Source organism: Taurulus bubalis (assembly GCF_910589615.1).
Source record: "Taurulus bubalis genome assembly, chromosome: 6".
NCBI classification, from domain to species: Eukaryota; Metazoa; Chordata; class Actinopteri; order Perciformes; family Cottidae; genus Taurulus; species Taurulus bubalis.
The window spans coordinates 21,868,025-21,939,584 of record NC_136594.1 but is presented as its reverse complement, the minus strand read 5'-3'; the positions used below and the strand labels follow the sequence as shown (position 1 = coordinate 21,939,584).

The 71,560-nt window shown below is 42.4% G+C and overlaps 6 protein-coding genes across 6 annotated transcripts in view; 4 read left to right on the top strand and 2 right to left on the bottom strand.

Annotated features, from left to right (window-relative positions):
- evi5l (ecotropic viral integration site 5 like) overlaps positions 1 to 10,008 on the top strand; it is a gene marked incomplete at both ends in the record, with an annotated part of 15,936 nt that extends 5,928 nt beyond the window's left edge. The window contains 9 exons of the mRNA XM_079220330.1: positions 161 to 193; positions 932 to 1,072; positions 4,453 to 4,569; positions 5,399 to 5,539; positions 5,647 to 5,817; positions 6,109 to 6,255; positions 6,722 to 6,817; positions 6,993 to 7,088; positions 9,691 to 10,008. Of these exons, the coding sequence (XP_079076456.1) occupies positions 161 to 193; positions 932 to 1,072; positions 4,453 to 4,569; positions 5,399 to 5,539; positions 5,647 to 5,817; positions 6,109 to 6,255; positions 6,722 to 6,817; positions 6,993 to 7,088; positions 9,691 to 10,008 (1,260 nt within the window). The remainder of the gene's footprint in view (positions 1 to 160; positions 194 to 931; positions 1,073 to 4,452; positions 4,570 to 5,398; positions 5,540 to 5,646; positions 5,818 to 6,108; positions 6,256 to 6,721; positions 6,818 to 6,992; positions 7,089 to 9,690) is intronic.
- Positions 10,009 to 17,073: 7,065 nt separating this feature from the next.
- On the top strand, positions 17,074 to 19,576 carry LOC306737500 (uncharacterized protein; the record flags this gene model as incomplete). The annotated part of the gene is made up of 5 exons (XM_079219233.1): positions 17,074 to 17,224; positions 17,462 to 17,706; positions 18,363 to 18,479; positions 18,614 to 18,779; positions 19,398 to 19,576. The coding sequence occupies 5 exons, from the start codon at positions 17,074 to 17,076 to the stop codon at positions 19,574 to 19,576; spliced, it is 858 nt and encodes a 285-aa protein (XP_079075359.1).
- A 4,024-nt stretch (positions 19,577 to 23,600) lies between these two features.
- On the bottom strand, positions 23,601 to 25,416 carry LOC306737657 (lysozyme g-like). Its single transcript, XM_079219412.1, has 4 exons — positions 25,344 to 25,416; positions 24,594 to 24,790; positions 24,357 to 24,507; positions 23,601 to 24,279 (listed from the first exon to the last, which is right to left on the bottom strand). Exons 1-4 carry the CDS (start codon positions 25,405 to 25,407, stop codon positions 24,143 to 24,145), a joined length of 549 nt encoding a protein of 182 aa, XP_079075538.1. The 5' UTR covers positions 25,408 to 25,416; the 3' UTR covers positions 23,601 to 24,142.
- Positions 25,417 to 27,859: 2,443 nt separating this feature from the next.
- On the bottom strand, positions 27,860 to 31,470 carry LOC306737943 (N-acetylmuramoyl-L-alanine amidase-like; the record flags this gene model as incomplete). Its single annotated transcript, XM_079219756.1, has 4 exons — positions 27,860 to 28,163; positions 28,407 to 28,617; positions 29,463 to 30,323; positions 31,398 to 31,470. The coding sequence occupies 4 exons, from the start codon at positions 31,468 to 31,470 to the stop codon at positions 27,860 to 27,862; spliced, it is 1,449 nt and encodes a 482-aa protein (XP_079075882.1).
- Positions 31,471 to 33,982: 2,512 nt separating this feature from the next.
- Positions 33,983 to 47,172, top strand: mcoln1a (mucolipin TRP cation channel 1a; the record flags this gene model as incomplete). The annotated part of the gene is made up of 14 exons (XM_079219491.1): positions 33,983 to 34,013; positions 38,911 to 39,167; positions 39,911 to 40,078; positions 40,786 to 40,936; positions 42,595 to 42,676; positions 42,880 to 42,976; positions 43,721 to 43,820; positions 44,122 to 44,228; positions 44,349 to 44,498; positions 44,633 to 44,734; positions 44,894 to 45,016; positions 45,870 to 46,076; positions 46,175 to 46,305; positions 46,806 to 47,172. The coding sequence occupies 14 exons, from the start codon at positions 33,983 to 33,985 to the stop codon at positions 46,840 to 46,842; spliced, it is 1,743 nt and encodes a 580-aa protein (XP_079075617.1). The 3' UTR covers positions 46,843 to 47,172.
- Positions 47,173 to 65,543: 18,371 nt separating this feature from the next.
- Positions 65,544 to 71,560, top strand: part of prr36a (proline rich 36a) — a gene marked incomplete at both ends in the record, with an annotated part of 13,829 nt that continues 7,812 nt past the window's right edge. The window contains 2 exons of the mRNA XM_079219232.1: positions 65,544 to 66,069; positions 66,217 to 66,310. Of these exons, the coding sequence (XP_079075358.1) occupies positions 65,544 to 66,069; positions 66,217 to 66,310 (620 nt within the window). The remainder of the gene's footprint in view (positions 66,070 to 66,216; positions 66,311 to 71,560) is intronic.

Here is a 71,560-nt window from a genome sequence, read left to right as displayed (position 1 = left end):
TTCTGTTTTTTCAAACAATTCCTCAAACCTGTGGTCCCGTTTCTTCCTCTTGGGCTTTGTTGTGGTTTATCCTCCCTGGTGTCCCATGGTCTTTCACTCTCTCTCTCTTTCATCTATTTATTTTTTCACCCTCTTCTTCCTCCCCACCGCTGCGTTGTAGGAGAGTGCTGCTCTGGCAGACCGGCTGATACAGGTAGAGTACTGTCAACCACTCTCCCACTGACCCTCTGACCTACTCGCGCCCTCCTCTTCCTCTTTCTGCGCTCCTGCACTGCTTCTCTCCCTCCTCTTAACCTCTACCTGCCAAAAGTGCATGAAAGGATATTGTTGAATATCACAAGACCGTCCTGTAACCCTGAGTGCATGTCAAGTTTATCCATCATAGATTCTAACACGGTCTAATGAGGTTGTACCATCCCTGCATGTGGCTTTTGACGGTGTATAACTATTACTACTATTATTGTGACTCATTTTCAATACACCACCAAATGTGAATGAAATACCCTGTGTGTAGTTAGACATTTTGGGAAAAGTGCTCATTTGTTTTCTTGAGTTAGATAAGAAGTCTCTTGTGTACACTAAATATGAAGCTACCATAAGGGGAGCTTAGCTTAGCATAAATACTGGAAACAGTCTTCATGCAAAGCTATGCTAACCAGCTGCTAGCTGTAGCTTTGTATTTACCAGACGACTATGAGAAGGGTATCAATCTCCTCGACCGGCTCTCTGCAGGAAAGCAAATATGCAAATTTCCCAAATGTCAAACTATTCCTTCAGGGCTGTATCCGCTATGCACCATGCAGCACCTTAAGCGTGACAACGTCCCCTGGATGCCCAGAACGACCCCCTTTTTCCCCAGCACTGGTAAATAGTCTGCCTTTTTCTGAGTTGAAACTCGGCTGATCTTGACCCTCCGGGCGTGCTGTTTCAGGGTCAGGTGACGAGGGCGCAGGAAGCGGAGGAGAACTACGTGATCAAGCGGGAGCTGGCGGTGGCGAGGCAGCATTGCAACACAGCCAGCGAGAGCCTGGAGAAAGCGCTGGACACCATCAGAGAGCTGCAGCAACATCAGGTAAACCCACAGTCCGTGCACAAACGCTGTGGGGGAAACCGACGGGGCAACCGTCTTAGCTTTCATTTCAGAGACCTATGTCATTAACGTGAATAACACTTTCCTCAAAGACCTGTTGCATCGGATACAAATAAATTCAGAGTAAACAATCATTTGTTTGTCGTTTACTTTTAGATGGCAAAAAGTTACTGTGTTGTAATGTAAAGTCCGTCCTGGCCTGAACAAGGACAGAACCAGTTGTTTTGCCTACAATGTGAAATAAAAAGGTTCCAGTTTGGGGAAACATGAGAACCAAACCAACTGAAATGTTCCAAAAGACATAATTTATAATTGTTTCTAAAAAATAAACATTATTGTGATCAATACATTGCTAAATATGCCTGAATCAAATGTGATACAAAACATATGTCATCTTTTTAAATGTTGGACTAAACGTCCACTAGACACTTTCTGAATATTATTTGATGTGTCAGGGTTTTTAGTCGATTGCGATTGGTTTAAAAGAATATAAACACGCCATCGTTTTATAGGCGACTTACAATAAACCTTCATGGACTGTGAAAGGGTTAAAGCTGTAAGACAAACGCAGACAGACGACGCCCAGACCGGACAACGTTGTGGTAGCAACCTGTCGATCACAAGATATCGTCTGTTTTACTCTCAGTGGGACCATCATTGACTAAATGACCATCAGGCTGTATTGAAGATTTGAAACCAACCATTGAGACAATAAACTCATGTTTACTATAGATCAACTTCATAGACTTCTCTACAATCAGACTCCTTTTTGCAACAGAGTGGTCGCCTCCTGCTGGCCATTAGAGAGAATGCAGGTTTAAGGCTCTTCAACATTGGCTTTACTTTTTAGACCCGGAGGCTGCCGCCTACTTAAAGCATTCAGTTAGTCTTACTGTATATCGGATTCAGAGCAGCCAGAGACTTGAATTGACTTATTTCCGTGAATTTGTAGAAGTTGAAATTTGTGCAACACCAGCCAGCACAAAATACGACCCGTTTGAGCATGTTCAGGTCCGACACACAGCAGTGGACCAACTGTTACAGATTGAGACATTTACTTTCTAAAATGATTGAATACATTTTAAGTTGCAAAGAAATGATAGAAACACATTACCTTACAGTGCCATTTACTTGACTATTTTGTAGTTTGTAAAGAGTCTTTGTGGGTCTGTGATTTAAATGTATCATCACCTGTAGGGACCATTAAAACAAAACACTAAGATTTTCACATCAAGAAAATGTCTGAGAAAAGATGATTGTCATAGAAATGTATACTGAAGGTGCCTAAAGATGGCAGCTATGATACAACAAAAGGAAACAACACGAGTAGAAGGTTATTCAGATCCCCTGTGTGCGGGGCGTGTGGACCGACTCCTCATTAGGAATCGAGAGCAGCTCGGTTCATTTATGACTGCCAGTCATGTCTCATGGAGGAAATGAGCGATTTAATCATAAACTGCTGCAAAGCTCACCACCCTGAGACCGACGCAGTTCGTCAGTGTCAGAACAGTTTGTTAGTTTTTTTTTCCGCTGGATTGAAATGCGCTTACTGTCACCGAAATTGTTGGAAGGGTTCGACCAGAAAAAGGTCAATAAATTCAACCTCAAACAATGAAACTTGCAGCTGTCTAAATGCATAAAGACTGCAATGTGTACGACCTGATGAAGACCGAAAAGGTTGAAAACATACATTAAATACTTGATCACCAATTTATTATCTTATCGGTGCTAGTTTATGATCGATACATTTGCAATAAGAGAAGTACTTGTACTGTACTTAAGTAAAAGTTTGAGGTACTTTCTTCTACACCACTGCAGTTCAGAGGATGCATTGAGTACTTTTATTTCTGACACTTCCATTAAATGTAGCTAGTAATACTTATTTTTCGACTGTAGTATGGTTACTTTTTATAGAATTTGAAAACTCTCCATCACTTGACTTTGAAACACAAAATTATTTCTAATAGCCATTTGGGGCGACTCCTCTGGTTTAAAAAGAAGTGTGAGAAAATTACTTCTCACGTGATTTATTAAACATGTTTACAGTTACACATGTAAACAGTTTATGGTCTAAATCACTAGTTTCAAGTCTTTAATACAGCAGGATGTTCATTTTGTAAATGATGGTCCTGTTTAGAGTAAAATGGACCATTATGCAGAATATGCTTTAGGGCGGGGCTACCTTTGATTGACAGGTTGCTACCACGGAGTTATCAGCGCTTTCATCGTACAACTTTAACCTTTTCAAAGTGTTTCGACTGTCACCTACAAATGTCTTATTTAGAGGGGTTTTTTTGCACTTGGCTCCACCCTCTCGTGTCACTTGTGGTTGCAAAACAAGATGGCGACGAGCAAAATGCCGAGCGCAAGGCTTCAAAGCGCCATGGCTGTCGTCGTTATATACAGTCTACAGCCCGACCACCACTTTGATGACCTCGACAAAAACCGAGCCTGACCGGCAGTCTTTATGAGAGATTACCAATTACAACTCAGTCATGTCAGCAAATTACACTCTCCTGTGTGACAAAATAAAAAAAGGGTGATTTAATTCCAGCTCAGATTGCTGGCATTCATCACCCACCAGAGTTCACACACCTCCAGACGCTCGCTGTGCTCTTTGATTACCAACACTGAAACGCACAAAATGACAAATCACAGACTTTTACGCACGCTATGTACTTGCCATATTTCAAGCTTTTGTATTTTGCCTCGTAGGAAAGTATCTTTCCACTCAGCCTTCTCTCTGCTTTGATGTGGTGACATGAAGGTGTACAGTAGCTTTCTATTTGCTGACATCACTCTGAGTCAGTGGGGAAGCTTTATACCAACTCCATTTTGTTCATTGAGATATTCTGAAGTTTGGTTACAATGCAGACATTTAAAGTCAGCTGAGACGGTTTAAAACAGTTTGAACAGTTTACCATTTTTGACAGAAATGAGGAATAACACAACAGCTCTTGTTTGTCTTTGTGGCTGCAGCGTCAAATGTATTGCTGCAAGTTTCCTGCTGCCTTCCGCGAATGTAGAAAACCTTTTCTCCAATGTCACTCAAGGATCTAGGAGTGCGTGGCAGTGTGTGAATACTCAATTAGCACCAGCGGAAGAAAGGCAAAGGAAAGAAAGAGATACAGCAGCAGCTTGTGGCAGAACTCGCAACTATTGACGCTCTGTGGTTAAAAGCTGAACTCCCAGTCGTGACGACTCCACCGTCGACAACTAGGCTGCATACGACAATCACAAAACAAACGAGGCCAGTCGATCACTCATCCATCTAATGTTCCCAGTAGTGAGTAAATATCTGTATGCCAACACAATCATGTCACACCGTGTCGGTTTTGTAACACCAGCGATGTTTGTTTCAGTACTCGGAGCAGTTTGTGAGCAATCTGCAAACCCAGCTGGAGCAGTCCAAGCTGCGCGAGGCCGAACTGCTGGGAGCGATGAAGGAAATGCAAGACAAGGTCCTGGACCTGGAGAAGGTGACCTAACAGACACGTGTGTGTGTGTGTGTGTGTGTGTGTGTGTGTGTGTGTGAGAGTGAAAGATGAGCGGAGACAGCAGGCATGTGCAGCTGCGAACGTGTCAAACAGCATCTTGCTGCGAAGTCGCCGAAGGCACTCAAGTGTTGAAGTTACTCCGAACAACGGCCTGTGTGACATTTAAAGCTTTCGGTTTTACTTCACAAGGTGTTGAGACACAACAGCTCTGCTTCCCCCTGATGATGATTTTACTGTCACGTAAAACTGAAAGATAGAAAAAGGAAATGGGCCTCTGCTTCTTAGAATTTCTTTTAACTATTTTATATTCCAGAAACTGTGTCTGTCATGTCAGTTGGTCGGTCCACCACTTTGGTCCAGACTGATATTTGAACTACCGGTTTAAATATAGTATTTGGTGATGTCCTGGCTTTACAACAGGTTATCTGTGGTTTTGAGTAAAATCTCCCGTGAATGAATGGATCGCCATGAAATGTGTTGCAGACATTAATTTCCCCCGTGGGGATGAATTGTAAAAAACTGACCCTTTAGTCATGTATCGTCATCATTGGGTCAAAAGTTTGTGACCAGACACGTGCACAACTAATGTCATTCCAATCGGCCTCAAGTGTACTTTGTTTAGTGCTAATTAGCAGACATTAGCTTGCTGACACACTGACATAAGTGAAGATACATGGTAATGTTTGGCAAGGACTATACTGGCTTGACATTAGTTATTGTGGTAGTAGTAGAGCCTCACAGAGCCGTTGTTATGGCAGGAGACCAGTTAGTTAGTTGTTTTTTAAACTGTAAACATCGTTCTCTCATCCAGAGAAGCACGTGTCTGCCCGATGAGAACAACATGGCGGCTCTGCAGGAGGAGCTGAAGCAGATGAAGCTGAGGGAGCTGGAGACGCTGCACTCGTTCAAAGAGATGCAGGACTCCGTCACTGAGCTCAACCAGCGCTGGCAGGTAACAAACACACACACCTGCTGTCGTTTTGTTCATTATCTACCTGTGTGTGTGCGCGCAGTGGCAGGAGAGCTACAAACCTGTGCTACACTCTGTGATTTCCGCAGCACCACATGTCCCGCGGCAGCAGCACGGGTGGCGGCCACTGGAAGGAGTCCCCGAAGAAGAACGCCATGAACGAGCTGCAGGACAAGCTGATGACGGTCCGCCTGAGGGAAGCCCAGGCTCAGGCTGAGCTCCGTGAGGTCAAACTCAAAGCTCTGCAGCTGGAGAGCCAGGTCAGTCTGTGGGTCATTTTTGGGGATGCACAAGGCCAGTCGTATGTATGTATGTATGTATGTATGTCTTTTACCATTATTCGCTGATTCCATCTTCACTTTGGATTTGGACTGTTGGTCAGCCCACAAGTCATTCCAAGATGTCACCTTTAGGCTCTGATCTTACATCTCACAGACTAAATAATTCACTGCTGTTATTTATCAGGATCAAAAGCAACCATTTTAATGAGGAAAACAAGAACTTTGTTGCAGCCCTCCTCACCCTCCCCCATTTGACTTCCCTGACTACAGAACCAGATCCACAGCAAGCTCATTGGGCGCAACGACCAGGAACGCTCCGCCCTGCAGGACCGGCTCCAGATGCTGGGCAATCAGAACAAAGCTCTCCAGGTCCAGCTCAACGAGATGAAAAGGAAGCAGGCAGAGTCCGACTGCAAGGTGTGTACGGAGAAGAGACATGGAGAGAGAAAGGAAAATGAGTTAGCAGGAGGGGAGAGAAGGAACAGGAAGAATGGATGGGGAGAGCACAATGTTCCTGGTCCAGCTTAATGAATCGTAAAAGATATTTACATACCGTAGTGAGACATTAAGAAATACAGCAAGGAATGAAGACAAAGCGGGGGGGGGAGGAGGAGGAGTCGAAGCATATGGGCCGACAGAGAGGGATGGAAAGAAGGGAGGACCAGATAGATAGAACAGAAGTAGAAAATGGCAGAGAAATGAGTCTGTCCTCTTCTGGATATGACAAAATTTAAAGTCAGAGTCATTGAAGAAGGCCTGGAGTGAGAGATGGAGGACAGAGCAGGCGGGAGATGGAGGGAGAGAGGCTGTTGAATCCATCACTGAATTCCAAAATATTGCTGTCATCTACATGGCGTCTTCTCTCTCCCCTCACACAATGCAGAACAAAGAGGAGGTGATGGCGGTGCGACTGAGGGAAGCAGACAGTATGGCTGCCATGGCTGAACTCAGACAGAAGATTGCTGATCTTGAGATACAGGTGTGTGTGTCTGTGTCTGTGTGTGTTTGTGTACTTTCATGCCTGCAAGGATTGTGCGTACCTAAAATGTGTGCTTGTAGATGTTGACGTCTGTATGCGGATGATCGATTCAGAGACATTGTAACAATAAAGAACCTGTGACTTTAACCCTCAGCGTGTGAAATGTGTTTTCCAGAAGGAGGAAGGGCTGATCCAGGGCCAGCTGAACCACTCAGACTCCAGACAGTACGTAAACGAGCTGCGGGACCAGATCGCTGAGCTCAAGAACGAGGTTGGCACCCAACGGCACCGTTTACTGGATTTCATTTCATGATAATTAACGGCAAAACATTGTGCCACATGTTGCTTTTGAAATATTACGTCGAAATGAACTGCAATAGGCTTTCTTTAAAGAATCGCTTTTAACCCACCGTAAAGAAACAGAATTCATCATCCAATGTCCAAAGTTCCGATTTGTGTTTTCTACTTAGTCTGGTTTGGTTTCACAGTGCACATATTAAAGCAGACCGAACTAAACACAAACGATTTGCAGAACGGCGTGCATGAAGGAATTTGTCTTCCTCGTCTGAATTTGGAACCGATTTTGTTCTCCCTGCAATCCAACCGCTCTCAGATTTACTTGGAAACCGATTGTTTTGGCACCAGAGTACGATCAAAGCGAACCAAATGTTGGCTCGTGAAAGCGGCTTTAATCCCATCTACTGAGTTCTGATTGGTCGGTTGTTTCTCCATGCGGATGCAGCCGCTAAAAATCCCAACAAAAGACCCGTTTGAATGTTTCAGCTTGCGGAGATTCGGAGGTCTGGAACCAGGTGTCTAAAATCTAAAGAAAAATGTAGTTCAGTCTCTAAATGTTTCTTGTTTGCTTCCGGCAACTATGGATATGTTTATCTTCGATGCTCGCGTAATTAACAATAATGTTGACAATATGATTTTTGTTGACGGAGTTCTGCTTAAAAATGGTGCGCCGACTTGAAACGACTCTGTGGTGACTGGCGAGGCTGCATGTATATGGATACATGCAGCCTCGCCAGTCACCACAGAAGAATCTTGTACATCTACACAACACCACTTCCACCCAGATGCGCCCACTCAGTTGTGTTGATGTCTCTCTCGTGACGAGGAGACCACTGCTGCATTCTCATCACAGTGAACATTAATTCCTGAAAGATGGAACAAGTGTGCGTGACGTTCAGAAGATTGCTGCTGCTTCTTTTTCCGCAGCCGTGCTGTAGTTTTACCCACTCTGTTGCTGTCGGGCTAAAACATGAGGACAACTCCAGTTTTTTTTATTTCCACAGCTTCATGGGTCGATTATAATTCAATGACCTCTCGAGCTTATGAAGGCCCCGCCACCCCTCTGTTTTGGAGACTCAAAGGTTTTTCGCCAAACAAACACTCTGGGCTTGTTCATTCAGAGAGTTGCAGTGCGTGACTAGGAGGGAAGTGTTTAAACTTTTAGGTGAGGGGGCGGGATGAGACTGCCCTGCCCTTTACTGCTCCTCTCTTTTCTTCTATTTTCCCCACCTTTTCTTTTTCTCAAAGCAGTATTTTTTTAAATGAGACCGAAACTTGCGTGCGTACAGCCGAGGAAGCAGTGAACCCTTCAGAGAAATCTCAGTAAACCCTTACGGTTGAGTCATAATAACAGTGATGATACATGATGACAGATTCTACTTAACGTAGATGGTTTCACGCCTCACGATGTGACACTGATATGAATTAATCTGCTTATATTGCAAAAACAAACTGTCTAGAAAAGGGCTTGTGTTCTTTCTTCTTTGCTGTAGTTTGACGAGCAGTCAAAACATTTCCATTGGTTAACCACCGGTTTCCCCTCCCCTCTGCCCTGCAGAGCGCCCGAGTGTGTGTGATAGGGGGAAACAAAAACCTCTGAGATTTGTCATGAGTCACTGTGGTACACGCAAGGTTAACACGCAGACAGCATGCAGCCGTAGAGCAAACTGGCAGAACAACCTCTGTGATCTGACAGCTGGATAGCAGCAACACGCAAACGCACACTTTGAGTTTTGATTTTTCTTTTCTTTTTTTTAAATTTGTTATCTAGGTCTCCCACCTGAGAGTAGAGGCAGGTGGGAGACCACCGGTGCTCAGCTTTAGCTGTACAGACCCCTCTGCCCTGTTTGCACAACCTCAAATTGTAAGAAGGATTCAGGTCAGTGGGTTTCACTGGGGGGGGGGGGGGGGGCTTTTCACACTCAACAACCTGTTGACCAAAAAGTCCCAGCACCTGACATTTAATGCTTTTGCAAAGGGCTCATGTAACCGATTTAACACATTTTATTGACTTATTGAACCTGTTACTGTTATGTACTCAAGTATTACATTCCCCTAATGATGTTTAGCAAGTCAACTGAGAGCTGCTGTTGTGTTTAAAACATCAACACAGTACAGTGTACCTTTAGGGTGAGAAACACAGACAGTCTAATGCTGCACACTGCATGGATACATGGCAGATGCAGTCATATCACTGTCATCATTACGGATGGGGCAGATGTTTTGCTGGGAATAAATGATAGTATTGATAATAAAAAGCCTGTTCCAACGTATTCCCCTGTGTGCGCCGTAGAGCTCCATCGTTGTCCGAAAGCTTTTAAAAGCACATCGGTGAGCCACACGTTACATCTGACGACATGTTCATTACAGTGAACGTGGGCACTTTTAGCTTACTTTGACCGGATCGCACATACATTGTCGTGCTGCTGGAAATACTCACTAAAGCACCAACTGTGTATTACACGATTTTAATTTTGAAAAACTTTCCGTGGGGAATGAATAGGTTAAGTGCCACAGACGGGTAACGAACGCATTGTTTATGTTGCCAAAAGTAAAGCCTTCCTCTTTGTGTTCAGGTCAGGCAGATGCGAGGGCAGAAGGCGGCCTCCAGCCACAGGGTCAGCAGCGGAGGAGGAAGTACCAACTACCAGGATCTGTGTCTGGCCAGCCCGGCCTCCGCTGAGGGAGACTATCTGAGCTCAGACGAGGACCTCCTCCCCAGCCCGCTGCCTCCAAACGCCCTTTACCCCAGCCTGTCCGGCCCGTGTCACCCGTCTGCCCGCCTCGACAGCGAGGGCAGCACGGACAGCGAGGCAGAGGAGCGGTCTCTGACGCATCCGGACCCACAGCAGCTGTATGGCGGCATGGTGTGCGCGGAGGCCCTGGACAACTGAGACCTGGAGAGAAGGGTGTGAGGGTTTCATTGGATTAGTTTCAGCTAAAGAGACGCTGGAGCTCTACAGGACGGGACTGCTACTGTAAACTGGGGCTGTATCATCCAATCCAGTCCTCCACGGCTTTTCCAGTGTTTACCTTTTAACTTGATAGCGACATTGATTGGACCCCTGGCCACCACTCATGTTGTCTTCTCCACCTTGTTCCCCCCACACTGTCCCATCCTGCGTTTTTTCCCCGACCGGGAGGCAACAACAACAATCCAAACGCAAAGATGCGTCACGCAACACAACAAAAAGGACTGACGCTGGACCAGCAAGACTCTTGTTGCCTCTCGCTGCTCGCCGTCTACCACGGGACCTGCGACGATGAGTGAAACCTGGGTAGACAGAAAATAACTCTCTCCTAAAAGTGACAGACGCTTGACACACTGTATGCTCTGTCTACCCTGATACGACTCTCCTTCCTGACTGGTTCAGAGTTAAATATCCTCTCTTTTCCCTTTTTAACCTCTCATTGGGAAGAAACGCACAAGAAAAGAAAAACGTATATCAGCCATCCATTTACCTCTCAGTAGAACAAGTGTTGAAAAGAAAACAGGTGGTGAGTATGAGGAGACAGAGAGATGCAGTGTAGGAATACGTACCCATGAGAGAGATCACAAGATGGCATTCATTATTGTGTTACTTTAACATACTAAACATGTGTGACGCCAAGCGAGTTAATGCAACAGGTCATGTTAAAAAAACATGTTCACCATAACCCAGAGAACAAGGAAGGAAGGAAGAAACTCGATGTTGCCAAATGTTTTTTTAATTATTATTATTTATATGTTGTAATTTATTTTGATATTTTTTAATATATTTTATATATCTATATGAAACTATAGGAGTGTAGAGATACCGACAGAGGCCAAACTTTCGACACCGTCCTTTGTGCCAACTAGTCGCCTGTTACAGGTTTACTGTGACACCCGAGTGTTTCAGAGACGGAAATGTGCTGCTATGATTTTGGATTTACTTTTCCCATTCTTTTGTTTCTTTCTGTTTTTTTATTATTTTTTAAATCTTTGTGAGGTGAACATGCAACCTCCTGTTAACTCGGCGCAGACTGAGCAGTTTGACCGGCTTCCTAACCTGGAGATTCTTAACATTCAGCGATGATGGGGACCATTTTCTTCCAAACCGAGCAGGATCATTGTTTATGTGCGAGCTAGAGGAACCCTTTGGCGTTGCAGGACTTTCATTTGCTCTCCTGCGGAGAACTACATGAGAAGATCGAGAATTTTCTCCTCTATCTGTTAAACATGAAGCTACAACCGGTAGATAGTTAGCTTAGCCCACAGTGACTTCCTGTGTCAAGTCACGGAAAGAAATCCAGCACATGAACTTGTTTTTACACCATTTAAGTAACTGCATTGTGGCCACAACTGGTATAATGCTAAATGCACTCGTAGAAAAAGGTCTGTGTACTGCAAATAAAATGCAATATCTGGCTATGGTTCACTCGAATCAGCTTAGCATTATAAGCTAACGGTCATATCAGACCAAGTGAGGTTAAACCAGCTAGTGAAAAAAAAAGGTTATGCACTGTAATTTGCATAAACCCATGTAATTATGTGTTATGTGGGCCACGTGATCGGGAACCAGGACAGGTGACGTGGTATCAAGAGCGAGGAGGTCAAGACCGAACTTTCCCCTACGGTTCGTGTCCCGTGTGAAAACCATAAAAACCTGCGGTTATTTATTCGTCATGTAACTTCTGTACTTTAGTAACGCCAATTCCGTTTAGTTACTTCAACCTAAACCATGATTGTTTCCCAAACCTAGTTGTTTCCTGTGAAGACTGAAGTCTAGATTGAAAAGACTTATCGTAAGATATCGTACATGAATGAGGATAGTTAGCTAGTCGTTTCCAGTCTTTGTGCTAAGCTAAGATACCCGTCTCCTGGCTGTAGCTTCGTATTTAACAGACGGACACGAGAGCGGCATCAGATCTCTCAGTGTATTTCCCAAAATGTCAAACGGTTCCTTTTTAATTATCAGTCCCACGCTCGCCAAAAGAAAAACCAGGTAACCACGCTGATCTGGAATCAACTGTCATATCACTTTTTGACAGCTAAACTGCAGCATGTGGGCCAATGAAAGTGGAGGGAGCGGTTCATATCGTAAGGATGCCACCAGAGAAAGTGTGGGTGGAAAATATTTTACATATCAGACATTAATATATTCTGTGTAGAAAACAAAGGGTGTAAACTGTATGGCGAGATATGAAATATACAATTTAACTGGAGCATAAAGTATATGGATAAGATTTAAAGCTGTATCACTGTCAGTCAAGTCTTGCTGAAGCTGGCAAGTGTAATGTTATCAAACAGGGTGTCATACGTAGAGCAGCGATCTGCTTTTTTGCACTACAGAGAAAGTGTCTCCTCATGACACTAAGCAGGGAGAGATGGTGTGGATGAATGGATTCGTGGTGGGATCATTTCTTGTTATCTTCAGCTCTTCGCCTTGACGTTATCGGACTACTTCGCTCCGAGATTATCCATCCCGACTTTGCAATGGGACCGATGTTGTAGGACGTTGTCTAAATTCTCTAAAGGCCCACTTTCATTTCTAACATCGTTGTGCAGTACAATTGAAGGAATGGTAACGGTGAGAAGTACTGCTGTCCCCTGAGAAATAAGGAAATTGGATCTTCCAGTGATGGCCATCAAAGAGCTAAAGAGGATGTTGGTTTGCCCACCGTACTGTTGCAAATAACAGCCTTTTAGTGGTCATTGGTGGGTGTAGCAACTGAAATCTCCACACAGTATTTGGATATCGTCTGACCAAATGGAGCGTTGGTTTCCAGTTGAGTTGCTGCTCAAGATAATTCGATCACATTTATCTATTCGATGCATTTAGTTTGCCTTTTCTATGCTGTGGGTTTCATTGTTAACAGTGACGTCGGTCTTTCCCTTGAGGGATTCAAAGGATCTACAGGAAAAGGGTGATGTAATGCACAAGACATTATTGGATCATGAGTCAGGGAAAAACATTGTTGACCGTGTTCTTTAAGGTGCCGGTGTACTCTGTCAGAATTGCTTGCTACCCCACTTCGTCGCTCGACCCTCTTCTTCATCCAAACTCCTCTCAGCCCACTTTGTTTGGTTGCATTTCTGACAGAGTATCCACTGAAAGCATGTGACTGATCTCTGGGAGCCTTACTATCAAAGTGTGTTTGCCATTACCACCACAGCTGGTGCCGGATGCACCACGACGAGATTCTAACTTTTCCGTTTGGATCTCAGTCCAAACAATTAAAACGCCTAAAGTAATTGTAAAGACTGCAGTCCTTACAATTACTTTAGGCATTTTAATGGTTTGAAGGACGACGCATCCCAAAGTGAACCAATCTGGTTTCATACAACACATCTGTACAACTGTTCCTTCGCACATCTGTACACTGCTGTTCAGTGATGGTGCTCTGTTCTCACCACTGTCTGAATACAACAAAATCTACTGTGACGAAACATTTTTGATATGTTTGTATATTACTTTGGAATATGGTACTAGCTCTCATCTTTAACATATGTTTTGTATAATTACCATCAGTACTTTGGTTCCTCCTGCTAACACCATTACACGATGCGTGATCATGATGAAACATTGTAACGTGCCATAAAGGTCGGTAGGTTTACACACTATGATGAACCGCTTCATGTGTGTTGGACGAGGGTTTCAGCGGCGAGTCCGTCACCGCAGCCCGTCATCAAACCGCCATGCGATATGAAGTGAGTTATGTGTGGACGGAAAAGATCGCACTGTATTGCTCCGGATGTATCATCTTGAAACTTGAACGTCCGCACGTCCCCCTCCCTCCCCCCGCCCCCCAGATATAAAAGCAGGAAATAAGACAATGCCGTGCTAAACAGTGTGTGTGTCACATGTGAGTTCTTCCTGGTTAGTCTGGTGTTTAATTTCTCCGATTCCTGTGCCGTGTGTGACGGCTGTTTGATGTCCGCAGCATCGTACCCAGGAACCCTTCCCACCCTCTCTCTTTCTGTCTTGCAATTCAACTGATGTTAACAAATATATTAAATGACAGTAAAGATTATATAAATTCCAGTATGATGGGGAGAGGGGGGGAGGGAAATACATTTCAGTGTTCTGTATCCTTATGAATGATACAAAATAAACTTTGACAATGCACCTTTGCAAAAGCCTGATTGCGGTGGTGTTGTTGGTTATTACTGGGTTGATTATATTCAGTCATATGTTGAACATTAGCTTCCTGTAACTTGGGTTTGGTTAAGTCTTTCACTAAGCTGAGATTTAATCGTCACTACATTCAAACAGGTTGCACCACACAAACCAGTAGTTACTCATTAACTTCCAGGTGCAGCTAATTGTTGCACAGCTAATTGAACTAGCTGACATAGCTAACGTTAGCTGCTAATACATGTCTTGTTTTGGCTAGAGTAAGCTGCAACTGGGTCAACGTGTTTGACTAGTTGGTCAACATGCTGTTTAACAGTGATGTAAAGTGACATTTCACAAAATTAACATAGTATATTTCAAATTACAAAATCGTATGCTAATAGCATTTTAGATTAGCATAATGGGAGATTTTACACTCATTCCAAACTGCCGTGTGATTTACTTTTGCTTTGTGTTGTCATCCTTTACTTGCATAGTCTTGTTTAGTTTAGGACCGTTCAACGGAGTGAAATGGAAGCATATTAAGTGGCAGCCATGATAAGAGTTGGTCGAACTCTCTAAATGCTCAGGAGAAGATGCCTCATTGCCTCCTTTCTTATCTCCTTCAGCATGGGGTAATTGGAACCGTCCTTTACCAAAGGAAAGGAGATGAGTGATGCAACACATGCTTGGCGGTTGTGAAGCTTTCGTCACTCATTGCCTTTTTTGTTCCCAGTGACTTCCATCTGTGATTTGCCCCTTGCGTCTGTATGTCCATTGTCTGTTGGCACATCTCTCAATGCCCTCTGAATTTTAAACCAGACCTCAATGGTTATTTTGTAACAAGTGTTTCAACGTAGTGTGTCAACATTTTCTGAAGAATTTCCAGCAACGTCGTCCACCACCCTCTTCCCCTCTCACCGGCTGTGTCTGTCTTCTCTAGATCAGTGTGATGCCGTGGTTAGTTTATTCTGCAACACACCCATCCACAATTTGCACCTAAAATGAAAAAGTAGTGTTTTTTTGGGGGGGTTTTACAAGTAGCGCTGGACAGATTTAGTGCTGCTGTGAGTGTGCAGCTTTTGGGTTTGTGTGTGAGGAAGCAGTGTGGTTGTCGCCTCCGTGGTGTCACAGCTCAAACACTTCCTCGTCCTTCTTTGCTCTCATCGTCACACCGACCCGCAGAGAACATCGACGGCTTATAATCCACCTCAGCGTACACTGACCTCCCATGTGAGACACTGACTTCTCATTGTCTCAAAATACTTTAATCTCAGTTGAATTATTGGTGTGAAGTTTGTGACCTTATGAAGAACTTCTGGGATGTAAAAATCTGGTGAGTATTCGCATATTTATTTCTCAAAACTATCTTAATATTTCAGGTTAAATCAAAACTACAGGTTTTTGTTTGTTAATGTGTTTTTTTTACATGAATACAAAAATAAATACTTTTGGACTGTGACCATTGTAGATTTTTCCTGATGTTTACTGTGGGACAAACATTAGACTAAAAGAGACTGAGTTCAACTAGTTCAAAAGCAATGATCTATCTTCAACAAATATTTAGATATATCTTTTTTTTTATGGATTCAAACGATAATAGCCTTGTTTTTTAATTCTCTCCATGATGTGACCATGTGGATCTTTTTCTTACTTGTTTCAGTTCAGCAAAAAGAAGCATAAATACCTTTTCAACAAGGTCATGTATACATATTACACGTTTTACACTATAATATAATATATAATGTGTAAAGACAATAAAAACTAAGAAGTCAAAAATATTGACACAGATTTGTGTAGAAAAGCTTAGTTTCTTTGTTTTTCCTTCCCCATTATTTATCTCATGATGCTCTCAGATTTACCTCATGACCCTCTGAAGGGCCTGAACCCTAGGTTTGGCACCACTGACCTAAACAAACAAAAAGTATGTAAAGTTGCTCCACTTAAAGAGCTAAAAGAGCTACAACAGTAAAAATGCTAATACAGTATTTCATCCGTATTAACAATCTTACAATTTGATATATAATTCACAGGGAGTACTTTTACTGGTGATACAATTTTTAATGCAGGTAATTTGAACATTTTAGTACTTTGACTTAAAGGAACAGCGTTTAGCATTTAAGGGCATCTATTGCCAGAAATGGAATATAATATTAATAATAATAATCTCCTGAACATCTGAATGGTTGTGTGTTTTTGAATCCGTTTTATATCAACATATTGTGCGGGTCGTCTTCACAGAGCCAGCTGCGTTTCTAAAAAGAATTTAAAAGACCCAACAAGAAGAAAGAAGTCCTTTGGTCGAACGTGACAAATCTACCTCAGGCGCTGGTAAACTGGGGAAGCAAAGGGAACAATGATCAGACCAAAACCCACATGAAGAAAACCTTGTCTAGAGCGCCCCTGTGTGCAAACATCTGCCGAGATCCCAGTTCAGCATCCCGTCTGAGAGCTAGAGAGGAGAACTAACTCCCCAAATCCAGATGTGCAAAGCGCAAAGGCAGAAATAACAATAAAAACAAGAAGACTAACTTTAACTTCACTAAATGAAGGGCCTGATACTGAAGTAAATCACATGTTTTCACGTATCTTTTAACCGTTGTTTTTTAATCTATTGTTTAATTCCAGGAAACACACTTTTGAATGTAATAGTTCTGCTGCAACCTAAACTAGCTGATTGTTTAAGTAAGATTTAGATGGGGAAATGTAAATGTATCTGGTCTGTGTGACAACACAGGCAGTGCCAACCTGTATGAATAATAAATTAAACCTAGCTTTACATTTGCATGTCATCTCCGACGCTGACATTGCTTTATTTTTTTAAACCTCTAGATCACTTAGATTTCTGGGTGTTAAGTGATTCTTCCTACCAATTGAGCGATGCCTCGCTCTTTCTTGGTGAAGCGAGGAGGGCTGCACCACCTTGGGAAAAAGGCAGGGCCTCGGGATGCTTCCCTGCAGTACTCCACATCAGAAACACCAGATAATAACGCAGTGCAGGACCTTCCTGCTGCCAGCCCGTCTGATGGAAGTAAGCACATTCAGCCTTTCAGTCTCAAATATGATGGTGGGTGATTTATTTCTTTATTTTTTCATCACAAGCCTAGATCACTTCAAAAAAGCTAAATGGTTTATAGTAGCACAGAAGTTTTAGTTTGTCGATTTTTGTATGATATTTTGTGAGCTATTTCTTCTGAAGTGTATCAATCCAAAGTTCCAGAGTGTTGCATGACTAGCAGCCAGTCAACCTGTTTGTCTCTGTACTCAGACTGTAGATCTGCTGAGCCTTGCAGTCCTGTCATCACAAATACGTTTAGCCCCGTGGAGAAAGTCGAGTCTCGCCCTCCCACACCAGTGTTGTGGTCCAGGCCTCATGTGATCTCAGGATATCCAGACAAACTTTCTGTGGAACTGGAAGACTTGACACAGCACCCTTACATCCTGAGGAAGACCAGGAGCAGTGGCTGCTCGAAGATCGGTGCTCCGAGGCAGGAGTGTCCATTCTGTAGCAAAGTACGGCACCCCTCCATTACAGAGTACTTCTTTGACCAACAATACCTCTGAAGGATTAAGACACAGACCTACTTTAATGTGTGTTAGCTTGAAGACAAAAGGCTCAAGTGAAAAGGAAAGCTAGAAGAAACAACTTGACTTGAGAGGCTAATTAAACATAATTGCGGTGGATGTGGTGCTGTCAAATCATATAAACTCCCCATACCTGTGGCCTCAGGTTTGAGCAACATATACTAGGCTGTCTGAACTATATATATATATATATATATATATATATATATATATATATATATATATATATATATATATATATATATATATATATATATATATATATATATATATATATATATAGTTTCTTTTATCTTGTGTGTTTATTTGTATCTTCAAGTTGTACGGCGCTACTATGACAAGAAATTTCCCCTTGGGTATTAAAGTATCTATCTATCTAACTGATGATGACCCAGAGTTTTGATATGAGTTGACTATAGCCGGGGTAAGACTGTAAGTTAAAAGACAAAACTGGAAACTTAACAAACAGGGGAGAAAAATGGGCAATATAAAGTCGAAAGTACCAAGAAATGTCAACTTTTAATCACATTTAACTAGTTTCCCAGATGAAATGATCTCTTTAGCTTTATTGTCTTGTCTTGCAGATATTGTCATGTCTGTCGAATTTGAAGACTCACATATGCAAGAGTCATGGAGGCAATGCACCAGCACACGTGAAGTCCAGCAGGACAGACACTGAGCGGTCACCATGCAGGGGCAAGGTCGGCAACACATTTCTGCTGCCATATCTTGCAGTCTCTCTCTGATAATGATAATAATAATATTAACAATCCCTTTTATGTACACATGAGGTTCAACACTTCTGATTCCATAACCCCAGTGTCCGTTGTTCTAGGAGAGGACGTTTGGCTGTACCGTGTGTGGGAAAGTGTTCAAGCGCTCCTCCACCCTCTCCACTCATCTGCTCATACACTCGGACACGCGGCCCTACCCCTGCCAGTACTGTGGCAAAAGGTTCCACCAGAAGTCTGACATGAAGAAACACACGTTCATACACACCGGTGGGTTCACTGGCTGTTTTCAATATCATCACATGACGTATATCAAACTGAACCGCAGCCGCTCGTTCTCATACCTCCCTTCTGCTTATTGCCAACACTGGAACCTTTGTTGTCTTAACACTTCACCCGGCCAAGAAAAGGTCCAGCGCATAACTTAATTCTTCTGATTGAACAATTGAGATGTAACATATTAATTAGTAAGTGCAGAGCAGGTTGTATTTGGCAGACTTTGTACAGAGCCAGGCTAGCTGTTTACCCCTGTTTCCAGCCTTTATGCTAAGCTAAGCAAACCAGCTGCTGGCTGTAACTTCATCAATCTGCTCATCTAACTCTCCCAAAATGTCAAACTACTTGTTTAAGTTAACAGCCAGCCTCTCAAATGTTTTTAAATTAGTGTAAATCAAATATCTTGGTTTTTATTTTATGTTGGACCAAACCAGCAGTTGAATGAAATAAGGTAAAGTGTGCCGTCATCAGTGCCACACGTCACTGTCAGAAAAGTGTGTGAGCTGACCAACTTGGAGAAAACGTTCAACACGTCAGAGCAGCGTTTAATGGACACGGCCTGAGCGTCCTGTCCTGTGCCTTCGAATGACTTGTTCTGTGTTTGTGTTCCAGGCGAGAAGCCCCACGTGTGTCAGATATGTGGGAAGGCGTTCAGCCAGAGCTCCAACCTCATCACCCACAGCCGGAAACACAGGGACGACCGGCCCCACCGCTGTCCTCGCTGCCACTACAGCTTCCAGCAACGAGGGGACCTCCGGCAGCACCAGGAGCAGCACTGCACCTTCCGCTGACTCGGACTCTCACAGCCGAGGCGACATTGGCAGCCTTTTCTTCTTCTTCCAAAAAGGGACAAATGTCATCATGTGATTGCCATCAAAAGAATGAATGTCGCTCCTGAAGATGAATCAGTTTATAGGAGATTTTCCCCACATGATGTGTCAATACTCTCTGCAGATCTTTGATCCAGAGCTTTTATTTAAAGTGATTATTTCTAACACATCAGTTCACCTCCTGTGTTTCTCTACTGCAGTGTTTACCTATTTCAGGTTGTCCTGCTTAGCCGTTTCCTTTGAGGTCTACTAGCCGGCACCCTCAAGAGCTCACCTGAGAAATGTTTGTTCTGTTTATTAGATTAGTTTGTGTCAACACCTATACAAGCTCAAGGGATTTTGCATATGTGAAAGCTGACAACCAGAATTGTTTCTAACAAGTTCTTTAGTAATTGTATGTCATGAATCGGAAGGTTAGTATACAAATAGCCCTGCAGCATATGTAATACAATATAAAACATAGTTTTAACCTTTTGTGTCATGACCCCCAAACTCATCTACAAAAGCACCGTGCATGTACAAAAAGGTTAATAAACAGACTATTAATCTATTAAAAAAACGTGTTATTATGTTTGAATATTGCACAAATACAATGAAAGAGTTTGAAAATATGGCAAGAATTCACAATAAAGTTACACAAAACATAAACGTGTTGTTATTTCCTGCTGTTTCTTAAGGGAAGACCGGGTTATGGGTTTATATTCTGGGTTTGAAAATCTAGTTTTCTTCAGCAGAAGAGCTAAACAACACGCGCTCTTACGAGTTCCCAATTTCTCCTCGGATAGTCCACCTGAATCTGAATATGATTCTATTCTTGACTGATGAGCCCTCTTTCGTCAGCCCTGTGCAGTCTGAAAAGAAAAGGAAGAAATGAATGAATGTACTGCAGCACCAGGACTGAGTAAATGCTCCAAATGCAGGAGCTGCCTCAACAGTTAAGTAAGCAGAACTACAGTAAATGTTACTTTTCTCTTTTCAGCAATCTATCACACCGGTTATCTGCAGGAGTCTGTTCACACAGCCGCTCACAGGATGAAGCATATCGGGACTATTAGGCGGCATCAGTTCACGTCTTTCGCCATCTAGTGGCCATTTGTCGGTGAAACAAACTTTTCTGCAGATGTATTTCTGTGCAAAAACACTCTATAAACATTTTAGAATTTACAAACATGACAAATTATTAAAAAATGGTCCTTTTCACATCCATTTGGGTAACATTATGAAGAAAATAATCTTGAAATGTTGGTGACTTTCTAAACAATCAAATAGAACAACCCCATTAACTGATGTTTATTTATAATTTGCAATAATGCATACACAAGACAAATTTATTACGTGTTTCTGTTTAATTGGCAAACTTGATTGGTGGGGGACATATATTATATATACACACACACACACACACACACGTTGGAGCGACTCTTCCAATAGTCTCCAGGGAAGAACTTGAGCAATTTGCAAAGCAAACGTTCCCGAGGCTAATCTGCTAGCTGCTTCCCACCTTGTTGGTAATGCTGCATTCACACCAAACGCGGTGCGAATTATTCGAGCGACCAGATTACATGCAAAGTCAATGCACAGACACGATACGTTGCCAAAAAAGCGTCTATCACCAGGCGGCGCGAACAGAACGTTTGACGCGGGGCGAATTCGCACGAGTTGAAATATCCCAACTCCAGCAAAAAAAATCGCATAACGCAAATTTGCATCAGCCAATCAGCGTTGAGAATCAGCGTAGAAAAATCGCAGTATGAACGCATAGACTGCGCAATTATCCTGATGACAGACGTCTGGTTCAAATTAACAAGTCTGTTTGAGTCGATCAGTCGATCAGCCTTTGAGAAACCGAGTCCGCCTGTCTGGGTAATTTAAGCTGGATAATAGGACATTTGATCACTTAGTTGAACCACATACAAGGAACGGGGCCCAGCTGTGTTATATGGCTTAACATATACATGTGGTCTTTTAGCACATTGTGTGTCACCAATGTGTAATGGAAGTACCAGATGACTAATGAATATCGTCTTTCCATAAAAATGAAATACAAGAATACAAACATTAGTCTTTATTTAAGATTTCATTTAGTTCAGGCTTTAAAAAAAAACACAAAAAACAGGCATTTCATTTATTTGTAATACAACATTTTAAAGTCCAAAACTGCATTAAATATAACTGAACTTAACGGTATCAGTAGAACCACACCTACAAAATATTGTACCTCAATACAAACTAAATAGCCTTTATTTAAGATTTAATTTAGTTCAGGCTTTTTTTTTAACAAAACAGGCATTTCATTTATTTGTAATACATTCAAAAGACCAAAAATGCACTAAATATTACTGATCAGTAGAACCACATCTACAAAATATTGTCCCTCAGATTGAGATAGAGCTTATAAATCGCTAAAATGTGATGTCAAGAGGCATCATCCAAATTCATAATTTCAAAGTCTCTAGTTTGTTGTACAACATATGCATAGATATGCTCATCAAAGTCCTGAACTTCAAGCCCTCCAATAAAAAAGAGGAACTTCTCTTCCTGGGGTAGAACATGAATTATCCCCCTGATAATAGGCTCGTTCGTTATAGCTGGAATCCAGACGAGAGCAGCGGCCGCAGCAGGAGACGTTGACAAAAAACTGCGATCAAGTCGGACAGTTGTCAGCTGTCAGCTGTGTATACGCAGGAAGTCACAGAAAAAAGTACTTCCTGTTAGTTCCGAACTTTTGCTTACTTGTAGTTTACAGATCACGTTTGGATTTATTATATGTGTTTATAAATATATATTTATGTAAAAATGTGTGTGTAGCTGCATCCTTTGGTCTTTTTATGTCTGCCTGTGAAATACACTACTAGTAGTTTTGATGTGTGTTGTATAAATACGATTTTGTATTAACAACCACACAATAAATGTTTTTAGATCAAACATGAGACTAATAGTCAATAATCCAGCGTCAAGTATTACAACTACACATAAAATAAGAATTTTCTACAACACGTGGTGTTTGCTGTCAGATCTAAGAGCCAATCAGCTCTCTGATGTGGCGACAGCCAGGCGTTTCCCATCATGCACTGGGCCACGCAGTCGTTGGAAAGCAACTGCGGCGGCTGACTCTGAAATCGACGGTGACTTGGTCTCGTGAGAGTATCGTTGACCACGTGTGAATGACGTCAGAGCAAGTCGGGAGCAAGTCGGACACAAATCTAACCGGCATGCATTGCGCGCCGATCGCCGCCGATCGATTCTGCGCAGAACTGGCTCATCTCGAACGAGCCTATTGTGTTGTTGGTGGCGAATGTGTGTTACACATGTTTATGTTACACATTCAGCGAATGTGTAACATAAATGATATTGCTCATTGTGAAGTCTCACTCCCGGGGAGCTGGATGAGGAAGATGACTATTTTAAATGTTATTTGTGTCTTGATTAATTATGTTTAGTTTTTGTCCCGTTTGTATTTAAATAAATGTTTGCATCATATTTCCAAAGATGTGCACTAGTCATTTGTCTTTTGCATTAACAATGTAGCTTTTCAATCATGAGTAGGTGTTTTTAGTTGTAATATGATTCTTATTCTGCACTGTCTGTTATGATAGTAATTGTTACAACATATGTGTGCATACTTGTTAAATTCCATGAATCAGCTGGTGTTTTGCAAGTGATTGACATGAGAAGAGTTTGACAAAACACCCAGCAGGTGGTGGTATACACTCAAATGGAAATGACTGAGCTTTTATTGCATAGTTTGGAGTTGAAGCGTGATATCTTATTGTGAAGGACAGAACTACGGTCCGGATGTGTTAACAGCATTGATGGTCATTTTGGTGACCCTGGGACAAGTAAATATCCCAGAAAAACCAGCAGCGCCCAGTGTTTACAACGAGGATAGAAGTTAGTTTGACTCACCTGAAAACATTATTGATAGAAAATTGTACTCGACACCGTGTGGTAAAATCATTGATCAGGACATTTATTCGTTGCAAGGAAGGAACAGAGGGTCATGCGACGTAATGCTTAACAAACCGCATATCCCAAGACTGCGTCCCGAACAGCGGAGAGTAACCTCTTTAAATACACTATGATAAACAATAAACAAATGCCCCCATGACGTCTTTCCATACATTGGCTTGTATCCATGGTCATAAGACAACAAGAGTCTGCATGTTCTTCAAACAGAGACATACAGATACCAACCGGTCTTATGACCCTAAAGAGTAGTTTGCAAAGTTAATATGTAAGATTTTAACAAGGTATAGTTCAATGATAAGTCACAGGCCTTTACAACAGTATATTTGATTAACAAACAAAATATATGACTTATGAATATAACGGTAAAACATGATTAAGAGTAAATAAGTTTTTCTTCCAACAGTTATAGGATCTTTTTTTTTTCAAGTGGAATTTTATTTGAATACTAGCTAAAAACTGTGCGACCACAAAACGTTTTTCTTGCTTTGCATTATGTTTGTGTCTCTCACATAGCAGAGTGGTTATTTGCAGGACATTTCTGTTGGACAGCTCCAGGTTTCAAAAGCCTCCGTTGTTTTGGTACCACTGCGCTCTGGCAACAACATCATTGGAGTAGTCTCTTCCTGTTGTTCTTTCATCCACGCCATCATAGGAATGGACGTTTCCATCCCCCATATTGTAGGCCGCTATCCCTCCTGTGGAGACAAACACAAATGAGAAGGTGTGACGAGAGCTGCTGCACGTTTTAATCTACTGATTCAGTCAAACGAACCTTTCAGCTGCTGCTCCGCGCTCCAGCCAGGAAATTTGTTGCGGATGCGTCCGATAAAATAAACCAAGATTTCCGTGGCTTGGCAGAGGTGTTCCTCACTGTCAAAACCACCACGTGCAGTGTGTCCGCCTCCGTTTGGATTGACATCAACCTGCAGATATGGAAATGAGTTGAGCACTTTTGTAATGGGTGACTCTATTAAGAGGATGCGAGTAAAACAGTAGAATTGATCACAACCTGCATCAGTCCCCAGGCATTGCCGTGATCTCCCCAGCCGCCGTCTAAGCAATTTCCAGCCCTGGACTCTCTGGAGATGATGGCAGCAATGAGAGCTGGAGCGATTCCATATTTTGCTCCCACTGTGTTGATTTTAGACCGATACTTTTGCATTCTGCCCAAATCCGTCTGTGCCATGGTGTGTGATGCACTCACACCTTTTAGAGGGAAATCAACCACAGAACAGGATGATGGCCTCGGCGCAACACACATCTATTTCCCGGTCAATCAATAGATATAGAAATTAGTAGCGATTTAGTGCCCACCCCTACATGGCGGTATTGACGATAACTGTGATCTTTAAGAAATGTATATGGCGGTTACAGAGCACTGTGCGGCAATTAAATGGCACTACTATTAATCGAAGCTACTGAATATATGAACTGACATGAACACATGCTGATACTGATTCATTTCAGCATATTCTTTTTGTTTACAATTTACAGAAACATTAGTGCTGCATGTCTATATTTATACTTTTCTTTTTACATTCTGTAGTGTACATACTGGCTAAATGATTGTTTGTCCTTGTTTTTAGCTTTATTACTATTTCTGTCTGTACAATGAGAGCAAAAACAAGTCAAATTACTGGTATGTAAACTCATACCTGGCCAATAAAACTGATTCTGACATAGCTATAATTACACACACACGTTACTTTTTCTACAATTTCTGATATAATCCGCGGATGTGTTTCTCTGTGTTTTTTACCTGAGTTTGGCAGCTTGTCTTGCTGAGCTGTTTGCATCGAGGCACCAGTAGTTTGAACCGTCATGATATTTCCATAACCTGTTGATCAGTTTGTCACGTTAGTTTTCATCACCACACCTGCATGTCAACATTAGCACACGGTATGAGGACTTGAAGGGACTTTCCAGTTACATAACACATCTTTACAATAACAAAGAGCCACGGTAACGAGCCTGTGTGTGGCTATACATGCATGTAGAGTGAGCGAGCTACAAAAGAACAGAACATAAGACTAACAAACTAACACTATTGATACGGCAGGTGATCTAAAAACAATAGAAAGCTGAAAGAAAGTTATCACCAGTAGAATAACACAAGCACCCACCCATGTTTGCTCTTCTGGCGGTTTCCTTGAACTGTGAGAGCTGTGACACTGTGTTCACTCCTTTGTGCTACGTGACCGTATTTATACCCGGTCCGTCTGCTTTTATTTTCAGTATGTCTTGCCTTCAGTTTCATTATGTCTTGCTCGTCTTCCCTGCTATTCTATTTGTGGCCACCAGGGAGAGGTTTGCCAGTGAAGCAGGGGAAACCAGCTGGTTTATAAGAAACAGCCCTCTGACTGGAACAGGAATGATCAATGTTTCGTTTGTATTATCTTTTATAATTCAATGAGCTAATTGATATTTTACAGATCTTTTATATGGTGTATGTTATTGCGTAGCCTTTTCTAAAATGTTTAACAATTTAATCTAAATATAATACACACAACCTAACCACCACACACCTGCAGATGGTGCTGAAGTCCTGATAGCCTTCTGTAAAGGCTTACCATGCATGACTGAAATAGGGGTTACAAATCACAGTCGATACTGGTGTTTAGGCTTGATGGCAACTAGTAATAATGACTTCTCTCTCTCAGCATCCTCACTGTGAAGCTTTGTCTACTTGTCTATAGTATATTTTATTTTATTCATCTTCATCTGCTGCAGCTTCCCATTGTACTATGACCTTTGCAAAGTAAACAGTCTGTTGAGTTCAGCGCCACGGGTCATTTAGTGTCAGAGGAAAAGTGGGTCACGTATAAATGCAAAAAGTGTTGGAAAACATTGGGGTCTGCTGACCTCAAACATTTGTATCTGTTGAACAGACACTGAATAATTTTTTGATATTCAATTAATCTACATTTCTTTCTGGCAAAAACACTTCCTCAGTATTTGGCTTCATATTTGTTTTTTGGATTGGTGTCTGACAAAACAACATTTTCTTTTAAAGAGGTTGTTCTGGAAAACTTTCTGACATTCGACCAAAAAATTAAGTGAATTGATTAATTGAGGAAATAATCTGCACAATAAGCAATAATGAAAATAATCAGTTGCAGCCCTTTGCTGGGCCTTTCAGTGCTGCGATCAGCTGACTGAAGAATTTGGCCACTTTGACATATTAGTTGCACAATGTGTGCAACTCCACTGAAACCTGTAATCACAGTAATACCTCATAGTTTAACACGCTGGTTCTGCTCTACAGTTGGCAGCTTTATCAACTAAACTTCCTTTAGCTTTTAGGCACCTTTAGTTTTGATATACTGAGTCGATGATCAGTCGTAGTAATAGTTACAATTAACAATTGAGACATTTTACCTTATGAAGCTACTGCAGATATTTGAGGAGAGCTCACATATATATATATATATATATATATATATATATATATATATATATATATATATATATATATATCTGTGAATGTAATGTTGTTCATACATGTAGAATATATCTATCTGTGCTGCTTCCACTGTCTTAGATTCACTTTGCAATGACAGTGGAAGACTTGATGCAAATAAACATGGCGGGTCTTAGAAACAATCACATTTATTACAGTTGGCCAGTCTCTTTATTCATCTGTTTTTGGAGAATAAGATGATTGTAAAAGATGATTGTAAAGTAGGACTGAGATTCTTAAAAGCGCCTTTTCTTTTTCCACTCTGTCCCACTGACAAAAAAAACCCATTAGTTCTCATATTCATACAAGCCTGGCAATAGTCATGCCAATGATCAGAGTTGTATTGATACATTGAAAGGTTTGTGAAAGCCTCAGTTAGCAATTACTACAAGCTGAACAACTACCAGCATAACTATAAATAAAATAAAATAATCAAAAATATATTTATTTATTTGGCCTATAAAACTCTATCATACAGCTTAGCCTGATTAAAAAACTCAAAGTTTCATATTGTGAACATCTGCCAAAAAAGCTGAATAGATATTCAAAGATATTAAACAGTCAAGACGGTTCACTGCACATGACATCCTGATGATCTTTGTATCTTTGGTGTATACTCAAAGTACATTGGTATTGTTAGTTGTAAAGCCCTTCCTTTCAGGGGACCCAAACCTGAAGTCATCCAAGAACAATTTCATACAATGAAACTTGTTGAAAAAATTAAGAAAATATAAAGCCCCAGCTGTGGCATTTTATCATATCCTGACGAGCCATTAATGATGTTTAAGAATATCAAACTGGCAGTGGGTGTCCGGTCATTCCCTGAAGTGTTCCCAGCCTCTTATTTCTGAGAAGAGGGCGTCTCCAGGGCAGGAGGTGTAGTTCACCGCCTGCCTGTGGCCTTGGATAGTGAAGTTGGCAGCCAGCCCTCCTCCATCCACTGCACATCGGACGAGACGATGGCGCAGCAGGTCCAAGGCGTGGCGAGACGGCAGAGTGGCAGTGTAGTTACCAATGATTGACACGCCGTACCCGATGGCATTGTGCCCTCTGGTGTGTGTGCCGAGGTGCTTCCAACCTCTGCCTTCATAGACGTAGCCATCAGAGCCGACCACGAAGCTGAGGGCACAAAGGTGCAAAACTTGGTTGATGTTAAGGCCAAAATAGTGCTTGATATTTGATATTATATAGACATGAAAACAGCGGCATTCTTGGAAAAACTACCGCTCACATTAAATGGAAGTAAATGGTCACTACTTAAAAGAGTAGTTCCACATTTTGATTAGTTCCACTTTTTTTTTTTAATCAATACTACGCTCATCAAAATCCAAGATCCAAGATGTCAGACTAAGGGTCGGTTACCTGTATCCTATGTCGCTCCAACCACGTTCTTCCTGGTGGAAACGCTGCATGCCTCTCATGTCGCGAGAGCAGTTTGGGAAGGATAAACAAGGCGAGGATGGCTGATAGGTGTGGTGAACATAGAGAAATTGGAGGGGCAGAGACAGTGGGATCGGGGTACCGCGGTGGGCTTTTGCCCCCCACTGACAGCGAGGGATGATTTGTGGGCAGTCTGGCGAGAGGAGGAGAAAGGATGAGAGTTAGAAAGCTCCGACAAGCTTATTTCTGAGCTGCTTAAAATATATGTTGGTCACATTTTTATGAAAAAATAAAAACCTGCGCTGATTTTGTTAGCCTCACCTGGGCAGTGAAACAAATAGTGAACACAAGTCTTACTTATTATCACTTCATATAGTTGTTGGCAGCTGCTTATTGGTACATCCAGCAGACGAGGAGTAACAGCCACATTTATTTAGAGTCATGTTTGTGTTCGTGGATGTAAGCCCAATCATCTTTTTCCTTTAACTTCTCACCTTGCTGCTGTGATGTAGAAGTCTACACATGGGTGTACCAGTACATCTCGATGTCACTTGTTATGCCTTGTGTGATTTGTTTATGTAATGTTTTTATGTCAAATAAAGATTCTACATTTTGTTTATATTGGCTGGTCTGATTTTCTACACGTACAAGATAAGATATTGTATCAGGCTTAAATATCCAAATTTGGTCGTGCTATCCAAAACCTGACTATACATACAATGACAATATAGTCCGAAATAATGAGAAAGACGAGAGGGTTCTTTCACCATCACAAGGGCTAGCTTTGGTGCCAGAATATAGATCAGCAACAAATATTATTTACATTTTAGTTTTCATTCTGTGACAGTCAACAATATTTCTTTGAGTTTTGGCCTTTTGGTTGTACAAAAACAAAACATTTTAAAAAGAGACCATGGGATTTGGGGACTTGTGGTGGATATTATTCAGAAATACGGTATTCTAATGGATAATGAATAATAGTTAGTTGCAGCCCTACTTTGTACCTTAGAGCACTGTTTTGATCATTTCATAGCTCACCCCAGTACTTATGCACAAAAGCCTGTAGGCCATCCGTCACCGCCTTCCCCACTTCTGTGTCCAGAGCAATCCATTCTGTCTTCTCCAACTTCCAGACCAAGGCTAGTGTCTCCATCACCTGGCTGTGAAGATCAAGTGGCTCCAGAGTGGATCGAGAGATCTCCCTTCGCCTGGCGCTGACATGGCTGGTCACAGCATCAAGACCCTGCCCCTCATGCAGAATAAAACTATAGTATCCTTTCAAAACCTCACTGAGGGCCTGTGGCTCCTCAGATGCAGGCAGGTTGCTGAAGTCCATGCCCAGTATAGCTCCATCCATGCCGCCTTCAATAACAGCGTCAGTGGCCAGTGTGGCAGGCCGAGACAGCTTGAACAACTTAGGGCGGTCCACGTTGTCCCAGCACCCGTTAGGCCCCAGGCGAAAAGATGGCGGGAAGTCCTTTAGGCTGAGGAAGGACAAGCCCAGCGTCCTGCCTAAAGTGAGAGGGAAGAGCCCAACAGCTGGCGTCCCCTCCATTTTGGCTTTTAGTCCTGATTCGATTCCCAGCAATAAGGGTGCAAGGGCTACCGTGGTGCCATCTGGAGCGAGAACCACCCCGCGTTCCTCTCCGTAGTCTGTCACTATGTGGTGGATGGCCTTGTCAAAGAAGCTGAAGGATGAGGCATTGAGAATGGCTGTCTCCAAAACCTCCGCATCAGTGAGATTATACGAGGCGCCCAAAAAATGGATGGTCATCACGTCATCGTGGCCGGCGGTCCTCCGCAGGGCCCGGACCAGAGCCAGGGGGGACAGACCAGGGTTGGAGTCCTCCACCTGCTCCACGGCTCGGATGAAGCTGTCCATGTTGCGCAGGTAGGCACCTGACAACGATGCAAACGAGGAACAAAAGAAGTGAAGGAAGAACATTGCAGCACAAGAACGAGTCTGTGAAGGAACTCTGATTTCCTGAATCACATCACAAAAGACAATTGCACAAAAACGTTCACATCTTAGAAAGAAGGGCGAAGAAGATTAAATTGGGCAAGACAGGTCCCAGTTAATGACACTGATGGGCTCATATTTAGATCACAGCTTTGGGACGCTACATAAATTATTGGGATGGGTTAGTATTTTATTTGGACCCTCCCTTTCTTTTTTGGACATCCTCCTCACAATAATTTAAAATAAAACAGAATTTAGTCAGTAGATTTGTTTCACAAGTATTAACTAAAAAGGTCAAAGCACACAAATGTAAGATAATGTATCCAAGGTTAAATATCTATGTCCTTTGATTACAATAAAAAAGTCAATATAAATTATGTCAGATGATGCCGTGGCCTGATATGTGATCAAATGCTTGACAGCCAGTCATAATTCAACTGATTACAGAAGAAAAAAACGCACATTTCTATCGCCAGATTAGGGACAGCTTTATCAAAGCATGGTGGAGTTAAGAAGCTAGCTAGCTAGTTAGCCAGCTAGCTGATTCCACCGTTCTTTAATGCTATACTGGTTACTTGTTGGAACAAGTAACCAGTATAGCATTAAAGAACAAGTTAGGAATACAACTCTACCCAAATGTGTTCAAAGATTAGGCTCCCCTTTATCTCAATGTTAATTCTCCATAAATGTGTATAATCTTCCTGTAGGCTTTTGAATTTTTGACTTGATTTGGTATTTACCTATGAGGGTGGATAGACGTTTGATATTATCTGTTTGTGTTGAGTTAATCTGTAAAATAGTTGGTTGATTTATATGCAGAAAATGCAGAAAAGAGTGTCAGCATTGTAAAAAATAAAGTATTTTCTTGAATGAAAGATTACAGATTTCAGGGAATTAGTGAACCACAACATGACAGATCGTAAATACTCCTTATCAGCATACCAAGAAGAAACTATGTAGCCTATTGAAGATTATAACACAAATGTTGACATATTTTCAATAACTGAACTTACCTGTCGGCCTGCTATAGACAGCATAGAAGTAGCATGAAGCCAGAAAAAAAAACAACAGTCCAAATAAAGTCATTTTGCAGCTCCGGCTGTTTGATTTTTACAAAGAAAAAGTAATTTTCTGTTCAACTAATCTTCAGACTAATTGAACAAAAGACAACTTAAACGGGCAAGTAAACTGAAAAGCACAGTTGTGCTCCCAACAACTTCTGAGAGGAGTTGTGTAGGTGTACATATGACTGCAGTGTTGTGTCCTGATAGGGGAAAGTACTCTTTGTACACTGATGGCACCAAATATTGATTCAGCCTACGGTTAGTTGAAGCTTGTCATGAGCAAAACAAAACCGTGGCCCCACAGATAGGTTTATTGCACAAGTTACAAATAAGTGCTTTTTCGAATGATATTGGGTTGTGTCACTCTTCACTGTCACGCAGCCTTGTGCAGCTTCTTTTGTAAACAGCACATCATAACAAACAGTCTGTGAAAGATAAAGCACGTATTTCTGATTAGCAATTACCACCCCATGATATGTGAGCATTTGTTGTGCACTCACCAGGGCCAGGGAACATTTTGATCATGGGAGACATAAACTGTCATGTCACATGATCTTTTAAGTCATGCAAACTATGGAAAACCATGGTTGAATTGCACTTATTGTAAGTCGCTTTGGATAAAAGCGTCAGCTAAATGAAATGTAATGTAATGTAAAAAAAACAATATATGACTGCCTTTTTGTAAGTTGTAAATATAGGGTTGTAGAATTCTGAAGGTTAGTATAGTTTAAGATGTTAAGTCATTAAACAAATTAAACTCAAAACATTAAATATGAGTTTGTGTCAACATGAACCCATAAAGATTAATCAATGAATACATTGTTCTAACAATGAGCACTGATCTCAGTACATTTTAATAATGGGAATTTAGCTGCATTACAGTTAGTGTCGTGTTAGTATAATTTGCTTTGTGCTCCACAAGTATCATTTCCCTCTCATCTAATCAATTAATGACACTAATGATTTCAGCTTGAAAGACGAACATACGTAACGTGTTGAATGTATTCAATGTACCTGTTACTCAGACATAATTATTGATTTTTTATTCTACTCCTTTGCAGTGGAAAATGAGACTTGCAACAGACTTGGAATACTTGATTAATCTTAAAAACAAGGTTCTTGTTTTTTTCCACTGATGCCAATCATTTCCGTGCCACACAGCTGATGGAAAATTTGACTGCACCCCCATGTTAGTCATAAAACCTGTGACTGCATCGGTATTGACCGGCTGTAGCTGCCCTCTCAGTCTGTCCACATATGTTTGGATTGTGGAATCACCACAACGCGCATGTATTGCAGCTGTACTTGTGCCACACGTTAAGCCTAACTGCAATTAAAGCATTATATTTATCCTCAATCTCTGGGTGTAACCTTGTTTACATTTGATTTGATCAGAAATCAGGTATTTTACAATTCTGGATGTTGTAACTGGAAAGTTAAGTGTTGGGAAAGAAATAAAGGGAGGGAGGGTGAGTCATTTGTCGAGAGGACAAATAGAGACTTCTCGCTCTGCTCCGATTTCTGAGTAACACACATTTGTGATGTCAAGTTATTAGACTACTATCCAAGTTAGAATCAGTTACAAGAGATGGCCTATTTTTGCATTTACCCTCAAAACACTACTGTCACTAGATAATTACACTTTTAATGAATGATAATGTGACAGTCTCTAGACTGTGCTGTGAAAATATCTTAGTATATTGAGTGATAGCCTTTTCAATAAGTGACCAGACAAAGAAAACCACCTGTATAATGCTGTGTAATCCTGCAAAGCAATGATGTAATAAAGTCTATCTGCATTCATTTTGTTTTAAACTGCAGTCAGTGTTAAAATTATAGCTTTAGAAAATATGTATTCATCTCCTCATTTACATTACTTAATAGATAAGCTGCAAAGGTTGCTATTATTTATTATTTTTATAACAAAACATACTTAGACGTTTTTAAATTTAAATCTGAGTTTGTATTAAATACAGTAAATACACATTGAGATAGACAATCATATTTGTTAAAGAAGAATAACTATAAACCTGGTGATATACGTGTTTTTAAAGGATTCATTTCGCAACGTCAGACTCATGACCCATGAGTTATGATCATTGACATATACGATGTTGATCAGGTATCTCATGTGCCAGATTTGATCAACAGTGTTGTTGTTTTATTTGGGATGGGCTTACATCAGCCACACAAGACCACGGTGGATATTTTCAAGGATGTGTCATTTTACAAAATGCAAAACGGAGTCGTTCGGCTGCACAAACCTTGCACACGGATCAACCGCGTCCACCCAAAAATGTCCTCTAAATCTGTGGCTTGAGATAAGTGCTAAATGCTATGTGCAGAGCTGTGTGGTCACGTGGTGCCGGTCACATGACCCGAGAGAGCGAGAGGGAGAGGAAGAAGAGAGCAGTTATGGCCCGGCTGCTGTTTCAGGGCAGCTGTACACTGTTATTTGTACAGTAAAACACTGGCTCCTCTGAGCTCTAGCGGTATCATATACTTATTTATTGTTTGTTCAAACGGACAAGCACATGGCCGCGACGAGTCACGAGGACCTCTCAGGTAACGCAGCGCCGACATTTAACTTTTCAATTGAGCTCAACCGTTAGTCACGACTCATTGTCTTTTTACAGGCAGAGCGTGTCGTGCTTTATTAATACGTAGCTGTGCTGTTTCTCTCCGGGTTATAAGATAGTTGTATAGCTGCGTTGTGGCGTCTCAATTGTTGTTGTTGTTGTTGTTGTTGTTGTTGTTGTTGTTGAGACATCCACAACAATGAGGCCACCTCAGCCGTTACTGTATTTCTGCTCTGTCATCTTCAGCTGATCAGTTCAGGTGGTTTTCATAACGCGTGTTTCCCCAGAACAGTCAACATGTCTCTGTGTCGTAATCCTTGTTGACAAAGTGTGATCCTCTCTCTCCACTCGAGTCGTGTCTTCGTCCACAAAGGCCTCGTTTAGGCTTTTATCCTCAGATGTAACTGGAAAACAATAACGGACCCTTCTGATTATCGTCCAGCAGTGAACACTAAAGGACAGTCAGAGGGATCAGGTATTGCTCTTTTCATCCTGAGAGCTAGTATTTTGGGGAAACACTTGTTTGTCGTTCACTATAATTCACTATGAGTATTGCATTTTAATTAAATTGTTTGTCTCACTTCAGCGAAACAACTCCTAAATGTGAGTGTTTGCTGCTTTTATCCATTTTTTACACACAAAAAAAACTTTCTTAGCAGCTGGTCCTAGTTATAGTATTCAGGATGGGGTTATACCTTCAACTACTAATAGAAAGGATAATAGAATTCACCTTTTTAAATTGAATGTGCTGACTTAACATAACTACTGATGTGTAAAAGTACAATACACAGGGTGTGATGTACTTGCCTCAGTAGCAGAGGTTGCAGTGACTGAAGGTGTTCTTGGTCTAAAACACACTGTTGGTATTAAGACCCAGATGCTGCACCACAACAACCACAAGCAGCACATCTACATCTAAGCAGCAGACACTCCTTGGTGCATAATAATGGTCCCAACACCGTTTCATAAGCCAGTCCCATGCGTGGTTGAGTCTGCAGACTTCTTTGGGGAGATTGTTGACGCGGGTTGGGTGACGAACGCCTCCACAGATCACCGTGTTCCTCCGTGCTGTGGAGGATTTCTTGACCTTTTTTAATTCATATAGATTTTCACATACTTTTTATGACTCTGCAAACGGCTAAGGAAGCTTCCAGTTAAAGGCTCAGTTCACTCAAATTGCAAAAAAGCTTTTCTTTTGGCCAACCCCTTGTTGTGTCTAGCTATGCATGTGCAGATATTTTCAGATTACAATAAAGGGCTAAATACATTAAGTTTATGGTGTTCAAAACCTAGAATCACTTTAAAGACCCACTCAGGATAATCCACAGACCTCACTACCAACACTGGAACTATTTTTGGCAAAGAATTATGAACTCCGCTCTCCTAATGCTTTGGTTGTGTTGAGTTTGGTTGTATCGAGAAAGACAATTCGCTGTTGTGTTTTTTGTTTTGTTTTTCACTCGCAGAGGTGCATTTCATCAAAACATCGGCACACAAAACTATCTCTACTACCATCGGTAATTAGGGTATAGGGACCATTTAAAGCCACGTTATCGTGTTTTTTTCTTTCTTCCTCTGATAATAAATCCAACATATTGCTTCAAAAGAACATCTCAGATCATAAAATGTATCACAACCCACCTACAAAAAAACCCAGAGAATAGTTGTCATCGTGTCATCTTTTGTTTTGTTTGAAATGCTTCCTTTAACTCGGGCACAAGTGGAAGTTGTGGACTCCCGGCCTGTGAGAGGCCTCTTGCTACCAGATTTAAGCTTAGATTTCAAGGCGTTGTCGGATTCTCAGTTACATCAGGATTTAGACCGACCGACAAACCTGTGGCTACATCAGAGGTCGTGAACCTGGAGAGCCAGATATTTTCACAGATTTCTTCAGCTTGTGTCAAATCTGATTCCACTGTCAATGGACGCCTTTGTTTGTCAGATTGCTGTCTGCCGCGACGATCGACAGTCCTCCGGTCAAAGATATGTCTGCACTCGAGCATTATATGTGACGTCGGATTCTTTCACCGAGGCACGCAACCCCTGTTGGAGCCAGCGGGCATTTGTAGGTAATTAAAATGTCACATTTTGTAGAGCTCATCTGGATGTCGCTCATCTCGCTTCAGCAGCTAAACGTTCTCGCAGGTTAACAGGTGGGTCTGATTTGGGAAACTACACGTGGTTGTTATATAATCTCAGGTTACAATTTGTTTCCTGCAGTCGACCATGCGCAGTAAACGTTTCAGTCAGACGTCAAGCAAGAAACTAAGAAAAGACTCAAAGACTTGGGATTTATTTGACGAATTAAACTTTGATTTATGTGTGGGCAAGCTAAATTATTACATAAATGGCCTCCTAATTTTAAACCTCTTTAAAATTATATAACTATATTTTGTGACTCCAGAGAGAACCGCGCGAAATCTGATAAATTGCCTCATGTGATGTCACTTCGCGTCGGCTGGGTTTGAATACTACAAGTTTGAAAGTTGAATTGTAAAGAAGTGATCTTACCAGACCTCTGTAGCTGCTCCTCATCTCTGCTCGAGGCTACATTAGCAGCTATTAGCATAACACACCCGAATCCCAGACCGAACTGTCGGTGGTCCAATTGCATTGTGGGTGATGTAGGCACCAGGTTTTAACAAGGAAGAATGAATGAAACAAAAAACATGAACTGTTCATCCTGAGTGACAATGTCCTCCGAGTGCAATGCTGAATTAGTGAGGTACTCTTTAAGCCAGTTTAGAGATGGGACGTCTGCATTTTGCCAACTAATATTCAGAATATAAGCCCATGTTCCTTCTTTGTTTAGAAATATCAACAAGTTCAAAACATAGGGTTGGAACCTGCGATCACTCCCAAATAGACTGACTGGTCTTGTAAAACACACCAGAAACACTAGAAGAAAAAGCTAAGTGCGGAGCACAACAACAGTCCCACGTTTCAGATCCCAAACAGAAAATGCTCATAGCATCTTTATTAGTATCAGAGATTTTGCGGCGCAAACAGGAAAATTCTTCCTTCTGTTGCGTCGTTGAACTTTCATCTCGTCTGCGGTGAGTGCTGACTAATGTTGAACGCCATGGTTTATTTGTCCTGTTTCACTTCTCATTCCCATTTGAAAACTCTGCTATGCTGGTGGTTTGCTCTACTGACTTATTGTATCTGTTGAGTTTGGATTCATCGACCCAGCAGTTTATCTGACCGAGCACGTGCTGACGGTCTGCCAAACACGTCATTTCCTGAATGTAAAACTGAGTGAATCAACTAAGGGATCCCATTCTTCTTATTTTTCTTGAACGCAGCCAGACCCAGCCAGCTAAAAGCATGTGACAAGTATTAGGCATGATTAGCCTACTTTCTGGTTTGTGGTTTTCCTACGATGTGGATGTTCCTACAAAGACGGCCAGCGTTGTGTCTAACCTCAAACTGACAGCTCTGTTTAGTCAGGTCCGATGTTTTTATCAATTAAACCTTTTTTAATCAGGTAGTCTCATTGAGAGTGAGATTAAGAGAACGAAACATATTTATATTCAGACAACCAGCATTTAAAAACAACACTCATAAGGTCAATTGATGAAGAATTAACACAAAGATTCTTTGCTTTTTTTCTCTCAACACAAATTTCTAAATGCATTCTTTTAAGTGCACACAGTTAGTATTTAAAGACTTTTGACGTATCGCTGAAATTTTACCAAACTAATCATTTGTATTTCGTTTCAACCCACCTACGTACATTAGCACACATAAAATGACACGGTCAGAGTAGATTGAAGCATTTGTGGAACGACCCAAATAAGGATTGACAATATTTGAAAAGTCAGAGCAATTAACAGTCTTACTACTAAGGAAGACTAACATCAAACATTACATCTGTGACCATCAGATACTGTTACATTATATTATTAGGATAATAGGATATTTTATTTTGTCTTTATTTTATTATTCAGCCAGGGCAAAGTAGTGTGTAAAACATTATTCCTTATTCAACAAAAGCCCTTGCCATCTCTTTCAGATGACTAATATTGGCAAAGTGCTGGTTGTGGTGTTTCCCCGTTCATCCCAAAAGGATGGGGTGGGTTAATACGTGTAACCTCACACCTAAATGTCTGTGCACCTGCAGACTGTAAGATTGGTCAGCTCTGACACAACGACCGTCACGGGAATCTGCTTCACTTCTCCTTCTACCAGTCATATACCACACTGATGTCAGCAGTAACTAGCAGACACACTGCAGACTCCACAGGAAAATAGATTTCCGCCTTCCTGGTTGAAATATTTTTCACCCACTTGCTGTGGAACGTCAACATCAGTTTATGTTCTGTAACGGTGACAACATAAATAATGTAATAAGATAAGAAGTAGAGCAGTACTTCTAAAAGTCATACAAGTGTTAAAAACATCTAACGTGTTATTTAAGTGCCCTGGGCCTTGGTGGACAACACTTTGGTTCCATTAGTCCTCGTGGATTCAGAGTCAATGGGGTTAAATCACACGTGTAGCCTCATTGAGCACATGCTCGAAGAGCTGGAGGGGACAGAAACGAGTAAATTCACACACATTCCGAGACAAAGACAAGTTGTCAGACGGAGGTAGAAGCTGAAGACTGACGTTTGGTGCACGCATTTGATTTAAGATGGCCTTGAAGCTCTTTAGTGTCACAGCCCTGTGACCTCACTCCCTTTTATTCATGCCTCGTATACTGAGACGGTTTTTACAGCAGACTTAGCGCCACTTCTAAGGGAACAAGGAGCAGCTCCTCCGACATGGCGAAACAAGACCAAAGCCCCGCCAGCCACTCTTAAAGGCACAACAGTGCTCGGTGCTAAGCACTCAGTGAAGAGACTACACAAATTAACGCTCCTTATTTGTTTTCCCTTCAGAACGAGAAGGTCTGTCCAGCTCAGGGACTCACTACGTCTCCACCGACAGCAGCGGGGAGCACAACCACCATGACAGCAACCACCGGCTTCCCACGCCGACGGCAGGCCGTTGGGTCGGGGCCGATCAGGAAGAGGAGGCCATTCGCAGGAAGTTGAAGTACTTCTTCATGAGCCCCTGTGATAAATATCACGCCAAGGGCCGCAAGCCTTACAAGCTGATCCTGCAGATGCTCAAGATCATTATTGTCACGGCTCAGGTGCGTCTCGTGTTATGTCTAAATCCTGCGTTGCTCTTTTGTTTCGAACCACAAACTTGTTTTTTATTGGGACTCTGTATTACCAGTATGTCTTTGGAAGTACACTTTCTGTCCTGCCCAAAATGGGGGGGTCATGTTTGTTGTCCCTCTGACCAGTTCTTTCTATGGCCTTACCCAACATGCAAACTCTGTCTGACATTTCTGTCATCAATTTAAGAAAATATAAAGCTGCCAGAGCTGCTAAAATACAGTACAAATGACACGGGCACCTATAAAAATGTACAAAATCTTGAGTGTCAATCACCCAAAATGTTATTACAGAAAATGTCACGGTTGTAAAAAAATATTGTTTCACTATTTATACACATAAATACAGCAGACACACAGTAAAAAAGTTTTCAGTAAAAGTCTTTGTTTGCCTGAAAGTGAAATTAATGTATTTTTAATATATTTTTTAAATATAGCTTGTCTCTGCATGATATATACAGTATATATTCATTCAGAAATGTGTACATGCCTACTTTTATTATTTGTCAGTGCACAACTTTATCTATCTATTTTTCCTGTGTGGGATCTCTCAGTAATCTGAGGTGCAAAAACTCACAGGGATCGTTCTGATTAAGTGATTGACAAGCCATGAATTGTGGCTTTAAAACAAAAAGTCTGCAGCCGAGGTGCACTTGGACGTTCCCCCTCAGAGCTTTTTCTTTCATGCCTCACTCTCGCCTCTCTTTCTGCTGTAGTTGGTGCTGTTTGGCCTCAGTAACCAGGTGGTGGTGACCTTCAAGGAGGAGAACACTATGACCTTCAAGCACCTCTTCCTCAAAGACTACGATGAGTCCTCAGACGACTCCTTTGCTGTTTACTCGCAGAGCGACGTCTACGACTACATCTTCTACGCCGTGGAGCAGGTAAGGAAATCAGAAACGCTTCCGATGAAATATTAGGTTTCACTGCATTCTAGGATGAAGCATTTTTTGTAAATTGTGCAATTGCTAATCTATTGGTTTGCAGATCCTGGCATAATCAATATTATGGTCTACATTCGTGCTGGGCAATATGTTGATATCAAGATACAAGACTAGATATTGTATCAGACATGTAATTGAACAATTTTGGTTAAGCACAACATTACAAAAAATTGACCTTTGAAGCCAACATGTGGCCGCTACTTTGTCTAATAGTGGAGAAAGAGGGATCGCTAAAGACAGATTGCAGGTCTAAATGCAAAAGTGTAGTAATGCTGTATGCAAGCAGTGAAGAGTGTCGGATGATAGTTGCTTGTTGTGACATTTCATTTTGAACCAAAAGTGGCGGTGGTCCCACCGGAAAGGCCAGGCGTCGCTTCAGACATTACGATCCATCGCCTCGGGAACAATGAATGTCCGAGCTTCATTTTCTGCCACATCATCCAATAGTTGTTGAGTTATTTCAGCTTGGGCCAAAGAGCGACCAACAGTGGCATCCCTTGATGAAGTTTAAAATGCTGTAGTCAGGCTATAATAAAGTAAATACAATTATTATTTTTAAAGGGTGTTAGAGAGCTTTTTGTCCTTGCTCCACAATAAACAACTGGGTACCAATCTTCTCCTCTCTTCCTCCTCCTCCTCCTCCACAGTACCTGGCCTTACCAGAGACCACAGTGGGACGCTATGCATACGTCTACGGTGAGAACAGCAGCGCGCTCTCCCTCTGCCAACAGTACTACAAGAAGGGAAGCATCGACCCAGCCAATGACACCTTCAGCATCGACCCTCACGTCATCACAGGTACATGAACCTCGCTGTACAATGTGAAGGAGACATAGCTATCCAGTTATTCCATAAGCGTTGCCAACAGTGCTCGACTGTCTCTGTGACGTTGTTGGTTCTTTGAAACAACTGTTTGAATTTAAGGATGGGGGGCTTTTATGTGTATGAATCGCACAATTTTAAATCCATATTTTTGTGAACATTTAATGTTGAAATGAACTGGGAGCATTTGTGTGATCTGTTAACCAGAGCAGCTGAAAAAAGTGTATGCTTCATTTTTACACTAAAACAAATACATGAAGAATGAATTGTTTCCAAAAGGGTGCTTCATGCATATTTGGCATAATTCTACTGACATCAAAAATACATTTTGATCTACATTTGAGGTCAAAGCATTGCAGCCCTAGTCTTATTTTGACTTCTAGTAAGTTTTAACATAAGGAGTTGTCTGCAAAACAAAATATTGTTATCTTATAGGCAATGATTGGTACCAAAGAAGAAAGAAAAACCTCATAATTATGACTCACTCATAACTACAAAGGCAAGGCAAGTTTATTTGTATAGCACATTTCAACAAACCATTAAAAGCATCAAAACATAATGCAGAAGAAAACAAGCAAAAAAAATAGAATAAAAGTTACAGTGCAGTTTAAGAAATAAAATGCAGTAGTGAGATGCAGAAATTGATTAGTATCTTTGAATCTTGTTCAATTTAAGGTAACAGAAAAGTCTTCAATCTGGATTTAAATGAGCTGATATATTGCTATTTGAGAAGATGATGATGGGGCTACACGATTTAATTTGCTTTTATTTCCTACCACGTTCAAGAGATTGGGAGATATTAATGTCACTGAGTAACCCAGAATGTAATAATAATATTAGTAGTAGTGGTAGTGTGTCAACATGCGCATGCGTCCCTATAGGGACTGAAAGTACATTGTGTGTTCCTTCAGGAGCAGCAGAAAACAAACTGGGGACAAAGTCATTCATCATAAATGCATCCAAGTGGTGATAAGGCATCCAATCCAGTGTGATTACGAACGTTTACAGTGGCAGTACAGCATTTATCACTCCACTTAATCTGTTGTGGAACATGTGATCCGGTAATTATGAGGTTGTGAGTCACAACAATGAGATGCAGAGGTTATTATTATGTGATAAGGACGACAATTTTTGCCTTTGGTGAGTGTGACGCACTCCTGTAGATTGCACCTTTAGCAGACGTCCATGTTTTAATATTCTAGACACATTTTAAACGTCATTTTCTAAATGTTTGCTTTTTATTTTGTATTCCAGCTCACTGTATAATCATATGTTTTTGTCCTGTTAGTATTTCATGTTAATTTACCTTTTGAAAAAACTGAGACGTTTCCTGTTTCTTACTTCCTCATACAGCTGTGTTTTCGAGTACAGTTTGGCCAAATCAGGAGGAAGTAAGAACAGTGGAAACAACCTCATGTTAATATATCACATATGTGTGAAAGGCTCCCTTGTGGTCTGATAATTCTGATCAAATGTCATACTTGTTTTTTAAATGTTTTACTCACTTTATAGAGAAGAACAACCAAATGCCAGAAATTGGAAAGGGAGAAGATAGTTCCCCCCCCTCCCTGTTGTCTCTTCAGTGTCAGGATTCACTCCACATGACTGTTCTGTCTGTTCTCCACTAATCTCAGACTGCGTTGGTGTGGACCCGCCGGCGGTCCCTCAAGCGCCGCTCACTAGGAGCTACAGGAACTTCACACTCAAGTTCCACAAGTAAGGCTTCATTTTTCACATGGCGTTCTCCTCATCTGGCCTCAATCTGATGGGATTCACCTCTGTAGTATCTGGTGATGGACACACACACACACACACACACACTCAGGCTGCTGCTACACCTGAAATCAACTGTCATAACTGCTAATGCTGTGACACACACACACACGAATCACCATCTGTTTGTGTTTTCCTTCTTCAAGGCTCATTAACGTCACCATAGAGTTCCAGTTGAAGGCGATCAATATACAGACTATCATCTACAATGAGATCCCAGACTGCTACACTTTCCACATAACAGTGAGTTTTAGCCATGTTCATTTTGTTTGGAAAAAGTATGATTTACTCAGAATTTATTGCTGATTGGATCTTCATAAGATGCAATGGATTCCTTTTCTGTGTAGTCTGACTGTGATCTAAGGCATGATCAAGTCTATCTTTGTGACCGAGGCCCCTCGGCCATAACTTTTTGAGTCTCTCTACAGAGAATATATATTATCTCCCTAGATATTGGTCTAAATGTTGTTTCAAAGCCTTCAATTATGCAACTCTGGTGGAGAATAGTAAATCTCTTTTATTATGCCTCTGTGCAGGCGACAGACGTGCCCGGAAAATATTGTTTTCAGTTTGTCCGTCCGTCTGGGCGACACTCGTGATTTCATATTTTAGGAATAGCTGGAGGGATTTTCTTTTTAATTTGGCACAAACGTCCAATTGGACTCAAGGAATGTATTAGAATTGGGTGGTCAAAGGTCACTGTTATCTTTTCAAAATACTCAAGAAGTGATGACATTTTGGACAGACATGGATGTAAACTGCAACATGACTGGTTGGTGGACGCATACAACCGTGACATACAACAGTCTTAACGGGAAAAATCGAAATCCTCTTTTAAAAAAAACATGGGCTCTGTGCTCTGGATGGTGGCTGTGGCCCCATGTTTTAGAGACACAATGACTCCTCTATATATTTCACGACACAAACTTTATCTTCTGAAATACTTCAGTTTCACTGGTTATGAAGTGTCTGCCCTCTCTCCTGCAGATGGTCCTGGACAACAAGGCTCACAGCGGCAAGGTGAAGATCCGGTTAGAAAACCAGGCCTCGATAAAGGAGTGTAAAGACCCGAGCGTCTCTGGACACGGTGAGACGACTGAGTGGGCGGATGGGACTGACATGGGACTCGTAGCACCCATGGAAATACAGCAGCAGTCTAGTAGCAAGTGAAAGATGATGAACCAGTAGCAAGCTAGCAAAAGTGTTATGAATATAATATGAGGAAATGTGCATTAAAAGCTGCTTTCAGTTACTCTTACAGGAAGTTTCATTGCACAAAGTTATAAATACACCAGCAGCAGTACTTAGCAGTAGTGGTGTACCACTACTCCATCCATCTGAAACACTAACAGCTCTGCTTCCATTCCTTGTTTATTAAAAACCTCCAGCTGAGAACTACACACGTGTAGCGTTCGACGTCGCCGTGGCTCTGGTGTGCATGCTGTCACTGCTGCTGTGTGGACGCTCCATACTGCGAGGCATCACGCTGCAAAAGGTACGCAAACGTCTGCCACGGCTGAAATAAATGAGCCCTTGAGTTACAGCATGAACGTCCTGCTAGTGAGCCTCACGCCTCAAGCGGATCCCTCTCTTATTGCCTGTGTGCGTTCATCAGGAGTACGTGCAGTTCTTCAGTGAGACCTTGGATCGTAAAGTGTGCTGGGCGGACCGGATGGAGTTCATCAACGGATGGTACATCCTCCTCATCATCAGCGACATCTTCACCATCACCGGCAGCGTCATCAAAATCGGCATAGAGTCCAAGGTGTGTCCCGCGTACAGTCAGGCCCTTGACTGGCAATAGCCGCCGTACTTATTTCCTCGCTGTTAGTTGTTATCTAAAGCCAGTGAACACTCTTGCGAGTCGTCTTTTAGGTGTCTCTCCTTATCTCCTGACAGAATATGTCCTCATATGACCTGTGCGGCATCCTGTTGGGGACCTCCACGCTCTTGGTGTGGGTCGGAGTGATTCGCTACCTCACATTCTTCCAGAAGTACAATGTAAGACCCAGTGCCTTGTTGATTCAATAACTTGTCAAAATGTGATTTTAAAAAAACAACTCTCCCCTGAATGGTTTGATGTAAGGTAATAAATCCTGTGAATCAAGTGCTCTGTCTCTCCCACTGTGATTCGCTCCAACGTCTCTGCCCCTGCCGTAGATCCTGATCGTGACGCTTCGTGCAGCGTTCCCCAATGTGATTCGGTTCTGTGGCTGCGTGGCCGTCATCTATCTGGGCTACTGCTTCTGCGGCTGGATCGTCCTGGGGCCGTACCACGTCAAGGTGAGCGCAACTCAAACGCTTGTAGACATTCGGTTTGGGAAATATACACTTGTTTATATTGACATTTAAATGAAGGTCTGCGCGCAAAGAAATTGGCATTCAAAATGGCAATTAATCTGCACAAAACAGTACAGTACAAACAACAAGGATTTTCTACACAGGCGCAAACTACAGATTTTGACAACAACAACTGCTCCATAAATTGTCCCCCTTTAACTTAAATGTTAAAAAGAATTAGGACTTTTTGTCATCACTGCTTACCCTTTTTAACATACATATGGCATGTTAACTGAGGTGAAGCCTGCATATGGCATGTTAACTGAGGTGAAGCCTGCATATGGCATGTTAAAATGCATATGGCATGTTAAAATAGTTTTGATACTTAGTATTTTTAATTTAATTTAGTACATAATCGTTTTTCTTTGCATTTAAAAGCCTTTAAGAACAGTGTGTTTGTCGGTTCTTAATAAGTATTTTGGTTTACAATTCATATGGCTGTCATTTGAAAATACACTCGTCCTGTTGGCCTGAACCACAAAACCAGATTTTAACAGAGAAGAGTGTGCCCATTCTTAATAACTGAGGTGAAGCCTTGTTCCCACTAGAAACTCTCTTTGTGGACACTTCTCCACCCACAGAAAGTGACTCAGTGAAACTTCGTAGCTGTCGTCCCTCTCGTTTCCTAGAGGACGCCCTGAGTCTGTGTCTCATGCACATTATTGCTGCACCAAAATTGTTCAGGAAGTTGTCCCTCACTGCCACATTTGGAGCATTGACCAGTGAAGCTGACGGCGTTGCTCACCGACTTCAGTTTGCAGAGGCCTGATCCTGATTACTGTTGTGTGTCCCTCAGTTCCGTTCTCTGTCCATGGTGTCAGAGTGCCTCTTCTCTCTCATCAACGGGGACGACATGTTCGTGACGTTCGCGGAGCTGCAGGAGAGCAGCACTCTGGTGTGGCTGTTCAGCCAGGTGTACCTGTACACCTTCATCTCCCTCTTCATCTACATGGTGCTGTCGCTGTTTATCGCTCTCATCACGGGAGCCTACGAGACCATCAAGGTAGGAAAATTACTTCACGGCCGCCAGAATAGATTGAACACGGGGGCGGAAAAACAAAACGGGGGGAAATAATAATGTCTACTCGTTGATTTCCACAGCACCAAACACAGGAAGCCATCCACATCACAGACCTGCATGCCTTCATAGCAGAGTGTACGGACACACCCAACTCTGGGAAGTTCAGAGGTCTGGAGACCTCGCCGTGCTCCTCCTTCTGCTGCTGTGACAGGTGAGGGGGAGAGGGCACGAGATCGATGAAGGCTTATCTATTATTATTATTCATTATTAACAATTATGGCTAGATGTATCTCAACAACGTCAGCAGATAATTAATTAAAAACAGTAGTAAGTAATTACAGTGAAGATCACATTAGGAAAATATTTTGACTGTTTTGTCCTTTTCCGTTCCAACATTATTTTAAAGGTACTAGATTTGATACTCAGTATTAATGTACCAGCAAGCAATGTTTTTCAATGTAAAGATATAGCGGAGTACTGTCTCCCTGAGCAGAGAATGGAGACTCCCTCCCTCTGCGCGTGTCGCCATGCCTGTTGCCGGGGTTTGCACTGTTCTCACCATTTGCTGTTTGGAGGCAGTTCCTCAATCACAGATATGCTCTGAATTTGGAGTTTAGCACCTACAAGTTTGTATCATTAATATGACCACTACATGACTCGATAAAAGAGTATACAATTATAATATGAGAGTCTTCCTTTGATTTCCCCCAGGACAACGACGTACGAGGACGTGCTGCTGGTGAACTGAAGTTGACCTCGGTGACCTCAGAAGCCTCACCACCGCCCCCTGCTGACCACAGGGGTACACTGCACACTCCTGCCACCCATCGTCTCCGTACCAACCTGTTGTATTTCTGGTTAAACCTCATCGGGAGTCGCCGCCCGCTGGACCAGCACTTTGTAGAAGGAATGTGTAACTTTCCTGTCCATGAGGAAGACGGGACAGGACTGGGCAGCATCACAGATGACTAATGCACAAGCACTTCTCTGTTCCCTGTTGGTTTTTAAATGAAATCTAATGTATTTAATGATGCACATGGCTGAAACTAGAGCGGGGGCCCATTGTCAAGATGCTCCCGGGGCCCATAGTTCCACGATGAGGACGGAAGGTGTGCATACATGGTGCTGACTGTTTTTATTTTTGTGTTTTTTTTTTTATTTTTTAGAATTTCAAATTAGGTTACCTCTCGAGGACAAGGCATTCAGAACAACTTTGGAAGCATACAAAACCCACAACGGTACATGTAAATTCGCAACAGAATGAGGAGATAATCCAGTCTTTTTTGAGACAATCAAGGAGATGACTTCCTTTTTAAAAATGTCAGAGAACGGGACCACAAGCAGACGAGCAGCGTGGGAGTTTCAGGGGTTTCAGTTGATTTTGTTTTCCTTTCCTGTGAGCAGTATAAAGTTTCAAACTTTAGCTGCGGTTGTACTGCACAAGCATCACATCGCCTTGAAATGTAAATACTAGTGTACTGCTGTAGCAGTAGAGTGTTTAATGACTTTTGCATTTATCTGAGTAATGATCAATATAATGTCGCTAATGAAGCACTCATTGCCTGTGGTTAGCTCCCCTCCAGACTTGTACACACGTCTCTTTAATGGTGGTAAATATGTCCATGAAAGAAAAGCGAGGCAGAGCGCCGATAGCAGTCCACAAATCGTATCTGACGTGTTCCTAAGAGAAACATGACAGAGTGGAGCAGGGTTTAGGGACGATAAAAAGCAGAGACATGTTGGCGTCGCCGTAATAGTGTCCTGTCACCCTGAATCATGCTTTTTAGTCAGTCGATTACATTTGAAGTCTCTGCCCCGGTGGCTTGATCTTCAGTAGACGATTGAATCCCTTTGTTTCTTTGTAACGCATAAAACGCACAATATCAAAAAGGAAAACCTCAGAGAAAACCGTTCCTTTTATTAAAGAGAGATGATCTCTGGTCCAAGCAGTAACAAGTTAAGATGTGGGATGATATCTAATAAACCAGCAGTTTCCACGTTGAAGCGCAAATATGCTGTTGGGTTTTAGATCTAGATCACAAACATGTGCCACACCCATCAACGGCCTTAACTTAGAGTTATATGTCATGCGCGTACATAATATCTAGTATTACCTAGACGTACCTTTCCTACAGTTTAATGTTTTTGTTATACAAATGACCTGCATTTTGAAATAATTAATGCAAAGTTGTCCAAAGTCATCTAATTAGTGTCATATGTATCGCCAATCTACTGATTTTAAGTTTCCCGGATCATCTTTGATATTAAAACATCAATTTGTTTTCATTTTGTGTCGTGATCTCTTTGCATCTACAGAAGTTCATCGGCAAATAAAGACGTAGTTTAGAACCATAGTTTGTACATGAAACTGCTGTTATGATTTCTAGATAGAGAGAGATTGTTGTTAAGGTTGATGCACTTTTTGGCACTTTGAGCACCACAAGTTAAATGCCATATAGTCCCATGGTACTGGAAAGAAATTACGGCTGATATCCCAAACTAGGCAACACACACCAAAATAATCTAAACTGATGAATAGCACTAAGAGGAAAAACATATATATTTTTAAGGTGAACTATCACTTTAAAGACCATTTCTAATTGGCAATGCAAATATTTGATTAATGTAAGCAATGTACCAGTGTGTATTAAAAAAAACTTTAAAATAGACGAATGGAAAAGTCTGCAAAGAAGGTCCGAGCTAAGCTCTTTGAAATGTAACCAAAGCTTTTACTACTAAGATGCAGTAACATATCTGATTTATAAAGGCCTCACCTCAATTGATGCACAAAGTAGTTATTGAGCTAAATTAATAAATCAGTCAAATTTGAAAATAACGAATGTCAAAGAAAGAGGATTTTAATGTTGAGTTTAATCTGATAAATGTCAGCCTGACCTCGTCCCTTGAATTCTGATGCAGTTCCTCTGGTTGTCAGAAGAGGGAGATCATGTGTCTGCAGGCTGATCTGTGCAGCAACACTGTCCTAAAGAACTAGTCTAAAATTCTTGTTTTTGCCAAATAAATATTTCAATCTGACAAACCCAGCTGTTGTGAATACCCTGCATGTTTTAGTTGAGACGCTGCAGCACAGAGCTCTCAGAGACAGATCAACTGAGAGCAGTCCGATATGATGAGCTCATTTCCTGGTTATTGAAAATTCCCAAGTGAGGCCTGGCCTGCCTCCTCGCTGCCTCCTACCCACTTAGCCTAACATCGCCATACATTATGCACTGCTCTAACCGCGCCTTGATGGTTTGTGTGAGAGGGAAGACAATGTCTTATAGTTGAACGCACCTCATAGACACGCTGCATTCGTTTGTCCTAGAACAGAGGATTGTCATTTAGTCGTGTGATGCGTCTACATGCTGGACTACTTGTACTCTTTGATGCACAATCACAGCCCTGTAGGAGTGTCGTGCTCCAGAAGCTGCTGGTCCATCAGCTGTAGTTTCAGTGTGTGCTGATGCAGGGTGTGGTGCTCTGTCGATGCCGGTTTGATCTCAGCTTGAATTGAAATCCGGTTACTTGTGGCTCGCGGTTTGAAGTCCGTGGGCCTTTTATGTAAACAAAAGAGCCACTGAACAGTTTCCCTTTCCTGTCTCACATCTTTTATACTGAGTCACTGAGTCAGCAGCCTCCTGAGCTTGTGTGTGGTGTGTCCGTCTGCACTTGAGCCTGCAGAGTGAGGCAGTGCCTGCAGCTGTCTGCGATATAGGTGTTTGGGCAGGCCCCACCAAAGAAACAGATTTGTGTATAAAAGCTCTATAGATTATCACTCCATCCTAATTATGTTAAGGATTTCTACCGGTGCTGAGCCACACCCTTGTGTAACAACATTATGAGGGAAACTGAAATGGATGGGTAGGATGCGAGGGGATTTAGTGGCCTTTTCAGCTCTGTGATATCATGATGGATGCCATTAGTGCTGAGTTTAGTCAAATAGAAGAAGGAGCCTTTGAAATGGTTTTACTGGTGGATCCACACCCAAAGAGGCCGCTTCCTGTGGCAAGAACTTGTTTTCTGGTTCGCATTAGTGTTGACAATGTTTTGCAAATGTAACTGTTGTTGGTTTTTTTAAGGATGCGGCAGCAGATTCGTTTTAGTGTTCAACCTGCTTACGAACAATGAGCTTAAGTTGAGGATTTTGTGAAACTTTGGGGAGAGTTTTGAGGTGTCCCACCTCGCTCTGGCTCAGTGCCGGTCGCCGATTGGACAGACTGACAGGCTGCTGATGAAACAGGGATGGAGACACAGAGCTGAGACATGACTCTCTCTCACACACACACACACACACACACACACACACACACACACACACACACACACACACACACTCTCACTCTTCATTGAGGCACACTTACGAATGTGTCCACTAATTGATGATTTCTGGTCAGCTTTCATTCCTCAGAGTTTTTTTTTTTTTTTTTGCCTCCAGGCCTTTTTTTCCCTCCTAAATATCTCCATTCTTTCTCCTCGTCTTTGAGCTTTATAGAGAAAACAACAGCTAACATCAGATGTCTTTAGCCATTCACTCTTTCTTCTCTCTGTGAGTCGCAATAGTCTTTGTGTGTCTTCTCCCTTTTCATTAATTTCCATTGTGGAGCCTGCAGCTGCAGCTCCACAAAAAAAAACAAAAAAAAGCATTCAACTCTCAGCTATTGTGGGCTTGTACCAAAGGGAAGTGGACACAGTGCTGAACTACAAGCACAGATAATGAAACTTCTGTAAGAATTTGTTGAATTCAGTTGTACTCCGATAATCAAAATCTCAGGAAACAGAAAACCCCAAGTGTATGTGAAGGAGGAAGAATACTAATCAGGCAAATTGATGTGTCAAATTATATTGCACAGAGACACCTGGGTGGAAGGAAAAGGTCAGGAGTGTATGTGGAGTGACATATTGCTTATTCATTTCTTGCATAGAGCCCTCAAACAGAGACTTGTGGAACCTGTTTGATGAGATTGCATTGCTCCTTTGACTTTTTACAGAAAGAAAGAGAATTGCACTCTTGACCCATACAAACAATGGCAATGCAACAGTGGAAACAATGAAACCTCATTGCAATTACATCCACACATTCAAATATTGCTGATTTACATGTAATTTAAGTAATAGTAATGTAAAGATTCAAACATAGAGAGCTAAAAGCACCTTGTGCATAATGCCATTGTCTCCTGTTTGATAATTTGAGATGTTTGTTTTTGTTTCTGAACATAACTTACATTATATTATTATTATTATAGCTGCAGGATGTATATCCAGGTAGTAGCCAAGATGCTTATTCTGGACATCCTGTCTCCTGGAGACTGAAGTTCAAACAGAACAATTAGGGTTATCTCAGTTTGGGCTTTGAGGCTAAACACGTGTTGCCAACAAGGGCAGGAGTTTGAAAGACACAGGAGGGTTAGTTGCATTATGGGAAATACAGGACATTGCTGTTTCATGTCTCTTGTGAGCTGTACTCACAAAACTAAATTGCTCGAATCCCCCTTTAACCTCTTTTCGCTGACTTCCTGTTTGGACACTTGAGCGTGAGGATATTTTGCTCGTTCTGACGGAGCTAAATTATTTAGGGACTCTTTCTATTTAAAGATACCAGATTGTAACCATGCACGCTAATTGTGTTGCTTCTCCTCTTCTTTGTTTGGGGGAGAGGTACAATGATGACAAAGCTGTACAACTATTTGTCTTCCTTTTTTGTGTGCAAAAAGCATTTTCTGACCTCATTTTTGAACATTTGAGTAATCTTCCTCGAGCCCCAGACGCCCGGACCCCAGAGCACAGAGCTTGGTTTGACGTCACTCCTGCTTTGCATAACCACCGGTCTCGCGCAGCTGATTGGATCGCTCGCGGGATTTAATCTGCATCTTCTTTCATGCCCGCCGCGCTCCGTCGTCTTCAATCTGCTGCCGGACTCCTCGGTCACTCCCTCCTCCCTCCCTCCCCCGCCCGCCCGCGTCCATCCTTCATGAAGGGGAGCAGCCCGCCGCCGCTCAAACGTGGAGGGAAAGGACACGCAGAGAGACGCTCGCCGCTGCCCGCGCGGGGTTACTATTAGTCCGGTTGAGATTCACGTTGGGAGCGCTTCGCCTCAGTGCTGGACCGAGAGGGAGGACGGTTGGTTTCTCCGGGAGTCTTCAAGAACGGAGCCGACGGTTGGAAGGTACGGATAATGTATTAACGTTTCTTGCGCGAGCGAAGATATTTAAGTTAACGGCACCGCATTCTCGTTTCTTTGTGCTGTTTTTTTTCTCTCCCGTAAACTAACGTTACCTCAAACATGACCGTTTGGCTCAGATACACTCTCTTTCTTCTTATTTTTGGGCGGTGTGAATGTATCTCAACGTTCCCGTTTGTTTTGAAGACGGACGCGGAGTGGCCAGTGTGTGGCAGGCTGTGATGAGGGATGACGGCTAGCATGGCTCGGGTCGGTTGGGCGGTGACAGGCTGTGCTTTCAACGTGCGTTTTATTCTCAAAAACGCCATTTATTTTGGACCTGGCGCGGTACGAGACTCGGCTGACCCGGTCTTGGGTGTGTGGATTCGATTTATTGACCGGCTTTGTGTGCTCCTCTCCGGCCGCCGCTGCACCGTGCACCGCTATTGTTCTGTGAGGCTAAACCGGGCCTTTTGCTAAACCTGGGAGGATTCAGCGTGCTTGCTCTCGGAGACACACGGCACTATTAAAAGCTCCACTTGAGGCTTAACATAAACCCATAGAAACTGTCAAAATAGTTGTACCCAAGTGAGGTCCTGGGACCACCGAGGGTCCTTGACAGGGGCCCAAACAACACGAGGTACTGTTTGTGGTGTGGGGAATAATATCTACAAGAAGTAACCTATCCCATGTGTTTGACAGGAACTCCTGTTAATGTACCAAAACAAATCTCAGCCGAGCTTCTAGTTTATTTGTGGTCCTGAATCTTTGTTTGTCATTTGAGATTAGTTGAAAGAAAAAATGGCAAAAAACTTCCTCAATACATCAGCTGATTGATCTGAAAGTCATTTAAAAGTAGCTCACGCCCTGGGTTTCATGCCTGCACCTCTAGATAACATCACCTCTGTTTTCATATTTGCATCCCTGCACATGGAGCGATCTTGATCTGAGAATGGGGACAGAGAGCTCAGAGGCAGACCATCTGACGGCATCGTCTGCAGATCTCGGTGATGGAGGGATTATGTTTATCATCCAGGTTTTGGCTGAGAGTCTACATTACATAATAATGTTTTTGGGCTTTCTGGGTGTGGTGGGCAGGGTTTGGGTGTGTGAGCAGTTACACTCTCTCTCTCTTTGGCTTTAGAAAGATATTCGACATGCAGCAGGCACTCACTGGGCAGTGTGTTGCTTGCTGAAACCTCCTGTGCTAATGCTGCCAGGGTGTGTTGTGTTGTTGCTGAGGAGTTTGTCACGTGAGTGTAAAAATCAAGTGTGAATGACACATGCACCTCTTCTCTGACTTTCTGGCTAAGCTCCAAGAGCTCATTGCAGGGTCACTGATGCTGTGTTGGCCTGAATTTGAAGACTGTCGTTTGATACCCTCGGCTTTTCACTAGTCTAATGGTCCGTAGAGGTGAGCCTTGTTAATGAATAAAGTTGGGAAAGATCATGTTGTGTGTGTGTGTGTATATAGCCGTATATTTATCTACATCATGACATGTTATGTGGAGTTGGTTGTCAGACACAGTTTGCCAGTCAACCACCACATGTTCAAGTGAAATCTTCTTCTCCTTTTGTGTTTTGTTGAGATTGTCCTTACTTCCATATTGTTTGGAGTGTTGCAGACAACATGAGTACATGATTAATAAAAAATGTATCCTTTGAAATACTTTTTCACTTTTTTTTTTTTTTAAATTGTTTTGCTTTTCTTAACTTGATGTAGACGCTTGGGGTTGATAACTTTGGGCCTTTGCGGACGAATTTCATGTTTTAGATGTTGCATGGCTCTACATGAAGAAATGTATTACTTGTGTTTGGCAAAAAGTAATTTACAGACAAAGCTACTTGTCGTATATTTATCTACATCATGACATGTTATGTGGAGTTGATTCGGCCCCAGAGAGGTCTAACTTCCTGTTAGACCTGTTATGGGATTTGGGAGAGGAAGTCCCAAGAAATAAGTCGACACCAATCGGAGATGTAGAGCAAATGAACACCCATTGGTAGCTTGTGTTTCTGGGACCCCAAACTGAAGTTAATGAAACGTGTCATCAGTCCAAATGAACCATTCATTTTGGTGTCCCTTTGATGCCACACAGAGGAGCAGGAACGGGTTCTGTGACAGACTCTGAATTGGGACACAGCCCATGTTTTTATGCACAGCCACTTCCCCTGTCAACACCTCAATCTCACCTCTTCCTCTTCCTAAAGGCCAAAGCAAACCAGAAGAGGAGCTCAACATAGTTCTCATTTCACTGCATCCTGTAACCTTGTGAGAAGTCTCAAGAGATCAGATAAGGTGGTTTAAAAAGAGGAAACCGCCAGCATTATGCAAAGAAGAATGTTTTTAATGATCAGATGTTATTAGCTAAATCGCAAATATTCATACATTTTTGTTATCTTTTAGTTCGGTTGGTTGCTTAAAGTTCCATTGTATATCGTCTTGTAAACTTCAACTTGTCTACTTTTTATGTCTGTTGTCTAATGGGGTGGCAGCAGTTTTTTGTTTTTTCTTTTCTTCAGGACATGCAGGTGGTTGACATTGCAACATTTGTGATGGTGTGACTGTTGTGTGCAAAAAAAATAATTAGTGAATGAAATATCTGTTCTGTGTCTTCACTGAAATACCTTCAACACCCCAGATGCTTTCATCTCAACTCCTTACAGGCTCGCCTCAAGCTTGAAAAGCTATCAGACTTCAGGAACCTTAGCTAGCTTGCCAAAAAGTTTATTTTGATCGGAGCCGACAGGCATGTGAACAAAAACTAGCTACTACCGTCTGTAGTGTCTGCTTCGCGCTGTTAAATGGTTGGATGCTGTTGGATTACTCTAAGGGCTGATGATTTGTGCTGTTTATTCAGCTTAGTGTGGGTTCATGTGCAACAACCGTGAGAGGTTATAATGGTTGTGGATGCTGGGGTCAAGGGTTCAAATCTATTCTGACGGAATGTACAAATCACTCTCTGCCTCATCAACAAGCATAGGTGTTTTAGTCTTTTTAGAGTCACTATGGAGACCATCTTAAGCTTATTATTAACTAATTGCTTGGTCTATAAAATGCCCATCAAAATTGCAGCGTCAAGCCTGACCTGAAACTGATCAGTCATGAGTTGGCAGTGTGGGACTGCAGATGGAGGTCTCTGAACGGAAAGTACAGATTAACCTGTGACAGACCAGCAGTCCTTAATGTTGGTCCATAAAAGGGTCGTCACAGGTTCCACGGTTCACATATAGGAACCTGAAATCATGCACTCTAACTGGATCCATCCAATGCAAATATTGATTATTTTCATTATTGATTTAATCAAGTAAACCAAAACAAATTGTTTGTTCCATACAACTTCTGAGAGCTTGAGTTGACGTTGATTTAAATGTCTCATGCTTGACCAAAAATCCAGAACTTTGCTGGAGAAGCCAGAACCAATAAATGTACTTAAAAAAAACTAACTAAATTGATTATTGTTACTGATTGACTAATCGTTTTAGCCCTTGTTCGGTTTAGGGAATTTCTAAAATCTATCATCTGTGCCACAGGAGCATTAGCACTTTTCAACTCACTCAAAAATCCTGGCAGCTGAATGGAAAGCACAACTCTTATGCAGGGCAGAGCAATTTGCATCTGCTTGGAAGTCAGCTGCTTTTTACGTCCTCGTCGAACTCGGGGCCCACGCCCATGGAAATTCAATCCAAACTCCTGCCAGTTTTACTGCGGGTACATTTCTGGTTAAACTAAATTTCATCATTCAGCCTTACGGTTTCCTACGCATCTCCTGAGTTGCTCTTGGCTTTTCAGCTGCTGGCTAGCGAGACTGTGCGGTGCTTTTAACTCTCGCCGCGGTGGTTTGGAGGCTGGCGCTCTCCTGCCCATTAGGATGAAGTGATGGATGCTGGCGTTGCACTTTTGGGCACTCGGTCTGTCTGGGACTGTGAAGCTGGTCTCATTGCACTGTAATTATTTTAAGAGTAACTCAGCACTTTCGTAGTCTGCTTGTTGGCTCACTTTGTTTGCTTTGAATGCCATACCAAAGACATTCAGCTGTGCTGTGTCAGTGTATACAGCGTATTTCAGCATTATATAGATAGGTTATGTTTGCAGCGACTGAGAGGAATACGTGTAGATGACGGTTAAACCTGTCATGTGTAAAAGAAGAGGGTGCTTAAGTATATTGTACAAAGACAATGTTTTCGCAAGCCCCATTTTCCACATGTAGCAGCTGTCTACTGAAGCAGAGCTGTATATTTTGATCTCTTCAGTTATTGATCCAGGTCTGCCTTGCTGTAAGGGTGTGTTTGTTTGTGTTGAGCCCGCTGGTCATATCATGTTATCAGCCTCTTCCTCTTGATATGCAAGAGAGTCACTCCTGTGTGTATTTATTATTGGTTTTGTTTGCACAGTGCAGGGGTGTGGCTGTTTTAGAGAGCAGGCGGGCAAGGTGTGGGATCCCTGTCCAGCTGGCCTCAGCTGATCCTGCCCAGTCAGAGGCCCGGTAACTGATCTGGCCCTCGGGCTCTCCAGCATCATATTGACTATCTGCCTGTATGTCTGTAGCCAGTTGGCTGGTGCACAGGAGAGTAGCCGCATAGCTGGCTTTAGCGCGGCAAAACTGATGTCAGCGCTGGCTTTCCTCCAGATGATCATCCGTAACAGAATCTCTTAAATTGCTTCTTTTGTTTTTCATGCTGAATTAAAATTAGTGAAAATTTCAAAAGCGCTCAACACCAAATAACAAAGTGATTTTGGGTAGCTTTTCTTCTCCAGCCGCCTTCTAATTTTATTAGTTTGTTGACATTGGAAAGCAACAGGAAATGGAAAGAGATAATATGGGACAAAGGTCCTTGGCTGGATGCTGGTATGAGTTTCATACTGCAGCATGCTTGGTCTAGATCCAATTTATAGCCATGCCATCGTCCTATAACTTTCAATTTACCATATATTTCTAGCAACCGTTCTACTTATTTCTACCACACACCCTGTTTTTACATGATTAAACTTGAACGTGTGTCTCTATAAGGGGTTATTCATTGTTGTTGGCCATTTTGACGTTTAACTGACTTCACTGTTCTAAAAAAGTGAGCAAAAGCCAGCCGGACCCAAAACGGATGCTTTTATGTGACGGCATGAAATGTGTCTTTTTATTTTATTTTTTATATGCAATCCTTTAGAGGTGAGTGACGTGGGCCTGCTGATGTAGACCAACATGGATAAAGTTTGAATATGCACTCAGTTTGTGATGCATGTGTCATCCATCCGTCCCTCGTTCACCCTGCAGCCTAGTCGATGACCCTAGGTTCTTTCGGGTGAGGTTACCCGCGCCAGCTGCTCCCCGTCCCGTTGCACCAGTTAATCCACTCAACACCCGCCCCAACTCCCCTCGGCACCATGCCTGAGGGGGTTACATGGTGCACGGTGCAGACAATAGGACCCCCCCCCCCCTCATGGTACCCTAATGTTATGCACGCAAACACTTGCAATGATCATGGTGGTGGGTGGGTTGTTGTTGTTTTGGACCAGATCTGATTACATGCACTCACTTCCCTCCCCGGCTGATGATGACACCTTATTGACGTTGCCCGCTCCTGTCATCCAGCCCCGGTGGCAGCACGGACGAGCCCGGTGCTTTCTGAAAGCGTGCCAGGTTTGTAACAGATTGTCACGCGTTTCCCTGCAGCCTTTCTGAGCACTCAGCCGCCAGTGGCCTCTAGTCCTTCCCGTTCTGACTGCCACTCCCTCAGAGGCCCACTTGCATAGTCCATTTAACTTGTAGTCACATTTAACCACCTGCTCCTAATGGCCTTATCAAGTAGCTTACAGTCACTTAGCACATGTTAGTGTCCCGTGTGGAATTGATTAGAATAAGCTGCGTGCTTAACGTCAAGCCCAACCCCCACTGATGAAAGTGTTTTTTTTTTTCTGCTGACGGCGTTGGTTTTGTTGTCAATGCTAACATCTTGTCAGTCTTGTGTTTTTTTTCTTCTGATTTATTTATGCCTTGAACGGAAGATTATAATACCATGCACTTCCTATGGAACTCTAATTTCCTCTACTAATCTAATTGAAGGTATAGTTTTAAGCCATATCCCTCGCCTTATCACCATATTGTGACTGTTAATAAACATACTAACATGTTAGAAATGTATTAACATATGTGGACTGTTTAACTGCAGATCTTGAATGTGCCAAAATGTAATGCATTATTATTATTATTATTATTATTATTATTATTATCATCATCGTTTGGTTTTGGGGGTTGGGCTTTACTCAGAATGATAAAGCTGGAGTTAATGGCTAGCTTGATCAGATAGTAGTTGTCTGAGACGCTATTCGTCAGATGGATTACTGCTCTGTAACGCAGCAGGGATTCAGGACGGATACTTTAAGAGAATGTAATTTGTAGACAACAAGTCGTCTTATTCAGAACGAGTATCAGTTAGTGCGAATGCAGTCTTGGGATGAAATGCTTGTCAACTCTTGCACATGGTCTTGTTATTTTGACAGATTGAAGAGAAGACGGTCGGTGAAATCATTGAGGGCTCATTCGCTTCTTTGTCAACAGATAACGAGGTGCATGGAGTGTCATTCATCTTCTTGATAGTTTTCAGCAAGGGGGGGGAGGAGCTTCTGTAGGCAGACCTCCACCCTACCCTCCACACAAATGCTATAAGAACTCTTCTGAAAGCTGTAGGATGGTGCACCTTTTTAAAAAAATGTTTGAATATGCTCTTGTCAAAGATGCTCAGGAAGCGGCCACCGCAGTAGCTCTCATTGTCTCTCCACCGGGAGCATTTACTAAATAGCTTGTGCAGACAGCATGTGTTTCTGCGGGTTTGTTGTAATGTAGCTTGTTTTAATGTAGCAGAACGTGCTGATGGACTGAGAATGAATAACAGCGTCTCCTTACTTCATCATCCCACAGCGGCCCTCAAGGAATAGGGTTGTTATCGTTTCTCTGTGTGTGTTCTGTCGCCTGTCGGGCAGCCTGCTGAGGAATGCATCTAGAGTGTAATAATAGGTGTTGTAATGTTGACAGTCGTCTCCAGTTTACTCACTCATGTGTCGTCTCCGTGGTCGAACAGGTGCAGCGACGTCGGGTAACATGTTCCGGACAACTGAACCGTGTTTATTTTCAAGGACGATCTCTTTATTTCTCTAGAGTTCAACTGTACTATAATGCACACGTCTGAGATGACTATACGTTTGCTTGACTACAGCTGAGGCGGTAACCAGAACGTGAAATCCGTTCTGAACCGATGAGCAATAAGACATCAGTTACCCATGTCAAATTACTCCTAGATAACCTGTGACCAGAGTCGACGGAGAGTTTTCATAGATGCAAGGAATTTCTCTGTGAACACGTATGTGCTCTTTACAGCCAGCAGGGCACTGTGCCAAAAGTCAATAATCCCATGGCTCTGTTGCACGTACACTAATGGTAGCTGACAAGCTATATCATCCTTCATTGCCTTGACGTGTAATGGTGGTTTCTAACCTGGTGCAAGCTGTCAGCATCATTTTAAGATTATGTTGGATCAAGTTACAAGAGAAGATGTTTTTTCCCCAAACTGTGAGCTTTGAGCATGAAGATAAACTTGTATTGTTCACAATCTGCCCTATGAAAGCCTATTTGCAGATGCATTTAGCCAAACCAGTTCCAAGCCTCCACTTATCACTTCCTGTTACTAAAGCTCTGCAGCATTTTCTAACGGATGTAGAAATAATTCAATAAATCCTTTTTATTATATTCTCTTTTATATCATGTTTTTGTTTTCTTTACCCAGTTCGAGAAATGTAAATAAAAAAAAAACATAAAATGACAGGGCCAGGGAATGCTGTCTGTTTTGTTGTAAGGAGAGCAGATTTTTATCCCGTTTGATCCAATTCAGTGCCTAAAATGACCGTAGATCTAACTTTGGTGTAGATGCCCACTAAATATGTCTTTTTTTGGGGGGGGGGGGGGGGGGGGCGTTATCGATGCTTCATAAAACTACACTATCATCTCATTCTTTTGGCCATGGAGCACAGAGTGTGTTCTTGTTTAGTGCTTTTTGCTTTGGGTCATGTATTCCTTCACTTAACCTGCTTTTATGAAATGAAGAAGTCACAAGTTATGATGCAGATCTAGGGCGAAGCATAGTCACTTTAATATTCAATAGAGGAATAAGAAAGAAACATTTGAAAATTATAAATATCTCATTTCTTTGCCTTGTGTGTGAAATGTCCGCCAAGGGTTAAGTACCATGTTTGGGCCAGGGAGCGAGCTGCAGAGACTCGTGGTGTGCAGAGATGGCAGCAGCTATTCAACAGTATCCTCTGTAGAGTATATTCACAAACGCTTGGCTCGTACGCACTCTGTCTTTCCTGTCGACATGCTTTGAGACGTCTGTGTGTTCCAACAGCAGATTTAATTTCTCGTTTCTCTCTTGTTACTCCGTGTGTGTGTGTGTGTGTGTTTGTGTGTGAACTAAACACTCGCGACACTAGTGCCTTGTATGGTCAGATGAGAGGAATAGGAGGCTGTGTCTGTAAAAGCCCGCTGCTTCCAGTCTTTTTACAGTACCACTTATAACATGAAGTTGTTTTTAGATTATTCATTGAAGACTGGTTCTGTACATTTTGTGTGTGTGACAGGGATTTGAGAGAGCAGTTTTCACTGCATCTGATCTGACACCTAAGCCCAAAGTCAGCAAAGCCCACTTCCTTTCCCCAAACCTCTTGTTTCCCCCCCTCTTCATTCCACTGCATTAACGGACCACACTCTTCCTCTTTAGCTCTTTCATACACATACATTTGTGTCTACACTCTGACTGAATGCTGCCTGTCTTTCTTCCTGCATACATGCCTCACACAGATGCACATCAGAGGGAAGTTAATGAGCAAATAGACAGATGGGCTTCATATGTAAACAGTCATACTCTACCACGCTACACGGTCTGCTGAACACTCCCAGACCTGAAACCATGGTCAAGTTCACCAGGCCAGCTTTGATTTTGTTTTTTTAAATTGTGGTTCTAGTACAGAAGAATCAAGTGTGCCAGTGGAATTGAAAGAATGCAAGACGTGGAGAGCTGCAAAATTACTTTTTTTAATGTTGTTGTCTGCTTGGCTCTAAATTTGACAATTTCAACCCATGCACACTTTCATCCTACACATTCTTTGCTTACTCACTGCTCCATCTGACGTGTGCACACATTTATTGGACTTCCTATGACCCTTTCACTGCCGACACACACGCACACAGACAGCTGCCACTGTGTAGCCCTGAGGAGTCTCGAAGTCAGCAGAGCTGGAATGTGGATGGGTCAGATGTGCTCTTGATACCGATGCTGCTTTGGGCATTCCTGTTCTGCCATTAATCATCTTGGAGCAGATGCTTAAAGTAGAAACTCGACATCAAGAAACTGAAATGGCTAGTTTTATATAAAAATAGGGCTTCAATTAAAGATAATTTTAATGATCAATTCGCCTGATATTTTCTTCATGACCCTATTAATGGTTTGGATTGATAGATGCCAGATAAATGGGGGAAACCCTAAACTAGATTATACTTAAGAAGAACCAACCATTTCCTATTTTTGCGTCAAAGCATTTATCGATTAACAAATCAGTTTGAGATTGTTGATCAACTAATCTGATTCCGCTCTAATACAAAAGATACCTTCGGGTGCATTCTACCTTGCATTTATACACAAACAATCAATCTGTTGCAGTCCTCATGTTTGAATGCCTCTTCGCTGTTTTGTAATCAATCACAGCATTGTGACAGCATTCTGGGGTAAATCTACAGATGACATTAAGCCCCAGCATCAGTATCAACAGCCCCTCTCATGCGCCACCTCCTCCAGCAGTCGGCACAATGCATTCCAAACCCCTGCCATGCTCTCAACACAGCTAAATCCCCCTCTGCTTGTATTAGACACAGTATTAAAAATGACCCATTTTGTCAGGCCACCACTTCTAATGTCTAAATGGGCAGAGACTGAGATGTGGTACGACAGATGTCATTTGACTACCTCAGAGGTCAGGCATAAGATTTAATGGCACACAAGGCTGTATTTATTTATGAGAAGAAGTGGAATGTAAATCCCAGCGGGCCCTTTCTGTGTCAAGACAGACTCCCTCTATCAAACTGACAAAGGGAAGGCTGCATTTATAGACGCTCTCTTCTCCTGCTTGGGCGAAATGCATATTGCTGCAGTTCTTTGTCAGCCTTTTAGGCCTTTGTCTTTGTCACAATACTTGAAACGCATTGTGTTTGTCATCAGGGGTATTGAGCTAATTGTGATATTAGCCGTGTAGAACTGGCTATCAGGCAGGCATGCTGCGTCCTCATAATGGTTTTAAATCTCAAGTGAACTAGGATTTGTTATGCAAATGTGGACTGAAAGAATGGCAGACAAGAGGTTTTCTTGCATTGCATCAAAATGCATGAGGCTGTTCATCTTGACCAGGCAGACCTCTCTTTTAAAAAACCATTAAAAGCTGCTGGTGTTGCTGTGCAGTGATTAAAATTAGGATATCTGACTCAACATGTGTTCAGCTCTGTGTCGAACAGCTTGAATCTCCAAATTGTCTTGAGCATTGGTGTCAAGTGTGGTCTGGATATGAAAACGGACGCCGGCTCTGCATGGCAGCCACCCTTATCTGTGCGTGCATGTGTGTGGATGGGATTTTAATGATCCATTCACATCCCGGCTGCGTCAGTGTCAGCTGGTTAGAGATGCCGTTACTTGCACAGAAGGCGGTCACCCCATGAGGAATGTGATTTCATTCTGCTATCTGCTAAGCCTCTGGCATTAGTAGATGGACTGGCAAAGCTGTGCCATGCACGTCACCGTGCCAGTCAAATACCCCGTCTCCCTGCTCTTTCCGTCTTCTTTTGGACCAGCTTCTTCCTGTTTTGAATGAACTGGGGTGGCTTTTTAGTGACTAGAGTCACCACCTCAAAGAGCAAGTTTGACCTGATGTTAAGCAAACATGCCGACCGATCAAGATTAAAATGTGTCCGTTCCGGTGAGAAGCCACCTCGCTAACCCCTTCTCCAGGTTCCCAATTTGCTAATGGATTCCAAACAATGGATTTGATTTGCGCAACACTGTCCAAAAGGCTCTGCACATTTACCTAATTGACTTCCATTTAAGTCTTGATCTCTTCCAAAAGAAGAGACGAGCCAAACTTTGAAGTTACTCTCCACCACTCGGCTGCCTTTCATTGTGAGATTTGTAACCACAGAGACCAGAGTAGAGCGAAGACAACAGATGGCAGCAGGAGGGAAAACTGCTTTAAAGGTGAGCACGGAGTCCAGGTTGTAACTTTTCTATGACTAAATCAAAGGGTAGGACTTAACTATCTAATACAAGCGATAAGTGGTCACTGTTTGCGAGGGTGTTTTTCTGTGGTGAAGTTGGGAAAGTGGGTTCAGTGGTTATCAGCACTAAACTGACCAAACAAGTTATTTCAAAATTGCCAACAAATGTTCCATTTACGCATTTGTCTTTTGACTGACAAAGCATTGTTGTTTTGCTCACCCAGAGTACATTTGATACTTCACAGACCTTTTTACCTCCTGAGCAGGAGTGCAAAAGCGTCTACATTTTTGGATCTGGGAGAAAGGGGCCACAGTATTGTGTTACCTCTGTTAATGTGTAACTGGCGAGGAGGCACATGTTTCCCGACCTTTGGACAACAATAAGTGCTGCTGCTTCTTTAAAAGACTTAAATCTAAAAGCTCTGTTGGAAATGGTGAGTTGGAGATGAACACGGATGCATTATCCATCCTAAAGGCAAATCTAAGCTGTGAGGCTGTATAACTGCACTCAGTATCTCATGTCTGTGGAAAACTTTGCTCATTGGAACGTGTCCTTTTTCCAAGATGTTTTTTTTTACTTGCCTGGCTTAATGGCTGTATCATAAATCGTCTATGGCCATGACCTTATTAGTTTGCACTGAGTGGGAAGAGTCTGCTCTGAATTTCTGCTGTGGTTTGTTCATTTGCATCATGACTCATGCCTTTCTAGCCTAGTAGGAAGAAGCTATTCTCAGCTAACCGTGTTTGTTTTGTTGCACTACTTAGTCATATTCTAGTATGTCTTTGCTCTTTTTTTTTTTTTGCTATCCCGCTCGGTCTGTTTTTATTCAATCCACCTCTTTCACAGCTTGTTTCCTGGGTCATACAGAGCTTCTACCGGCGAGACCATATGTGTAGCAATTTACTGGAAGCAGATATATAAGCAGTGGGAGGAGGGGAGGAACAAGTGGCTAATGGGGAGGGCAAAAAGAGGAGTGTAATCGGGAGGGGGTTGGGAGAAGCTGCTGTGGTCGGTGTAATGGTGAGTGAGTGGCTGAAGGGGATGATTGAGGGGGAAGTAAACCCATATCCCACCCGGGAAGAGCTCGGTCCACCCAGAGCCAGAGATAACTTGACTGTCTGAGCAGAGAGGTACATAGGTCCTAAACTCATTAACATCTCCCCCCTTCGTTTCCTCCAAACTCGCCATAGCTTCTTCTACTCTACATTCATTTCAAGTTTTCCACTAGTGCTGTCAATTGGGGAATCTCCCAGAACACAAATGTCTGTTAAGCACTCTCAGAATGCTGAGACAACAACCATCTGGATCTGCTGAAAAGAGAGGAAGACAATGACTGACGAGTGCGCCATTTGGTCCTGGTTTTCCTCCTCCTCCTGTGTCATGTCAGGAGATTGTGAAGCCTCTCTTGGCTTTCAGCACTCCCATCCACAGCCTTTTCAATTTCAAGATGCTTGAAGCCATTTTGGAGAACAGCGACAAGTCATCAGTTTTCATTTCAGCCCCATTTAAAAAGTCGAATTGGAACAATTCAAGGATTATTTTATTGTGGTATTTTAATAGTGATTGCCAAGTTTATTTTGGTACCGCACACATTATGATGCATTATTTCCATGGTAGTTCTGTTACATGGGTGGACTCGTCACCGTGGTTTATAAAACAGATTTGTTGGCATCGCTCACTTCCTGTTTTTGAAACGCTCCCAAATTCCTTGGAGGCCCCTTGCCATAAATGGCATTTCCTTTGGCTGACAGTGACATGTAAATGACTTAGTGAGTAGTGCAGCATGGTTAAATTTTGCCTTCAAGAGAAGGCCTGCAGTAAAAGATAACATGTAATGAATATATGTTGTTCTTCTACAGGACATCAAAGTGAGAAGAGGAACTGGCCAACCAAGCAGAGTGTGAGCCCCTGGACCTTGTAAGCAAGCAGCAACGTCGGCGTCTGCACCTTTTTTATAGGAGGAGGGAATGAAACCGGATGGGGATACCATGGAAACCAATGAGCCCACCGAAGCAGCAGCTGTAGCAGAGCCCTCCTCGTCCCAAGACAACATCACAGAGCAAGCCCCATCGCAACCCGAGGAAGCTGCGAATGACACAGCACCCGGGGCTGCAGAGCCCAAAGTCAAACCGAAAGCTCTTTCAACTAAAACGCAGCCTGCAGCCAAATCTGCAGCGGCCTCCGGATCGCGGCCAGGAACCGCACCGCTCCGCTCGGCGAATGGCGTAAAATCCTCCAACCAAACGGCTGCAGCTGCAGTCAAGAAAACGGCAACTACAGCAAAAGCCTCAGCAGCGGGGGCCATATCCAAAAGACCGGTGGGTGGCGCAGCTGTTTCCTCCACGGTCAAGAACCACTCTAGAGTGCCTGACAAGAAGCCTGTTGGACCAGCCAGGACTACCTCTGTTGCTGCTGCCACAGCAACAAATAGTAGCAAACCAACAGCAGTGAATGGCATTCCTAAGAAGAGACCAGTAGCTGAGACTTGTAATGTAGCGAGACCCAAAACCACAGGTAAGTCTGAATTGAGACGAATAATATTTGTATATTGGTGCTGTAAAACTTTTTCTCTGCTGACAACCCATGGTTAAACATCACTTCTTTTGCTTGACTTCAATGCAGTCTCATTTTCATGTTGTTCCTCCTTTTTTATTTTTGTAGCTACTGCCAACAGAGCGACGGCGTCCACTGCCCCAAAACCCAGCACTTCTACCACAACAAAAGCTGGTGTTGCCGGTGCTTCAAAGACCACCAGGTATGCATGTGTATCACTAGCACAGGCAGCAGGGCTGGTAAAGTAATAAACAGCCAATGATGTAGTTTTCATAGTGTGTTCGAACACATACATTTGAATGAAGTTGGGTTGGGGGAACTCCTTTTTTAGTTTCACTGACTAACGCTTTCTCCCTCCTCCCCCCCATGAGATCTGAACTTTTTAATCCCCTTTACCAACTGGACGAGGGGTGACATTGTTTATCTTGATGGTCTGAAAGAGCAGTGGAGAAGGATGTCCATTGTGGTCTTCGGGCCATTATTGAGTCAGATTTCGCTTCAGGAGTGTGAGTCATGTTAGCAGAAATAACCTGAGACAGAGGGGCCTTAACGGAGGCAGCGATACTGAAGAACTACCGCTTTGTTCCTGACAGACCCCCAGGCAGAAACCAGCCCCACCTCCCCAGGGCAGAGCTATTGCCTCGGATCATAATCCCTCTCATACTAAGCTGGTGGTTTGGCTAGTAGCAGTAAACGGCTCTCAAATTGTTTTGACTGTTGCAGAAATTCCTAGTTGGCCGCGTCGTTTACTTTCAGTTTCAAATCGGAAGCGTTTGTTTTAGAGGCTTTTTTTGTTGTTGTTTTACTCAAAAGAAATGTAAGATATCCAGATGAAATACAGGCTTTTATAATATGTTGCCAAACCTAATTAGCAGATGGTGGTTTCTTCAAATGTTTGTAAAATAATATGATTTAAAGTTTTGAACTTTCTTAATGCGATCGCATTTGTTTAAATAAAGTGTTCTGCCGGATCTATAATCCACCACTCTGCCATCTTTCTACAGGATGTAGAGTTCTGTACTGAGTGGCCTGATCAGATTATCTCTCCACTTGTCTCCCCTCTTGATGATCTTTTATTAAATAAAGGATTCTGCATTATTCAGATTTCCCAAGCAGCACAGTCATTGGATTCATTCGGTGCTTTAAGGAAGTAAAATAATGATAAATAATAATAATAAATGTGTGTCACGGCACTAGTTTATAAACTCAACTCTTCTCCCTCTTTTGTGGATGTGGAAGTCCCAATTTCCTATTTTACTGGGGGAGCAGTCCTCAGGCTAATGCAAACAGTTTGACATGCAACACATTTGTGTTCAATATTACATTTTTAAAAAGCAAACGGCGCTCTGTGCCGGGGCGGAGCTACAGTGCTGCTGGATAACGTTAAAAAACAGCTTTTATTCACTTCCCTTAAAGCCACGCCCACTCGGAGCTGATGATTGATTCAAGCAGGGAGTGGTTGCTATTCATGTTTTATACTGTGTGTTGAAGGGTGTGTACATGGAGGAGTCCTCGTCCTCTGAATTAATCAGATGAGACATTTCAAGTGTTGGAGTCTGATTACAGAGGCACATCATCCCTCCGCAACCGTTTCCTGGCTCGTTCCCCAGGACGTGACATCAGGCACTCGGCTCTCTGCTTGAGACACAGAGAGGAGAACGGCAGCCGGTGTCTGACCTTCTGACGGACGAAGCGTGTTGCATTTCGTGCCACCTGCACGTGATGTCAGTCGGTGGCGTGTTGAATCCTTTCATGTAGTAGCAGCAGCAGTAGTTGTGTTCACGCTGGCTCTCTGGCACAGTCGGACAGTACAACAAACCGTCTCTCAGCTCAAGCGGTGACTTGCATTAGTCATGACACTGAGAACGATGGCACCAGTAATCTGTAGCAATACGTGCAACAGTATTAAATGGTGTTAAAGGGTTTGGCCAACTACCTAATGAGATTATTCCCTGCAACACAGTGGCTGTTTACATTCTTCCTTTTACTTTTGTAGCCACTTCTTTGTAATTCCTGACCCACCTTGTTGTTTCTCTTATTGCGGAGACATCAGTCATTGTTGGCCAAACTCTGTAATGTGGCAGCACGGTTTCAGCGTCTTTATGTTTCTTACTTAAAGTATGTAACTAAAAAGAGCATGCATGTTTATGCACAGTCATTCAGGTTCTCCTTTTTCCCCAATATATTTGGCCTCCAACGTTCCTTTCCCTCCCCCTCACACCATTCCAAACGGTCATTGGGAGGATGTCTCAGTGGTTGATGAGGACTGGAGTAGAAGCCAAATGTTGTACAAATCTGGCACTTGCTTTGCTCTCCTCTCCTCCAACGATGGGTTATGGTGTCCTTGCACTGACTGAGCAATCAGTCTTTGTCCACCCCAACCCCCTCTTTCATTCTCCCCTCTCTTCCCCCTCATCCCCCCCCTTTCTTCCTTCTGATGTCTGCATGTACAGTGCCGGGCATTTGGCCAGGATTTCCTCAAGCCCTTATGATCCAACTTCAAGCGAGATGTCCCCATATTTCTAACTCATTCATCATTTAGCTGCATGCAGGGACTGTTAAATTCAGAGTGTGGGTATGTAACACCAGAAGGATAGTGATGATGTTGTTAAAAATGGTTTATTTTGTAAGGGGATCCCAATTGGTAAAAGACAGAATTGCTGGTGGATGTAGTACTTTGTGGTCCCTCATTCATTAATTCTAAAACTAAATGGACTGCTTTTGAGAACTTGTCAAAATGGCACAAAAACATAGAATTTGCCTGACTTTTATCCTGTCGTTTTGCTCGTTTCTCTTCCTGTCATCTCCCTGTTTACTTGTCCCATTGGATCTAAAGCTGTCATTTCTTCATGGGTAGGGAGCAGGATTACTGACCTAACAGAAAAGGCCCATGGTATCTATCCCAGTGACAGCGGGCGCCCTGGGCCTCATAAGAGCCAACGCTGTCTGCCATGCTATTGTTTGGCTGCAATACTTCATGTCGACTTTCCACCGAGCCTGCACTCTGTATTGTCAAGGAGATAACTGCAGGTCCACACAAACCCTAGGAATGTGTGCTCTTCTCGGGGAAGGAGTAAAGCAGCTGGTTTTGGACAGCCTTCAAGCCAAACAAGGTATTGTTAAGGTGCTCTATTTCCATTTGTTGTCTTGGAAGGGGGCCCTTGAAGTGATGAGAGAGGGGAGGTCAAACCGGCGAGGAGAGAAAAATGTACTTTGACTGCATTTTATTTGCAGGATGAGCTTACTGCCGCTGGGATAAAGTGTATTCCTGGCCATGCCCTCTCCTTTCTATTTGGCTTGATTAAAGCAGAATAATTAAATCTACAGGAGCGGGTATGCCAAGAGTCAAGCCTCCCAGCTGTGTTTTGAGGGGAAACGAGAGCAAAGAGGGACTCATCATGGATCGAGTAGGTGTGGCTATAATAAACCCTCCTGGATCATGTTTGCACTTTGATTTTCAGCCAAACAGATGTTGCAACTGCTCAGCATGTTAATACCACGGGCGTGTATTTGCATCTGTCCTAAACATTTGAGAATATTGTCTGCGAAACAAAGACAGTCCATAAAGTGCATCAGTGGCTTGTCCCTTTGCTGACCTTAAGAGGTCCTTGTGTGTAGTGCCTCTCATCCTCCCTTTGGGCTGTTATTTATATGGATTTCAACCCTCTGCTGGCAGGAAATGTAATCCATACTAATACACCAACAACAGAACCACCAACCACTGCCCACAGGCAGTGTGTGACAAGTACACAGGCTTCAGTGGGTCATCTCCTCTCTGTGCTGCCCCTATGGTTTAAACCCTTTCATGAGTTATTACTAATCATAAAACAATGGAGGGTTTGGGTTATGTTGTATCTATGACCTCCGTCACCCTCTTTATTCCCATCCCTTAACTCTTTATCTTCATTTCATCTGTCAGTCTCACTCGCTCTTCGCAGAGGGAAAGTAATTCGCTCAATTGCATCAGGAATCAATGTGGACATAATGGAGTGCTACTGTCTATTCATATTTTGTTTGCATGCAGGAGTAGATATGAAAATGCCCTCAATTAATGCGCCCTTTTCTGTTTATCTGCTCAAGTTCAGACCTGTGCCCCTTTTACTCACGTCTTACAGTTTGTATCTCCTTGTTTGTTTTTCTTCTGCGCTTCCTCATTACCCAACATTCTCTTGGGGCCGATTTCATCGCATTGTCTGACATGCTTCCATTTCACATTACAACTCATATCTCCTGTCTGATGGCAACTTGTTAGAGTATCCCTACGAGTCCATGTCTGTGCAGTCGTTGTCTGCTCCTAGGGAAACAAATAGTCATTGTAATGGTTATTGTCATGTGGGAGGTGCGTCTGTGTGCGGGCATGCAGCTCCACTAGAAGCCATCAAAGTCAGTTTGTTTACATCATCTGCCATGTCGGCAGACCGTAAGACGACGTAATCGGGCATCGTTGTAATTTGTGGCGGGGCCACACAGTTCCTTATGGCATTTCAATTTGATTATGGAGCTGTTGCTGTGAAAGTGATTTCAGTTTTTAATAGAAACAGATGTCATACTAATGATGCACAGTGCTGAGGTTTTGTGTTGTGTTTGCACGCCAGGGTTCAAGTGCAGAAATGATGGCTTGAACTGCCCGCGGCTAACGTCTCGCTCATTTAACAGCCTGTCTTTGTTTGTAGGGTAGCCAATTCAGCCAGACTACGTCAAATTCTTGGAGCCTGACAAGACAAATGTATTGTTTGGAGATTTCAACGAGCCCAATTCAGCAAGGGTTCTCAACTTTTTGTAATTGTAGGCCCACTTCTGATCCTTGGACAAATACAAAAGAAGTAGAGAAAATATTTTTTTAATACACCACACCTCTGTAATGACTCAAATAAATATTCATCTTTAGCCTCATCCATCACTGCCTGCCAGTATGAATCCAAATGAAATGTATTCAGGGTCTTCACCACACGATTCGGAGCTTTTACTCCTGTAGGGTTTTCTACAAAATCACTTTTTCATTTCCAAAAACCGACACGTTTTGTGTCTCTCCATCCAAGGAAATTATTTTTTATTTTCTATTATTCCTGTGGAATCTTGAACACATTTTAAATAACTTGCTTTGTAAATGAGCCCAAAAAATGTTTTTCCAGTGATTGAGTGCAGAGCACTAAGCAACATTCAGATTTGTATGTAGGTTACTGCTGTTATCACTGCACCTTTTTAGTCTTATGCACAGACCTCACTGCCGAATCCCTTTCAGTGATCAAACGGCCCTCAGTGAAGCTCTGGAAAAACGGAACTGAATAATATCACCAAGTAGTCTGGGCTCTGCTCATAAGATCCCTGCAACTACATTACATCTGCTACGTTGCGTAACACTGTAAATAAATTGGCTATTAATTAAAAAGGTTGGCCTCCATTGCCCTTTACACCCCATTTTAGTTTGGTCCATAGGGTCTTTTGCATGTTT

Coding starts and splice junctions, on each gene's coding strand:
- LOC306737657 (XM_079219412.1), bottom strand. CDS start 25,407: ATGACGGTTCAAACTACTGGTGCCTCGATGCAAACAGCTCAGCAAGAC. Junction 24,508..24,593: donor ATGCCTGGGGACTGATGCAG/GTTGTGATCAAT, acceptor CCATATCTGCAG/GTTGATGTCAATCCAAACGG. Junction 24,280..24,356: donor CGCGGAGCAGCAGCTGAAAG/GTTCGTTTGACT, acceptor TTGTCTCCACAG/GAGGGATAGCGGCCTACAAT.